The following is a 60,948-nucleotide window of genomic DNA, read 5'->3' as shown; positions in this document are numbered from 1 at the left end:
AAGACGGGAGGGCAGACTGCCGGGCACTGGCCTAAGACCCACTGACATGTATGAGAACTGGGTCTGGCAGTGGGTCAAGTGGGGGAACTTGGGAAACTCCCCTGGTGGGTCACAACTCTCACTGATGATCACATGGTCCAGGCCTGGGCTCAGGCAAGCTGGGCAGAGTAGCTCCAATGACTGGCTGATGCGTGGTTTTGGAAGGGGTGGACCGGGCAGGGTCGAGCAAACCTTAGCCCACAAGCGAACCTGGAAACCAGGCTGGCGCACAGGGCATGCCGAGCTAGGCTCTTACACCTACTGGTCTGCGTGAGCCAGGGACACTAAGCCACAGTGTCTAAAGCAAAGGCCAAGGCAGGTGAGGGGCTGAGCCAAGCTGGTCAGAGCAACCACTGGCACGTGTGTAATCTATGGCTGGGAACAGGCCTGTTTGGGGAGCTAAGGGGACACCCTGGCTGGGCTGGGGTTCCCACTGGTGAGTGCGGGGGCCAGAGTGGGGTCTGCGTTCTGGTCTGCATATGGCTGCAGTGTCCCAAGTGTGGACTAGGACTGGGTGCACCAAGCCGGGCTAGACTCCAGCGCCATCTGGTGCTCTGGAGGACCAGGGTAGCTGTAGGACGGACTAGGCTAGGTGGCTGCCCTACTGAGCCGTGTGTGAGCTGTGTCTGGGTATGGACGAGCCATGGCTGGGCTGAAACATCCAACAGTAAGAACCGGGATGGGTTGAAGGTCAGCCAGAAAAGGCCACTGTTCTGCCAGGACAGGAGGTGGACAAAGTAGGGCTGGCCCATGGACCCACTGTGTGCAAGATCTGACATTGGGAGGGGTTCTGATGGAGGAGCCTGGGCAACTCCTCTGACAGGACACAGTCCCTGCAGGTGAGGGCAAGAACCAGGATAGGGAGCAGCCCAGACCAGGCCAGGGGCGGGGCACAGGTTGGGGGCGGACCAGGCTGAAGCAGTTCACATCACCCATAGGCAAATCTGAGCACCAGAACGGAGTGTGGGTTGACCGGGTTTGGTTGCAACACATACCAGAGCACATTAGGCTGGGCTAGGCTGGAACCCTCACCAACAGGAGCTGGAATTGGGGGTGGGCCGGGCCGGGCCAGGCTACAACACCCACTGGCAAATGCCAAGGTGAGGTGGGCCGTACCAGACTGGGCCACAGCGCCCAACCAGCACACGTGAGAACCAGGGAGGGAGGGGGCAAAGCCAGTCGGGGGAAAGTGGAGGGCTCCCCTGCTGGCCCGCCACTCCCACTGGAGAGCGTGAGTTGGGATGGGAGACTAGCCCGGGCAAAGCTATAGCACCTGTGGGCCTCATGTGAGCTCCAGCAGGGAAGGGCCAGGCTGGGCCGACTCTTCCTCCTGGTGCCAGCATAAATCAGAGTGGGTGAATGTTGGTGCGGCTTTGCTGCAGCATTAGCTGGCAGAGGCTGGCACTGGGGGCTAATTCTGTCAAATTAAACGCAGAACCACCTGGAGAGTACATGTTCCTGGGGTGGGAGTGGGCCCAGTAGGGAAATAGTGGGCACCTCCCTCTTGGGTTATCACTCCCGCAGGAGAGCACGAAAACCAGGACAGGGGCAGGGGTGGCTGGGCGGAACAGCACCCGCCAGCATGTGTGGGCTGCATAGTGGGGCTGCTTGGCTTGAGCTGGGCTTCAACGCCCATCGACACGTACGAGAGCTGAAAGGGATGTGGACAGACTGGACCATTCCGCTGTACGTACTGGCGAGCACGGGGACCAGGGCACGGGTGGGCCTGGTGGGGTTATTGTGGGTCGCTCCAACTAGGCTGCAGCTCCCACTGGTTTGCGTGAGGGCTGAGTGTGAGGTGGGCAGGATCGGGCTGGGCCGCAACACCCATTGGTTCACGTGGAAGACAGGGCTGGAAACAGAACTGACCCAGCAACTGCAACAACCAGCATGTGCATAAGCTGTTTGGGGTGCCGGACGGTGCCGGACCCTGTCCTGGCAAGCACACACAAGAATCAGGTCTGGGATCACCTCAGACGAAGTTTCTTTGGGGATCCCTCCAGCTGAGCTGCTGACCTCAGAACCCCAACCGTGGCGGGGAGTGCAGGTGCCAGGGTCTGACCGCGGCGTGCACGTGTGAGCTGGCCCTCCCCAGGGGCTCGGCCCGAGCAGTGGCCAGCATGTCCCGGTGCACCGGAGGAGGCGGCGGCCCGTCGCAGCCTGCGGGGGACACCTGGTGCCCCCACAGAGGGCAGAACAAACCCATCATCTGCCCCAGCCGTGTGTTGGCAAGCTGAGACGCCAAGGTGGACTGTGCCAGCCAGGGGATGAGGGACAGACTTCATCGTGCGTGGCATGGCCAGGTTGGCAGCGTTTCAGGACAGTTGTATGGAAACCACTTGGGCGGTGCCCGCGGAGCATGGCCCACGTCGGGGACCTGGGGTGGGCTTCTCCCTTTATCTCCCCCTCCCCCAGATACAGGAAAATAATAATGTGGAAACAGCGGTCTTACCCATTCTCCGGTAACCCTTGGCCCTCTGGGCCCTAATCGGCCATGTAAACATGATCAAAATCAAATCACTACAAAAATCCTAATAATTTACTTAGAAATAACCCATATTTACAAAAAGATTTATTTGCTTTAAATATTTTTACAGCATGTAAACATTTTAAAAAAAATGTTTTTTAGAGCCTGGTGAGGTGGCCTAGAGGGTAAAGTCCTTGCCTTGAACTTGCCCGTACTGGAGCCCATATTGGTGGTCGGAATGGATTTGTTCCCAGAGAGAGTGTGTGTGCGTGTGTGACGGGGTTTGGGGGTTTGTACGTGTCCCCTGCTTCTGTAGCCACCCAAACAGACGCTAGGGCGTCGTCACTGCTTTTCACACACGGGGAAACTGAGGCACGGGGATCGTGTTGGGGGGCAGGAGGCCGCTGTGGGGCCGCGCTCAGGGCGACGACCAGCTCTGTAGGGCCACAGGGTGTGCGGTGGACCCTCCGAAGCCGGCGTGGGGGACCCCCTAAAGACGGCATGGGGACCCTCCAAAGAGGTGTAGCGGTCCCCCGAGGTGACATGGGGGACCCTCCTACGCCGCGTGGGGCTCCCGAAGTGGGGGACCCCTCGAAACCGGCCTGGGGGACCCTCTTAGGAGGTGTGGCGATCCTCCTAAGCGGTGTGAGGGACCCCCGAGGTGACATGGGGACCCTCCTACGCCGCGTGGGGCTCCCGAAGTGGGGGACCCCTCGAAACCGGCGTGGGGGACCTCCTCAAGGCGGGCTGGGGGACCCCCGAGGTGACGTGGGGACCCCCTCCACGCGCCGCCCTCCTCACGGGCGTCGCCGACCAGCGGTTTACGGCCGCGTCAAGTTCTCGAACGCCGTCCGTTTGCAAGCCCCGCCTCCTCCGCCTCCGCCTGCTCCGCGCGTGCGCAGACGGCGTCCCCGCGCCCCTCCCGCGGGCCTGGCCTCTCGGCTCCCGGCGTCTCTGAGGGCGGGAGGGCGACTTGGGAGGCCCGGCGCGCCTGCGCGCAGCGGCGGGCTCGCGCACGCGCCGTGGCGCCGGCGAGGCCGGAGTCGCGCACGCGCACGCGCAGGGCGGCCGGCGGAGCGGCGGTTCCTGGCCGGGCTTGTCGGAGTTGGCGGCGGGCGGCTCCCCGGGTCGTCGGGGGACGCGGGGCCGGGACTCGGGGCGGCGGCGGCGGCGGGGCGCTCGCGGTCCTCGGGCGGCCGGGGCTCCGCTCCGAGGCGGGCAGCGGCTGCGGGCCGGGCCCGGGCGCGCGCGGCGGGCCGAGCAGGGAGGCCTCGCGGCCTAGGCCTCGGCGAGGCGGCGGGCTCGAGTGCGGCGCGGCGCCGGCGCGGGGGACGCGGAGGCCCGGCCCGGCCGGCCGACCGCCCACCGGCGCCATGAGCGTGGAGGCGTACGGCCCCAGCTCGCAGACGCTCACCTTCCTGGACACGGAGGAGGCCGAGCTGCTGGGCGCCGACACGCAGGGCTCCGAGTTCGAGTTCACCGACTTCACCCTCCCGAGTCAGACGCAGACGCCCCCCGGAGGCCCCGGCGGCGCGGGAGGAGCGGGCGGCCCCGGCGGAGCGGGCGCGGGCGGCGCGGCCGGACAGCTGGAAGCGCAGGTGAGGGGCCCGGCACATGGCGGAGGCCGCCGGAAGCGCAGGTGGGCCCGCGGGCGCGTCGGGCCAGAGCCGGGGACCCCGGACCCGGACCCCGACCCCGACCCCACTGCTGACCCCGGCCCTAGTCCTAATCCCGAACCCGGACCCCGACCCCGACCCCACTGCTGACCCCGGCCCTAGTCCTAATCCCGAACCCGGACCCCGATCCCACTGCTGACCCCGGCCCTAGTCCTAATCCCGAACCCAGACCCCGACCCCACTGCTGACCCCGGCCCTAATCCTGGACCCGAACCCGGACCCCGACCCCACTGCTGACCCCGGCCCTAATCCCGAACCCGGACCCCGACCCCACTGCTGACCCCGGCCCTAATCCCGAACCCAGACCCCGACCCCACTGCTGACCCCGGCCCTAGTCCTAATCCCGAACCCGGACCCCGATCCCACTGCTGACCCCGGCCCTAGTCCTAATTCCGAACCCGGACCCCGATCCCACTGCTGACCCCGGCCCTAATCCTGGACCCGAACCCGGACCCCGACCCCACTGCTGACCCCGGCCCTAGTCCTAATCCCGAACCCGGACCCCGACCCCACTGCTGACCCCGGCCCTAATCCCGAACCCAGACCCCGACCCCACTGCTGACCCCGGCCCTAGTCCTAATCCCGAACCCGGACCCCGATCCCACTGCTGACCCCGGCCCTAATCCCGAACCCGGACCCGACCCTAAGACTAACTCCGGCCCTAGTCCTAATCCCGAACCCAGACCCCGATCCCACTGCTGACCCCGGCCCTAATCCTGGACCCGAACCCGGACCCCGATCCCACTGCTGACCCCGGCCCTAATCCCAAACCCAGACCCCGACCCCACTGCTGACCCCGGCCCTAGTCCTAATCCCGAACCCGGACCCCGATCCCACTGCTGACCCCGGCCCTAATCCCGAACCCGGACCCGACCCTAAGACTAACTCCGGCCCTAGTCCTAATTCCGACTCCAGCCCGGACCCAGACCCCGACCCCGACCCCAGCTGGGGCCCGGACTCCGACCCTAAGGCTAATCCCGGCCCTAGTCCTAATCCCGACCCCGGCCCTATTCCCAACCTGGACCCTAATCCCAACCCTAACCCAGACCTGGACCCTAATGTCGACCCTAACCCTGACCCCAACCCATGCCCTAATCCTAACCCTAAATCCAACCCAAACCCAGACCCCTGACCCTAATCCCAATCCTAACTGTAACCCGGACCCGGACCTGGACCTCGGCACTAATCCAATCCGACCCTGACCTGAACCCAAACCCGGATCTGTCATCCCAACCCGGACCCCGCCCCCAATCCCAACCCCAGCCTGGATCCCCACCCTAGTCCAGAGCCCGACCCCGAGCGCCCCAGCTCGGCTCCATCACTCTGGCGGGTCTGGCCTGAGTCCCACTTTTCAAGCGTTCAGGCTTTTTCCGGGGTCCACCCGGCTTGTGGGCGTGTGTGTCCCGGCTGCCCAGGGCCATGGGGGCCTCCCGGAGCCCTGGGCAGTTGCCCCCATGGCCCGGGGTCCCCGCCGTCTTGGAGGGCGTGGGGCTGGCTGCAGGCCCGGGCAGGTGCACCGGCCAGCCTGAGCTGCTGTTTCCTCCTGTTGCTGAAACCAACCTGTTACGTAACCACGCGGTCCTGCTTCGGGAAGTTGGGGTCTGAGTTTGTTTGGGGAGGGGTGCCAGGGCGCGTTCCCGTTGCCGTGGCAGGTGGAATTGGGGGGTTGTAGCAGCCTGTGGTGCCCGGTGTGGGTGGTGGCAGAGTTGGGGGCTGCTGCCCAGCCATCCTGGGAACTCCCCACCACCCCGTCCATCCCCAGTCCGTCCTGCCTTGCTCTGCACCCAGTGAATCTTCCAGAATTCTCCACCGGAAGGAGGTGGAGGAACTGGCAGGCTTACCTGGGTGCCAGGTGTGGGGGGCGCATGCTGGGGCGCTCCTTGCCTCTCGCCCTGCGTCCTGGGGGCGTGGGTGAGTCACTCCTGGGCGCTCGCCCACCCGGCTGTGCTCGCAGTAGCTGATAGGTGCAGGCAAGCCTTGACTCACTGTAGCCCGGCTTCCTTGAAATAGAAGGTGCGGGCGGGGGGCTGGCGGGCAGGTGTGCACGGCCTGTGTTCCCACTGGTTACGCTCTGGGAGGGCTGACCCTCCTCCCTGCGGGCTGGCCCCGCTGGGCCGCGCCCGGAGATGGGGTGGCCGTGCCGGGGGGGCTGGTGATGAGTGTGCCCAGGGCTGGGGTGCCGGCGTGAGAGGCGTGCCCACCAAGCCCCATGTGGAGGGAGTGGCTGTGGCTGCCCAGGAGTTCCTAGGACACCACCCTGGGACCTGCCGGTTCCTGGAGCCCCCTGGAGCCCCCTGGAGCCCCCCGGAGCCTGGCTCGGTGGTCTGTGTTGTAGAGGAGGGCTGTGCTGGTGGGGATGGCTGCCTGAGGCAGGTCGGAGGTTCAGGTTGATTTAGTTGGAAAGGCAGAGTTAGAGAGAGGAGAGACACGGTCCTGCTGCCAGCTCGCTCGCAGGATGGCCTCCCAGTGGGAGCAGGGCCCAGACACCCGGGCCTCCGCTGCTTCCCCAGGCCCCTTCTCGGGGAGCTGGGTGGGAAGTGAAGCCGCGCCCCTGGGGGATGCTGGCACCATGGGGAGAGCCTTAACTGGCTACCCCACAGCATGGGCCCCTGACTTTTCTTATTTGAAAGGCAGGAAGGGAGAGGCTTGTGCTGGGTCAAGTCCCAATGCCTAGCCGGGGTGCCCGGGGTGGGTGCCTTGGTAGGGCTGTGGGCTTCAGCCAGGCCTTGCGAGGGGCGTGAGCTCCCAAGCTGGGTCTTGTTTTGGTCTTTAAAGATTGACATTTGCAAGGCAGAGTCTGAGGGAGTTGAGTCCCCGAAAGGGTGGCCAGGCCCTGGCCGGGAGCCTCGGGCTGCTGCGGGTCTCCCTGCTCAGGGCAGGGCCTCCGCTGCCCTCCCCGCAGCCCAGGCGGGGAGCCGGATGGGACAGGGAGCAGCGCCACAGTCGACCTAAGCACCCCTCAAGCTGTCTCCTTTGCAAAGATTTATTTTTATTGGGAAGTCATATATTTATATATATAGAGAGAGAGAGAGAGAGAAAGATTTTCCGTCTACTGTTCACTCCCCAAGTGGCTGCAAGGGGTTGAGCCGATGCAAAGCCAGGAACCAGGAACCTCGAACCTCTTCCAGGTCTCCCACGCGGGTGCAGGGTCCCAAGGCTTTGGGCCGTCCTCCACTGCTTTCCCAGGCCACAGGCAGGGAGCTGGATGGGAAGTGGGGCAGCCGGGACTCGAACTGGTGCCCATGTGGGATCCTTGTGGCTGCGAGGTGAGGGCATCGCCAGTGAGCCATCTTGCCAAACTCTCATGCTGTGTCTTACATGGAGTGCCAGGTGCCCCCCCGGAGGTGTCCTGGTCCCTGGGAATGGGCGAGCTGGCCCACAGTCCCCAGGGACTAGCCGGCTGGCAGTCTGCTGTGGTGGCGGTGCAGGTGGCGTGTGGCTCATCCCGGAGTGCCCTGGGATGTTTGTGAAGTGCGGACCATCTTGGGGGCGTTGGCTCTGCACTTGCCCTCTGTGGGCCGAGTGCTCGCTCGGCTGGTGATGGGGGCTGGGGCTGGTGGGGTCCCCGTCTAACCCTGTGAGCAGCCGCCCGTCCAGGCCCCACGTGTGCCCTGGCTTGGGCTCCCTTTCCTAGGCTGTGCTCTGAAGCTGGCAGCCCGTAAGCCCTTGAGGCCCCAGGACAGGAAGTTCTTGCACTGTGCTGCCCGTGGCCTGCAGATACGGGGCCGGTGGCTCCTGGAGTGCCCTGCACCCCCGGCTGCGGGAGGCCTGACCGGCCACGTCCTGGCTGGGACCTGGCAGCAGTGGAGGTGGGGGTGGGGACGCGACACAGGAAGCCACCAAGTGGGGAGGGCGGGGAAGTCCCGTGTCCCTGCTGTGACGGCGGTGCCACCTCCTGAGGGTCGTACACACTCCGTCTGCTAGCTTCTCCCCTGAGACCGGGACTGGGACTCGCGAAGGAGAACCCGCAGATGAGTCCTCTCTGCCTGTCCACCCCAGTAGCTCTCCCTAAGGCCCGAGTGTCGCTGCCCGGATGGAGAAGCCAGAGCAGGTGTCTGTAGCCAGCCTGGCCATGGGCAGGTGCCCCGAGGAGACTGCAGTATGTGGCTGTGGCCTGCATGTTCACCCTGCGCCCCTCTAGTGTGGAGGCGGATGTGGTGTTCCCGTGCTGGGCTGCTGGGTGAGAGGCTTCGGGGTCTGCGGCCATGTGTGTAGGGCAGGCCTGCGCCGGGTGCCACTGAGCCAAGAGGCCCAGCTGGCAGCGGCAGGTGCCCCGGCCTTTCCCGCACCGTGTGTGTTGTGAGGCTGCGGCGGGTCTGCTCAGACCCCTCCCATGGCACTTCCTGCTCCCTGCCGCGCTCTGCTGCCCTCGGGTGTGGACAGCTGTGCTGCTGGGTCAGCCTTTGCCTGCCGGGAGGCCCCTCCTGCCCCCGCCCCCGTCCTGGATTCCGTGCGCCTGGGACTTTGTCCCTTGTGCCCCGGTGACCCTGGCACCTGCCCTGCCCTGGAGTGGCCACGCACACACCTGACCCTGCTGCCGTGCAGGTGCCGGGCCGGGGCAGGGCTGTGGTGTGTAGTGGGTGCCCAGCCAGCTGCCTGGGTCTGACTCCTGCTTTTCTCCCTCCTCTGTGGGGTACACAGGTTCACTGAGTCTGACCCCATCCTCAGACTGGCCGGTCCTGCCAGGGGTCCTGGCCCTGGGTGGCCCAGCCTGTGGCCGGTGGGAGTACCAGGGCCCTACGATCCCTGCTCAGCTGGCCCTGGACCCCTGCCCCCTGCAGGTTTTGGGCTTGCTGGGCCTGGTAGGTCTTTGCCCCTTGCAACGGCTTGATGAGAAAGCTGGGTGCACCCCACAGGTGCAGGGGCTGGCCAGAGGGCAGGGGAGCTGAGTGGAGGTCCAGGCTGTATGTGCCCACTGGTGCCAGCTGGGAGCTAGCACCTGGCCCTGCTCAGGCAGCCCTGAGCTGGTGCGGTCCCCTGGGGTGCCGGGCCCGGCCTGCCCTGCTGGGAGAGGCTGTGTAGGGGGGACAGCCCATGCGATCGTTGGGTGGGTTTTCTGTGGAGATAGAACTATCCGCCTGGCAGGGGAGGTCTGTGGGGCCCAGAGCCCAGGGCTGCCATGTGGGGGAGTCGGAGTGTGGCCTCCCCTGCTCGTCAGAGCTGCAAGCCTTGTTCCCGGACAGGGGAATTCTGGGCCCAGGGCAATGGCTCGATTGGCTAATCCCTCTTCTTGCAGGCGTCGGGAGCCCATGTGGGTGCCAGTTCATATTCCGGCTGCTCCACTTCACATCCAGCTCCCTGCCTGTGGCCTGGGAAAGCAGATCCACCTTCCCCTCCCCGCCGTAGGCGCGGGCTGGGCACCCTGTGTCTGTGCCCGGTGGCAGGTCCTCGTGTCCCGTGTACGGTGTTCAGTGGAGCCTGGGAGCCACTGGCCCAGCCTGGCACCTGAGGACCCATCAGGGCCATGGGCGGTGCCTGTGTAGGGCACAGCAGTCAAATCCGAGCCTCCAGGTGACCACGTCACCGCCCTGCCGATGGAGGGCAGGGGAAGGCCAGCCCTGTGGCCCGTCCTCTGTGGAGTGGCCGACAGGGTCGCAAAGCAAGTTCGTGGATTACTGCTGGCCGAGTTCCTGAAGACTTGGTTATTGTCTGTGCTGTCTGCTGGTTCACTCCCCAGTGAGAACAGCCAGGGCTGGGCCAGGCTGGCTGCAGGAGCTCCTTTCGGGCCTCCCACGTGGGTGCAGGGTCCCAAGGCTTTGGGCCGTCCTCCACTGCTTTCCCAGGCCACAGGCAGGGAGCTGGGTGGGAAGTAGAGCTGCCGGGACTCGAACTGGCACCCCTGTAGGATGCTGACGCTGCAGGTGGAGGACCCGCTTACTGTGTTTGTGCTGGCCCCACCATGAGTTTTTGCTTTCTGTGTTCAGAACTGTAGGTCTGAAACCTGCTGGGGTGGGCGTCCCTCGAGGGCCGTCCCTGGCCTGGGGTGGGTTTGCTGGGGAGGAGGGTGGTGGAGGGCCAGCCCGCGGGGTGTGCAGCGGCGCGGCCTTCCCGGCTGAGCATGCCCCTCCGCAGGTCGGCCCTGAGGGCGTCTTGCACAATGGCGCTGTGGACGACAGCGTGGCCAAGACCAGCCAGCTGCTGGCCGAGCTCAACTTCGAGGAGGACGAGGAGGACACGTACTACACCAAGGACCTGCCCGTGCATGCCTGCAGGTGAGCCCTGCGCTGCTCTCCACAGGGGCCTTCATAGGGCCGTGGGATCGGAGTGTGGCAGGGTTGCCCTCGGGACCCTAGGCCCCCCATGCGTGGCCTGAGCCCACCCCGTCGCCTCGCTGCGGCCGGAGGGTCTCTGCTGTCGGAGATGGCAGGCCGGCCCCCGCACGGCAGGGGTTTGGTCTGTTTGGTTTGTTGCTTGAGGCGCTGGTTTAGAAGCCTGGTTGGGGGGCTTTCCTGAGATGTCCCTGCCTGCTCCTGGGGGGCTATGCCCTGGCCGCACAGGCATGGCGCCCTGGCTCACGGGGCTGAGGCCGGGGGCTGCGCAGGAACTGGGCCCGGTTTTGTTCCTGGGTTGTGGGGTTTGAGAAGCTCGGCGCTCGGAGCAGGCTGTGTCGCCTGCCTGGGGCCCGAGGGCGCAGCCTGCCGCCTGAGCCGGGCCGGGCCTTTGCAGTTACTGCGGCATCCATGACCCGGCCTGCGTGGTTTACTGCAACACCAGCAAGAAGTGGTTCTGCAACGGCCGCGGGAACACCTCCGGCAGGTAGGTGGGGGTCTTCCACCAGCTGGGGGGCGCCCAGGGTGTCCTGTGAGGGCCAGTCCCATCTCAGTACAGCTGACAAACCTGCTTGCTGCCCTCGGCCACGACTGGTCCAGCCTGAGGCCGACCAGCTGTGCGAGCGCCTTCCCGCCTTCCCGCCGGAGCTGGGAGGGCTGGCGGCCGGCTCCGGTGGCCCTAGGAGAGGCACGCTCTGGCCCTGGTGCCTCGGAGGCGGTCACAGGCCAGATCTGAGTCACGGGGCGGAACCCGCTGGAGCGCACCTGCCACCAGCGACTGGGAAGGGGGTGGCGCCGGCTGGGGTCCCTGGTGGCGAGTTGGGTGCTGGCGCGCCCTCTGTTGGTGGTTGGGAGAACTGCAGGCTGAGCCGGGCTGGTTAACATGTGTCCTGGGCCAGGCCAGAGCGGGACCGGTTCCTCCCGTCGCTGGGTCACTCCCCGTGCCAGCAGGGCCCACGTCTGGGAGCTTTCATCTGCCACCTGGGGTGCTTGCCAGGGGAGCTGGGACCAGGGACTGACCCCGGGGGCTGACGGTCCCCTTCAGAGGTTGTACAGACGAGTGTCTTCACGGTAGCAGACATTCCTGTTCCGTTTCCAGAATATTCTTGGTGATTGCAGCGGCCTCAGGCCTGGGAAAGCTGTTAGTTAAAACCCGTCCCAGGGCAGCCCCAGCTCCTGGTCCCACGTGAGGTTCCACTGTGTGTGCTCCTTGCTGTACTGAGGCGGCCATGGGGCAGCCGTGCTGGGCTGGAAGGTTCTAGAGACGACAGCCCAGGGCAGGAGGGGCCAGAGGCCGTGGAACAGGGAGACGCACCTGGGGGAGCCCCTCGCCCTGCGGAAGGCATTGGGGAGCTTCCCTTGGTCTCAGGGACGCCAGGGCTGGTGAGGTGTGGGCCTGCGTGCTGAGGCCAGGGGGCCGCTCACTGTGCCCACTGCCCGTCGCAGCCACATCGTGAACCACCTGGTGCGGGCCAAGTGTAAGGAGGTGACCCTGCACAAGGACGGGCCGCTCGGTGAGACGGTGCTCGAGTGCTACAACTGCGGCTGCCGCAACGTCTTCCTGCTGGGCTTCATCCCGGCCAAGGCTGACTCGGTGGTGGTGCTGCTGTGCCGGTGAGCGGGCCGGCGGGCGGCGGGCGGGCGGCGCCTGAGCCCGAGCCTGGCCTCACGGGGCTCTGTGCCCACCCCACAGGCAGCCGTGCGCCAGCCAGAGCAGCCTGAAAGACATCAACTGGGACAGCTCGCAGTGGCAGCCCCTCATCCAGGACCGCTGCTTCCTGTCCTGGCTCGTCAAGATCCCCTCGGAGCAGGAGCAGCTGCGGGCGCGCCAGATCACGGCACAGCAGATCAACAAGCTGGAGGAGCTGTGGAAGGTGCGGGGAGCCCCTGCAGCCCGAGCCCGTCAGGCTGGGCCCCTCGCGGCGGGCTTTGGCCGTTGGGAGTCCTACCTCCCAGCCAGCCCCTTGGGGTCCCCGAGGACAGCAGGGGCTAGTGAGAGGCTGTGGCCTGGTGTGGAAGTGCCGCCGGCCGCGTGTCGGGTGCTGGAGGCTAGCGGGGCTGGTGCACCGCCCGCAGGAGAATCCCTCGGCCACCTTGGAGGACCTGGAGAAGCCGGGTGTGGACGAGGAGCCGCAGCACGTGCTGCTGCGCTACGAGGATGCCTACCAGTACCAGAACATCTTCGGGCCGCTCGTCAAGCTGGAGGCCGACTACGACAAGAAGCTGAAGGAGTCCCAGGTGAGCAGGCGGCGCGGCCGGCAGCACCCGCCGACACCGCGGCTCACTGGGCCTCAGATCTGGGGGCGGCCGTGGACCGGGGCGTGGCCGTGCGCAGGGCTGACCGGGGCTCCCACGCTGCGTGTTCAGACGCAGGACAACATCACGGTGAGGTGGGACCTGGGCCTCAACAAGAAGCGGATCGCCTACTTCACCCTGCCCAAGACCGACTCCGGTAACGCACACTGGCTCGGTAGCCTGGCTGCCTCGGGACGGCACCGCGGGGCCGCGGCCGGGCGGGAGGGCGCTAACCACGGCCCACGCTTCCCCCGCCCCGCCAGACATGCGGCTCATGCAGGGCGACGAGATCTGCCTGCGCTACAAAGGCGACCTGGCGCCCCTCTGGAAGGGCATCGGCCACGTCATCAAGGTCCCTGACAGTATCCTGCCCGGGGCCGGGGGGCCGGGGGTCCCCGCGCGCTCTCCCCCTGCCCTGCCCTGGCCGCGTGTGTGCGTGCGAGCGTGCGTGCCCACGCGTGTGCTTGTGTCGCGCGGGTCGAGGCGTGGGCGCCTCAGGAAGGCTGTCGGATCTTGACACGCACGCGGACTTGACTCAGCGCCCAGATTACGGCGACGAGATCGCCATCGAGCTGCGCAGCAGCGTGGGCGCGCCCGTGGAGGTGACGCACAACTTCCAGGTGGACTTCGTGTGGAAGTCCACTTCCTTCGACAGGTAGGGGCTGGCGCCGCCCGGGGGCGGGGTGCGGGGGGACCCCCGCGCCCCCTGAGCCTGCTCGGCCCGCAGGATGCAGAGCGCGCTGAAGACGTTCGCGGTGGACGAGACGTCCGTGTCGGGCTACATCTACCACAAGCTGCTGGGCCACGAGGTGGAGGACGTGATCGTGAAGTGCCAGCTGCCCAAGCGCTTCACGGCGCAGGGCCTCCCGGACCTCAACCACTCGCAGGTGTACGCCGTGAAGACGGTGCTGCAGCGGCCGCTCAGCCTCATCCAGGGCCCGCCCGGCACTGGCAAGACGGTCACGTCGGCCACCATCGTCTACCACCTGGCCCGCCAGGGCAATGGGTGGGTGCTCGGCCCCGAGCCGGGGAGGGCGGGTCGCGGGGTGCGGGCCCCCCGGCAGGCCCTGAGCACCGCGTCCTTCAGGCCCGTGCTGGTGTGTGCCCCGAGCAACATCGCCGTGGACCAGCTGACGGAGAAGATCCACCAGACGGGCCTCAAGGTGGTGCGCCTGTGCGCCAAGAGCCGCGAGGCCATCGACTCGCCCGTGTCCTTCCTGGCGCTGCACAACCAGATCAGGAACATGGACAGGTGGGCACGGGCGGGCGGGGCGGGTGGGCACGGGCGGGCGGGGCGGGCGGGCGGGGCCCGGGGGCACCGTCTGACCCCACATGCCCCGCAGCATGCCCGAGCTGCAGAAGCTGCAGCAGCTGAAGGACGAGACCGGGGAGCTGTCGTCGGCCGACGAGAAGCGCTACCGCGCCCTCAAGCGCACAGCCGAGCGCGAGCTGCTCATGGTGAGTGTGTGCAGCATGCAGATCCACAGCACGCGTGTCCTGTCCCCTAGCCCGGGCGCGAGGAGGTGGGAGGGCCCGCTCGTCCCTGACCGGCCCTCCCCGCCCCAGAATGCTGACGTCATCTGCTGCACCTGCGTGGGCGCCGGCGACCCCCGGCTGGCCAAGATGCAGTTCCGCTCCATCCTGATTGACGAGAGCACGCAGGCCACGGAGCCCGAGTGCATGGTGCCCGTGGTGCTCGGTGCCAAGCAGGTAGGCCGGGCCCCGGAGTGGGCCCACAAAGGCCGGGGCGCTGCAGGGCGCTGCGGGTGCTCAGGCCTCCGTCTCCATACACAGCTGATCCTCGTGGGCGACCACTGCCAGCTGGGCCCGGTGGTGATGTGCAAGAAGGCGGCCAAGGCCGGGCTCTCCCAGTCCCTGTTTGAGCGCCTGGTGGTGCTGGGCATCCGGCCCATCCGCCTGCAGGTGCAGTACCGGATGCACCCCGCGCTCAGTGCCTTCCCGTCCAACATCTTCTACGAGGGCTCGCTGCAGAACGGCGTCACCGCAGGTGCCGTGGCAGGCAGGCCTGGGGCAGGGTGGGCACCGGGGGGCGGCGGCTCCCGCTGGCACGGCGTGGAGGGCCTTTGCTTCCTGGCAAGCCCGCAGCGTCAGGGTAGAGTGGGGTTCCACAGGCCTGAGCCGATGCGGGACGGCCTTGGGAAGGTGGGGCAGCAGGCGCCAAGTGACTGGCTGACCCAGCTGGAACTCCCACTTCTGGCCGCCCTGAGCAGCCCAGCCAGGGGCATGTGTCCTGTTGGGCAGGAAGCAGTTTCTCAGCCAGTCTAGAGTTGGACTGGCGTGGGGGCGGGGGTGCCTCATGGCCCCCTGGAGGGCCCACAGTCCTTCCTGCACACCTGCGCACACCCGTCGGACACTGAGGGCCCAGACAGTGGGCACTCTGGGAAACCCCACCACTCTCCCGCAGACCCTTCACGCACGCGGCTCTGCTGTCCCGGCCACCCTGCAGGTCCTGATGGGTGACGGCCAGGCTGTGGGCCGGCGCTGCACTCTGCTCCTGGGAGAAGGCGTAGGACGGGAAGGGTTGTTTGAGGCGGCTGGGAAGTTCTAGAAAGGCTAGAGGGGGTGCTGTTTCCTGCACGACACGTGGCTCCAGCTTCCGCTGGTGTCCCTGGCGGGCGCAGGGACACAAAAGGGCTACGGGCAGACGCTGTGTGACGCTGCCCCTCTGCCTCCCGGGACAGCTGACCGTGTGAAGAAGGGCTTTGACTTCCAGTGGCCACAACCGGACAAGCCCATGTTCTTCTACGTGACCCAGGGCCAGGAGGAGATCGCCAGCTCCGGCACCTCCTATCTCAACAGGTGAGGGCAGAGTCAGGGCTGGGCACAGGTGCTCGCAGAGGGCAAGGCATGCCAGGCGGTGGGCTGGTGTCATGGGGCCGCCCCGAGGGCACGGCCCAGCACTGTGGCCTGGCGTCGGCAGGACGGAGGCGGCCAACGTGGAGAAGATCACCACGAAGCTGCTGAAGGCGGGCGCCAAGCCGGACCAGATTGGCATCATCACGCCCTACGAGGGCCAGCGCTCCTACCTGGTGCAGTACATGCAGTTCAGTGGCTCGCTGCATACCAAGCTCTACCAGGTGGGTGGGCTGGGCCCAGGATGGGGGGGCATGGGCCCGGCCCCCGGTGCCCCCCTAACGCTGCTGCCCGCTGCAGGAGGTGGAGATCGCGAGCGTGGACGCCTTCCAGGGTCGTGAGAAGGACTTCATCATCCTGTCGTGCGTGCGCGCCAACGAGCACCAGGGCATTGGCTTCCTCAACGACCCGCGGCGCCTCAACGTGGCCCTGACAAGAGCCAGGTGCGTCCCGTGCGGCCCCCACGGGAGTGCCCACGCTGGGTCCTGGGGGGCCACCGCGACCTTTAGTCTCCGGTCAGTGATGGGGCTGTGGGGGGCCCAGGGGGGCCTGTCGTGCCGGGCCTGCGTGTGCGTGCCCCGTGGGGGCCTGCGTGTGTGCGCCATGGGGGGCTGGGTGTGTGCCCACTCACACCCGGGCCGGCAGGTATGGCGTGATCATCGTGGGCAACCCGAAGGCGCTGTCGAAGCAGCCGCTGTGGAACCACCTGCTCAACTACTACAAGGAGCAGAAGGTGCTGGTGGAGGGGCCGCTCAACAACCTGCGCGAGAGCCTCATGCAGTTCAGCAAGCCGCGCAAGCTGGTCAACACCATCAACCCGGTGGGCGTGCGGGGCAGGCGGGGGCAGGGGCGGGCCTGGCCCGGAGCCCTGCCGGGTGACACGGAGGTGACACATTCCCCGCCTGCCGCCCCCGCAGGGCGCCCGCTTCATGAGCACGGCCATGTATGACGCCCGCGAAGCCATCATCCCCGGCTCCGTGTATGACCGCAGCAGCCAGGGTGAGCGTTCCCACGGCCTGCCCGGCTCCCCGGGCCCTCCTGGGGCTCTAGAACCTTCCATCTCTCCACTCTGAGCCCTGCTCAACCCGACTCCCCAGCTCCTGCCACTCACGCGCGCCCTGCCGTCCCGCAGGCCGGCCCTCCAACATGTACTTCCAGACCCACGACCAGATCGGCATGATCAGCGCGGGGCCCAGCCACGTGGCCGCCATGAACATCCCCATCCCCTTCAACCTGGTCATGCCGCCCATGCCGCCGCCGGGCTACTTCGGGCAGGCCAACGGGCCGGCTGCAGGTGAGCGGGGTGCCCGCCTGGCCCCGCAGGGCCTGCGTCCAGCTGGGACTCTGCACTGTGAGCGCCCCAGACCCCCTCCAGGTCACATGGGGCTGTTTCTTGCAGGCCGGGGCACCCCCAAAGGCAAGGTCGGCCGTGGGGGACGCCAGAAGAACCGCTTTGGGCTGCCGGGGCCCAGCCAGCCCACCCTGCCCAGCAGCCAGGCGAGCCAGGATGTGGCATCGCAGCCCTTCTCGCAGGGCGCCCTCACGCAGGGCTACATCTCCATGAGCCAGCCCTCCCAGATGAGCCAGCCCGGCCTCTCGCAGCCGGAGCTGTCCCAGGTGAGTCCCTGGGCCGCCTGTGCCCTGCGGGGAGGGAGTCCAGAACATTCCACCACTCATCCGCTCCTCGTCTTCCAGGACAGTTACCTCGGTGACGAATTTAAATCTCAGATCGATGTGGCGCTGTCGCAAGACTCCACCTACCAGGGAGAGCGGGCCTACCAGCATGGCGGGGTGACGGGGCTGTCCCAGTACTAGAAGGCAAGCTGGGGGCGCCGGCCAGGCTCAGGGGAGCCCAGGGTGCGGGTGCGGGGCCGGGAGGGGGTGCTGGCCGGGTCTCGGGGGAGCCCAGGGCCGGGAGGGGTACAGGCCGGGCCTCGGGGGAGCCCAGGGCCGGGAGGGGTACAGGCCGGGCCTCGGGGGAGCCCAGGGCCGGGAGGGGGTGCTGGCCGGGCCTCGGGGGAGCCCAGGGCCGCGGTGCGGGGCCGGGAGGGGGTGCTGGCCGGGCCTCGGGGGAGCCCAGGGCCGCGGTGCGGGGCCGGGAGGGGGTGCTGGCCGGCCTCGGGGGAGCCCAGGGCCGGGAGGGGGTGCTGGCCGAGCCTCGGGGGAGCCCAGGGCCGGGAGGGGGTGCTGGCCAGGCCTCGGGGGAGCCCAGGGCCGGGAGGGGGTGCTGGCCGGGCCTCGGGGGAGCCCAGGGCCGGGAGGGGGTGCTGGCCGGCCTCGGGGGAGCCCAGGGCCGGGAGGGGTACAGGCCGGGCCTCGGGGGAGCCCAGGGCCGCGGTGCGGGCCGGGCACGGTCCTGACGGGCTCCCCTCGCCCGGCCCACAGGTGGCAGCGGAAGAGCTGAGCTCCGAGGCTTAGTGCATCAGCGTCGTCTTCTGGGTAATAAACAATAAAAATAAACGGATACCTGTTCTCCACTGCTAAAACTGAGGCGCGGCCGTGCGGGCGGCAGGACAGCGAGAGCCGCGGCGGAGCGAGCCCGCGCCAGAGGAGAGGGAGACGCAGGCGCGGCCCGGCCGCAGCCCCGAGGCCGCAGGGCGGAGGAGCCGGCCCCGAGCGGCGCCCCAGCTCTTGATGCTTTCTCTTGGCTGGAAGGGGACTACGTTTTAGCAGGAGCCCGCGGCGAGCCCCCCGCGATCGCAGGCGGCGCCCGGAGGAGCGGGGCCTTCCCGGGGGTTCATTTTAAGCAGAATAGGGGGTTCAGGGGGGTTTTCCGTTTGTTTTTGGTTCGTTTTGCTTTTTTCGTTTTTCTTTTTCTTTTGCCTTCTTTCTTTTTTTCCGAGAGATTCTTTCAAGGAGTGCTAAGAGAAAAAGCCACGCTTTGCCGAGTTTGTCTCCGAGACCCGTGTGGACGGGTGTGGACGGCGGCCCTTACACGGACCGCGCGGACCACGGAGGACGCGCCAGAGGGTGAAGGAGCGCGGGGGCGCCGGACCCTGGGCCCCCCGGGCCGCAGCAGACGCAGAGCGGCCCCAGCCCCTCGCGGGGACCCCCCCCGGACTGTTTCCCGCCCGCACGGGCGTCCGGCATGTCCCGCACCCGCCCCGCACCGGTCGAGGAGGGGCGTCTGCACCGAGGCCACGGCACTTGGTTTCTGGTCCATTTGTTTTAAGCTCTTTGTCACCAATAAAATGTTAACAACAAACACGGGCTGCTTTCTCGCGCTCGGGGTTGGGGGTTCGGGGCGCCGCAGTGTTGGGGGGCGCTCAGCGGCAGCCGCACTCGTCCACCACCATGTCCTCGTAGTGGCGCAGCACCACGTTGTCGCTGTTGTCGAAGAAGAGCACGGAGATGGGCGAGAGGCGCGCGGGCACGCAGCAGGCCGGGCCTCCCGCACCCGCGCCGGGCGCCGCGGCGAGCATGAGCGCCCGCAGCACCGCGTGGTTGAGCGCCGGCGGGCCCCCGGGCGCGGGCAGCGCGCAGCGGCCCTGGCAGAAGTTGGCCAGGAAGCCGCGCGGCGCGATGACCCAGCGGTGCCAGCCCACCTCGCGGAAGCTCAGGTAGAGGCGCCGCGCGCGGCAGCCGGCCCCGGGCGCCCCCGAACCCCAGGACCCTCCGGGCGCCCCGGGCATCTCGGGCCCCTCGGACGCCCCAGGTCCCCCGGGCCCCGCCTGGCGCCTGGCCCGGCCCGGCGCGGGGCAGCGGCGCGTCTCCAGGCTCACCAGCAGCAGCGCCGCCTCGGCCAGGCGCGCGCAGGCCGCGGGCTCCCGGGCGCGCAGGGCCAGGCCCAGGCGCAGGCTGCGGGGCGCCGAGGCGTTGCGGGCCCAGGCGGCGGGCGGCAGCTCGGCGCGCACCGGGCGCTCCAGGCCGGACAGCGGCTGGCGCAGCAGCAGGGAGCCGGACTGCGGGGAGGCGGGCTCGGCGAGCGCCACGCTCAGCTCCCAGCCGCCCGCCGGGGCCACGGCCGGGGTCGCCGCGGCGAAGCGCAGGTCCAGGCGGGCGCGGCTCAGCCGCTCGGCGGGGTCCACGGCCGCCAGGTCGAAGAGCACGGTCCACTCGGGACACGGCCCCGCGGGCGCGGCGGGCCACGCAGTCCGCGCCGGTGCACCTGGCGGGGGAAGCCAGGAGGGGTGAGGCGGGGCCGGAGTGGGGGGCCGGGCGGGTCAGGGCGGGGACCCCCGGCACCCCGACTCACCGGGGTCCGCGATGTGGCGCACGATGTTGCCGGCGACCCCCAGCTCCTCCACGTGGCACGGCCGCCGCGGGGTGCTGGCCCCGGCCTCCCGGGGGTCCCGGCGGCGGAAGAGGCGCCACATGATCGGGGGCACGGGCCGGCGCGTGGGGGCAGCGCGGGGCGCCTGGCGGAGCCCGAGGGCGCGGAGCAGGGCGGCGGCGGCGGGGCCGGGGCCGGAGTCGGGGTAAGGGCTGGGGTCGGGGCTGGACTCGGGGTCGGGGTCGGGGCTGGACTCGGGGTCGGACTCGGGGTCGGGGTCGGGGCTGGACTCGGGGTCGGACTCGGGGCCGGGGCCGGGGGCGCCCGCGGGGGCCGGCGAGCGCAGCAGCAACGCCAGGAGCAGGAGCAGGCCCCGGGCGCGGCTGGGAGCGGGCAGCGGCATCCTCCCCGCAGGCGACGGGCGGCCGGAGTGGGCAGCGCTGGCCGCGCCGGGACCCCGCGCGGGGGGCGGGGCCTCGCGGGGCGGGGCCACACGGGCCAGGGCGGGGCCTCGCGCTGCCAGAGCCACCGAGGCTGGGGGCGTGGCAGGGGTGGTGGGCGTGGCCTGCGTCCTAGTCTCCCGGTTAGACACGTGGGCGTGGCCCAGTTTGGGGGCGTGGTCAGGATCGTGGGCGTGGCTTAGTCCGGTGGGCGGGACCCCTGGGGCGTGGTCGAGGCTGTGGGCGTGGCCTATCCCGGGGGGGCTTGGTTCGGGTGGTGGGCGTGGCCGGAGCGGTGGGCGGGACTCAGAAGCGCTTGTCCTTCACCAAGCCGTTCTTGAGGGGCTTCCTGCAGGGGACGCCGGGCGACTCAGCCCAGGAAGCCCAGCTCAGCTCCTCGTACCCGGGGCCGGGGTCGTGACCTGCTCCCCCAGCCCCTGTGACCCCCGAGGACCGTGCAGCGGCTCCCCGGCCTGGGTGAGCCACCCCTGCCTGCTGCCCGCCAGGCGACCCCAGCAAGCACCCGGAGGCGCCTGTCGCTTTGCAAAGACAGCAGGGGTGGTGGAGGCGGGCCACCTGGCATCGGGCACGGGGGACTCAGGCCTGCACCGTCCCGCAGGGAGCCAGCCCGGGTGAGTCCCTGCTGCTCAGCTCCCAGCCCAGCTCTGTGCAAGGCCGCAAGTGGGGGTCCCTGTGGCTCGGACCCCCGCCACCAGAGACCAGACAGAGAGCCGGGTGCAGAGGCGGGAGGCGGGAGCCAGAGGCTGGGGGAGCTCGCTCCCCGCTTCTCTGGAACTCAGCCTTTCTGATATATAAATGTATTTTAATGCAAGGAGACTTCAGAAAGTTGGGGGTCAACGCCCCGCAGGGGCCAGACGCAGGTGTGTGCATGGGACGTCATCCCTGCAACCTCCGGCCATGCAAACCCACAGGGATCACCTGCTAAATGCCTGCACCAGCCACAGCTGGGCCAGGCTGCAGCCAGGAGCTCCAGCTGGGTCTCCCATGTGGGTGCAGGGGCCACAAGCAGGGGAAGTGGAGCTGCCGGGACTCGACCCCGGGCTCTGACGTGGCATACTTAGTCCTAACCCGCCTCACCGAGTTTCAAACTCTATGCACCTGCTGTTCGCCTCACCCCATCTCATCAAGACTGGTGGAGCTGCGGGGGCGGGGCTGCCTCATCAACACCTTCCAGAACATTCCAGGGCTTCTTGCCCTCCCTCCTGCAGTGTGCCTGCCTCCCCTGCACCCCCTGAGCCGGGGCACACACTCACTCGGCTTTGCTGGGCTTGGGGGTCCGCGCTTCCGTGGGCTCGTACTCACGCAGGTCCTGCAGCTCCCGCAGCTGGCCCGTCAGCACCTTGGCGGCAAAGGCCAGGATGTACTGTGGGGTGAGAGGGGTGCGTGAGGCATGAGTCCCCAGCCCGCAGGCCCTGCCCGGGGAGGCGGGCACGCACCAGGAACCAGTAGAGGTTCATGAGGGTGAGCAGCAGCAGGAGGCCGTTGAAGAAGAAGTAGAAGGGGATGCCGGGCACGGCGCGCAGGCTGCAGTGGGCCGTGGCGTACAGCACCTTGAGCGGGAACCAGTAGAGCCGGAACCAGAACCTGGGGCGGGGCCGGTCACGGGCACACAGGATGGACCCAGTGGTCACACACACACACACACACACACACACACAGGATGGACCCAGCGGTCACACACACACACACACACACACACACACACAGGATGGACCCAGCGGTCACACACACACACACACACACACACACAGGATGGACCCAGTGGTCACACACACACACACGCGCACACACACACACACACACACAGGATGGACCCAGAGGTCACACACACACACACACACACACACACACACACAGGATGGACCCAGTGGTCACACACACACACACACACACACACAGGATGGACCCAGCGGTCACACACACACACACACACACACACGCGCACACACACACACACAGGATGGACCCAGAGGTCACACACACACACACACATACACACACACAGGATGGACCCAGTGGTCACACACACACACACACACACACACACAGGATGGACCCAGCGGTCACACACACACCAGACCCCGCCCTTCCCCGGGCCCACCCCCACAGGCCCCGCCCTCACCAGCCCACGCTGAAGCTCACGCAGCCCACGAGCGCCAGCACCGTGTGCAGACGGTGGTAACATCCGCCCCGCGACTTGAAGTAGATGTTGAGCTTGGTGAACTCGAACTGCACGTCGCTGATGTCATGCAGGAAGAGCACCAGGATGCCCACGTTGTGGTACCTGGGGGGACAGGGATCTCACACGGGGACCCTCACACTGGGACCCTCACACCGGGACCCTCACACGGGGACCCTCACACCGGGACCCTCACACAGGGTACCCTCACACGGGGGACAGGGACCTCACACGGGGACCCTCACACGGGTACCCTCACACGGAGACCCTCACACTGGGACCCTCACACCGGGACCCTCACACAGGGTACCCTCACACCGGGACCCTCACACTGGGACCCTCACACCGGGACCCTCACACAGGGTACCCTCACACGGGGACCCTCACACTGGGACCCTCACACCGGGACCCTCACACCGGGACCCTCACACAGGGTACCCTCACACGGGGGACCCTCACACTGGGACCCTCACACCGGGACTCTCACACGGAGACCCTCACACAGGGTACCCTCACACGGGGACCCTCACACTGGGACCCTCACACCGGGACCCTCACACCGGGACCCTCACACGGGGACCCTCACACTGGGACCCTCACACCGGGACCCTCACACAGGGTACCCTCACACGGGGGACCCTCACACGGGGGACCCTCACACGGGGACCCTCACATGGGGACCCTCACACCGGGACCCTCACACCGGGACCCTCACATGGGGACCCTCACACTGGGACCCTCACACGGGGGACAGGGACCTCACACGGGGACCCTCACACTGGGACCCAGGCCACTGCCCCCTCCCTGCAGGGACAACCGCACCTGTCCAGACCCCAGCCACCCCCAGGGCGTCCACCTGCCAGGCCTGGGCCAGGGGGCAGGCCGGGGCCTCCCTCCCCACGCCTGGGGTCACCTGCCAGGCAGATGGAAGAGCCTGTGGTTGACCGGGACTGTCCCTCCCCCCATGGCCTCTGCCCGGCCCTGGCCATGTGCCGGTGCTCACCGGAAGGCGTAGGAGGAGACGAGGAGGAGGAGGGTGACCACGTGGTGCAGGAGCATGACCAGCGAGTCCTTGCGCCAGGCGTCCATGTAGAGCGTGGCGTAGACGGAGTGGCCATAGAAGCTACTCTGAAGCAGGTAAATGACCGCAATGTCCCGGGGTACAGCCATGCCTGGTGTCCAGCCTGGAGGAGGGCAGGTGGGATCAGACCGTGTCCAGGAGCCTAGGTGTCGCCCCCACCGCCACCTCCGAGTGCCAGCGTGTCCGCACGCCTCTGCTCTGTCCACTCCCCATTCTCCACCTGGCAGTTATAAGCAACTGTTATTTTTATTTTAAAAAAATGGGGGTGGAGCCAAAACTGTGAATTAGCAGGCTCAGTCTCCACCTGCAGAGACCACATCCCATGTGGGCGCTGGTTCGAGTCCCAGCTGGGCAGCTCCCCTTCCCATCCAGCTCCCCGAAAAAGCAGTGGAGGACGGCCCAAAGCCTTGGGACCCTGCACCCGCATGGGAGACCTGGAGGAAGTTCCAGGCTCCTGGCTTCTGATCGGCGCAGCTCCGGCCGTTGCGGCCACTTGGGGAGTGAATCAATGAATGGAAGATCTTCCTCTCTGTCTCTCCTCCTCTCTATATATCTGACTTTGCAATAAAAATAAATACATCTTTACATAAAGAAAAGAAAACTAACCTGTGTACCTGTTGAGTCAACACCCTCACCACTCCAGGAGGAACATGGCTACATGATATTCACAATTCCAAACTACAAAACTGCCCACCCACCGCATCCCGTCCCCACCTAGCCCTGAACCCACCCAGTGAGACCCTCTGTCTGGCGCTGCTCCCGGCCCCGAGGGAAGGCTGCCCACCTAGCGAGCAGGTTCCCAGCCCCCAGCTCCCCTCCCTCGCCACACATACCTGTCCCAGCACCCCGGGGTCCCACCCCATCCCGGTCTGCCTGAGCTCTCCCAACCTCATGCCCAGCTCCTGCTGCATGGCAGCTTCTGTGCTGAAACCCCTGGGGACCGCCCACTGGCATCCCTGAAGGGTGACAGGCTCAGGGTCCCCCGAGTTCTGGTCCCCTACTCTCGCCTTCCTTAGACCCAGGGCGAGGCATTCACCAGCTGCTGCCAGAGCCACACCACCCGCCAGCGTGGATCTCCTCAAATGCCACCTCCTGGGCCACGGCTGCTCCCACGGCAGAATTGGAGGAGGAGCTGGCGCCACAGCCTCGTGGGTGAAGTTGCTGCCTGTGGCACTGGCATCCCACACAGGCATTGGCTCAAGTCCCAGCTGCCCCACTTCCCACCCAGCTCCCTGCCTGTGGCCTGGGAAAGCAGTGGAGGACGGCCCAAAGCCTTGGGACCCTGCACCCGCGTGGGAGACCTGGAGGAGGCTCCTGGCTCCTGGCTGTTACTGCCACTTGGAAGTGGACCAGCAGGTGGGGGCTCTCTCGTCTGTTTCACATCTACCAAAGAGATCAGAGCGTAAAGAAGGTGTTAGTCTGCCAGTCCACGCTTGTGTCTCCGGAGACGGAGGGAGACCTTCCCTTCACGGCTTCATTCCCTACATGGCGACAACAGCTGGCCAGAGCCAGGAGCTCCAGCTGGGGTTGCCCCTGTGGGTGGCAGGGACCTGAATACATGGGCTTTCCCAGGCGCAGGATTGGAAGTGGAGCAGCCGGGACTAGAACCCACTGCTGGGATGTGTGGCTCTCCGCCCTCACCCCAAGGGGCGCCCTACCGTGGAAGACAGAGGGCGGGTCGTGGAAGAAGCGGTACTCCGTGCCAAAGAGCAGGTAGGTGTTGTAACTCCAGGACGCCAGGTAGAAGAGAAACTTCCAGGCACTCTCAGGCATCTTGGCGGCATCTCTAGGCTGGAGGCGGCACCGCTTGGCCAAGGGCTGCAGGTCGGGGTGGCGGGGGCGGGGAGGCAGCCGGTTGGAAAAGGCAGGTGAGGGCCCGGCGGCGTGGCTAAAAGTCCTTGCCTTGAAAGCCCCGGGATCCCGTATGGGCGCCGGTTCTAATCCCGGCAGCTCCACTTCCCATCCAGCTCCCTGCTTGTGGCCTGGGAAAGCAGTTGAGGACGGCCCAATGCATTGGAAAAGGCAGGTGAGGACTAAGGGTTGTCCCTTCCAGGGTCCGGAAGACGCCCACCTTGCGGGGGCAGTCCACAGGCCAGGTGTCCTCCAGGAGTGCCCAGCCTCCAGGGCCGGCTGGAGCGTCACCAGAGCCCAGAATCTTAGCAGCAGGTGCCAAGGGCTAAAGTTAGACACCAGCTGTCAGGCCTCGGAGGCGGCCCCCCACCCCCACCCCGGGGCAGGGCGGGAGGACGGACCGTGACGGGCAAGAGAGACGGAAGCCCCCTACCAGGAGGGGGCTGACAGCCAGGGACCTCCGTGGGGTCAGCCAGCAGGGCTCCCCGTGGTGGAGGTGGTGGTGAGGTGGTGCCATGGTCAGGGATGGCAGAGGCTGAAGGAGAAGGTGGGAGGGGCCCCCAGTAGTCCATGAAAGCAACATGGAGCTTGGGGGGCAGGAAAGAAAGGTGGGGGATTCTGAGAGGGGCAAGTTGCGGATGTCATGGAAGAGGGGTGCTGGCGGGGACAGGAGTAAGCACGAGGAAGGTGCTAGGATGTGGGGGCGAGCGCGGGATGGGAGCGGGAAGGCGGCGGAGTCCCAGGCAAGGAATATTGGCGAGGTTGTGGCACGCCAGGGTGAGGCGCACCTGTCCAGGTGTGTCAGGTGGGAACGGGTGGGTGTGGCAAGGGGCGGGGCTCCAGAGCTGCATGGCCAGGCTGCGGCCCCGCCCCTTTGCTCTACACCAAGGATGAGGGGGCCGGGTGCCCAGAGCACCCCGGGGGGTTGTCATGGAGACAGGCAGAGCCAGCTCCTGTAACCCCTGGCAACCAGGCTGCTGCCAGGAAGATGCTCACTGGGAACCCAGACGGCCCCTCCGCCCATTTCTTGGGAATGGCCTCACCCAGGCCGGGGAGAGCCCGGGAGAGCCCGGGGAAAGCTGGGGGGTCATTTTGGGAAGGGAAATTTTGCTGTGCCTCCCAGCAGGTTCCCCCCGGCAGCTCGGGCAGGGAACCCACTGCTGCCCTCTTCCCTGTCAGCCCCGGAGAGGCCCCGGCCTCTCCATCCCCACCCCAGGCCTCCCCTTGCCCTCCCTGCCCCAGCTTGATGGGGAAGGACCAGGGCTGACCCGGTCACTCCGCCTCCCCTCCGGAGAGAGCCGGGTAGGGGTGGGGAGAGGTGAGCAGGGGTCCCCGGCTCTGGTGAGTGGGGGACATGGGCTCAGCGGGCCGCCAGAACACACCACCCCGTTTGGCACCAACAAGGGTCCGCCTCTTGCCAGGCTGCAGAGAAAGGCCCCTTTGTTGGTCTCGGCTCTGTCCCCTCACCCTCCACCACCTCCAGCCACACTGGGGCGGCTGACCGGGTCACAGTCCAGCCAGGCACCACCGTCTGCCCACTAGCTCCCGCAGCAGCAGCGACCCCCTCCCCAGACACGGCTGGCGGGGGATAGAGGAGGAGCGGTCAGGCGACAGCACGGCCACCCATCCCAATGGGGCGGTGGCTTTCCCCGGCTGAGGGCATGCTGCTCCAGGAGCCCCCCAAAGGCTGTCCCCTCCAAGGGAGCGACCAACTGCTGTGGCCCAGCGCCCGGGAGGGTGGTGCTGACGTCAGATAGGCACGCAGCATGGCCCGGGAGCCCCCTCGCACCGAGCCCTTGGCAACGCATCCTGAGCCTGTTAGCTCCCGCCCTGCCCTTTGTCTCAGTAAAGGGGTCCTGCCGCGGTCCTCCGCACCCCGTGCCTGGAACGTTCCCTGCAACCACAGGGCAACCTCTTCACTGTCTCCGGGCTCACCTTGGCCTGGCCACACCCCCGCATCCACCCGCACCCTGCGTGCACTGACGTGAGCGCGCGGTGGCTCCGGAGGGCCCATCCCGGAGCTCCAAGTGCCCACGCCGCAGTGACACTGTCCCCTCCTCGTCCCCAACCAGCACTGTGAGAAAGGCGCAAAGCACAGCCTAGGGACCTCCCCCACTGCTCAAATTTGGGGTTCCCACGTCCAGACCGGCGGCTCCACTGACCTGGAAGAAGCGCGTGGTGGCCGCGGAGCGCAGCGCTGTCCAGCCGAGCGCACCCAGCGCCAGCAGCAGCAGCTCGGGCGGCGCCAGGTGCGCGTTCTCGGCCAGGCCGCGGCGCGCCAGCCCCCAGCCGCAGTCGGCGCAGCCCCGCGCGGCCGCCAGCATGGTGCCCCAGCCGCGCTGCACCAGCTGCGCGTAGCTGGGCATGGGCTCGGGCCCCAAGGGCCCCGCCGCCGCCGCCGCCGCCATGCCGCCCTCCGGCCTCGCCGCCTGCACCCGCCCGAGGTGGCCGCCGGAGCCGCGCGCCCCGCGTCACGCGCCGCAGCTGGGCCGTGGGCGCGCGGACCGGAGCGGCGGGGCCGGCGCGAGCTCCGCCCCGGCGGGGGCGCGGCCACCACGCGCCCGCCCGCGCCCCGCTAGCTTTCCCAGCGCACAGTGAATGGAGCTGGCCAGGCACCTGCTGTTGCTGTAGCCGGACCGACCCCCTTTGGGCCCTGCAGCCTTGCCTCCGGGCCCTGGTTTCGTCCTGCCGGCCCACGGAGCCGTGCCATGCAGCCCACGCCCTGCAGCCGGCTGGCTGCTGCGGACCCCCGCTGGCTATGAGGCTCCTGCTGGATTTTAGGGGGCTCTCGCAGGAAAGGGATGGGATCTACCTGACCCTCACCTACGGCCTTGACCCTGGGAACCCAGCAGGCCATCCCAGCAGCGGGGTAACGCCAGCAGTGAAGGGGTGACAGGGGAACCCACGGAGTGGACCCTAAGGAGATGGCGGCCCCTGGCTCGGGCCTGCGTCCAGCCCTGGCTGCTGTGACCACACCTGGAGCGGGCCAATGGGCACATTATGTCTTAAAAACAAACAAACAAAAAAAAACATTTGTTTTTCAATCGGAACGTCAGACATACAGAGAGGAGAGACAGAGGAAAATCTTCTGTCCAATGATTCACTCCCCAAGGGAGCGCAACAGCTGGAGCTGAGCTGATCTGAAGCCAGGAGCCAGGAGCCTCTCCCGGGTCTCCCACGCGGGTGCAGGGTCCCAAGGCTTTGGGCCGTCCTCCACTGCTTTCCCAGGGCACAGGCAGGGAGCTGGAGGGGAAGTGGGGCTGCTGGGATTAGAACCGGCACCCATATGGGATCCCGGCGTGTGCAAGGCAAGGACTTCAGCCGCTGGGCTACCGTGCTGGGCCCATGATCTCTTTCAATAAATAAATCTTTTGCAAGACCCACCTCTGCTGCCACTCACGCACTGGGCCAGACAACAGCCCTCACAGGTCACCTCACCACCTCATGAGTCATTGCCTCACCTGGACCTGCTGGCCCCAGGCCAAGGCCATGGGGCTCCTCGCCTGCGCCTGACCTTCAGGTCATGTTGAACCCTCATTCCATTGTGAAGTGAGGGGATCTTGTGCCCTCCGTGGCACCCTTGGGCACACAGGCAGGGCCTCAGGGAGCCTGTCACACCCTCACTGGCGTCCTGTCTCTCACCAGGTGCGCCTGATTCGACCTGTGCTGACACGCACCTGCGGCAGGATGCGGAGGAGGGCGCATGGGCGCAGGTGCACAGGTGAGGCCCGGGGGGGGGCACTGGGGCCTCCCATGCAGCCCGGCCTGGCCCGGCTCCATTTCACACGGCCTCCAGCTGCCTCGGCCCACCCTCCGACCCACCCATCAAGCCACAGGGCCTTCACACGCCAGCCCCAGCCCTGCCCACTCCCCCTGCAGAGCCCCCTGCCCTACCACCCTATTCCCCAGCCCTCCCTCTCAGCAGCCCTGACCCCTCTTCCACGGTCCACCAGATCCATATCCTGGCATGTGCACTGGCTGCTCAGCGGCTCGGACAGCGAGGTGACAGGTCCCGGGGGGGTGGGGACTCGAGGCTCGGCCAACAGTCGGCCCGAGGTGAATGATGCTGGGTGTGGGCGTGGGGGCACCCACCGCCACCCCTCAGTGCTGAGCACCACAGCACCCCTGGGTGTGCAGGAGGCCCCTGAGTTTCCTTTCGGCTCTCTGATGTGACAGGGGTGAGCAGCGCATGGAAACCAGCTCCCGCAGCGGGCTTCCGGACCCTAGGTGAGGTCCACCGGGGTCTCCCTCCACACTCCACAGCCCCCAGCCGCTAGCGTTCAGCTCAGTTCTCTCTTGGGAGTCCCCAACCCCAACATCCCTGCCCAGGGCGTCCCCTCCCAGGCCAGGCCCGCAGAGTGGGCCTGAGCCCCAAGTGAGAGGCAGGCGGCCCTGGCCAGCTCGTCGTCAGCAAGCCTAGAGCCCTGCGGGATCTCGGCACCTACCAGCTGTGCCCACTGTGCCCACTGCCTGGAAAGCCCAGCGCCCCAGGCCCGGGGAAGTTGGCCCACACAGATTCTCCTGCAGCTGCTCCTTGCTTTGGGGGGGGCCCAGGCCTCACGCTCCTCACCCCATGTGCCCTCACCACCTGAGCGCCATGGGTCTGGATGCGCGCATCCTACACGAGGTGTGTTGACCACTGGGTGCCACGGCCCCCGGCAGGAGCCCCTGCACTTAGGCACTGCGTGTGTGAGGGAGCGAGTGAGCGAGTGGGGCAGCTTCAGGTCCAACAGAGGCGAGGACTCAGCAGTGAGTCGTTTATTGTGGATGGGGAGACAGGGGGAGTGGGGTGAAGGCCGCTGGGGCTCCAGGCCTCAGGCGCTGGGCGCGTACTGCAGCACCAGTCGGTCAAAGTCATGTTCCTTCAGCGCCGAGGCCGGTGGAAGGAGACGGAGAAAGAGACAGGGTCAGCACAGCCCCGAGCCCGGCCTTGCCCCGGCCACCCACGGGGGCTCACCTTGGCCTGGTACTCCTTGATGAAGGGGTGGGTCCTGTGCGCATCCTTCAGTTGTGACAGGTAGCGGTTTGTCACCTGCGGGGGGAGGCGGGGTGAACAGCAGCCTTGGGGCGCGGACATTCCTCACAGCCCACCCTTGGAATGAGCTCCATCTTGCTTCCACGCTCGGCTGGCAGGACTGGGGACCGCAGCTGTCCCTGTGGCTGGCCAGGGTGATACCCTGAGGTGCCAGGGGCTGGGTGACCACCTCCCCAAAGCAGGCCCTGCTCCTACTCTATCCCCAGTTGGGCTGCTCCCTGCAATACTGTGTGTCCCACATGTGCCCATCCCTTCCCTAAGGTGGCACAGATTAGGGGCCCCACGTGGCTTTGGTTGGTGGGGCTAGGCGACGCCTGCCTGCTGATGCCCTCTGGCAGGGAGCTGGTGAGCCCAGTCCTCTGGGACCCTGAGTGGAGACGGCCACGCAGGGGCACACACACGCGTGTGCGGCTGACGGGGCAGACAGCCTACCTCTGGCGGCTTGCCCAGGTGCTGCGACAGGACAATCAGGTTAATCAGCGTCTCCGGGTGGCCGCTGTCCTGCAAACACGGGCCAGACGCGGGATGGGGTCACCGGGCCAGCACCTCCGGGCCACCCCCCAACCACACCAGGGAGCCTGGGCCGGCGGGGAGGAGGGGGCAAGGCTGCGAGGCGCCCCAAGGCCTCACTGGCCACTCCCCTTCCCCCACAGGAGGAAAGCAGAAGCGTCTCCGGGTGGGGGTGCGGGGAGCCAGGCCCCTGGCTGGCCGGGAGCCACGGGCACCCCAGCTCCAGGCTCCGGTCCCTCCCAGCAAGGGCGGGGGTGGCAGGGTGGGGAGGAGGGACACGCAGGTGCGGTGACGCCGCTGGGAGAGACGCCCACACCCCCTGATGGAGAGAGCTGGGGCGGAGTCCCAGCTGCTCCCTTGCCTTCAGAGCCAGCTTCCCTGATAAGGCCCACTCCCCGCGGGAAAGCGGAAGGGGGGGTTCTTGCCACGCCCCCTTGCTGTTACAGTGCACAGCTGCCCCTTGGGGTGCTGCTTCGAATCCTCTCTGGGTTCCAGCCCAGCTCCCTAACAGTGTACCTGCTAAGGCAGTGGAAGACAGCTCGAGGATGTGGGTCCCTGCCCCTGTGAGGGGGACCCAGGCAGACAGACCCCCGGCTCCTGGCCTGGCCTGGCTGGGGGGAGGGAGGAAGCCAGCAGGTGGAAGATTTCTCTCTCTCTAATGCTGCATCTCAGACCAACACAAAACCAAAAACACACCCACATGGGCTGTTAGCTCTGCAGGTGGTGGTGCCACGTGTTACACCACAGCTCCGCTTCAAGAAATAAATCTTCCAAAAAACCAAAAGGGTTTCCCCGGGAGGTGGCCCACATCAGAAAGGCGCTAGCCAGTGAGGCCTGGCGTCCCTGGCTCCTGGCTGGGGGTGGGCAGGGTCTGCGAGCACCCCCTCTCCGTGGGCCTGTCTCTTCCACTCACACACAGAAGCAGTCACACAAACTCGCCACGGGAGAGTTCAGAGGTGGGTCGGTCAGGAGGCGACAATGAGGGCTTTAGGTGACCCGGGGCCGTGGGGGCCCTCCGTCCTGGACCAGGACCCCGGCCAGGCAGGCCCGGCCGGCATGCAGTGCCATGTGGCCCAGGCTACGCGGCGACCCCCCGCCCGCCGCCCCTACCTTGTCGAGCGCCTCCTGCAGCACGCCCTCGGCGGCCTCCCAGCGCCCCTGGGCCATGTGGCAGGCCGCCTGGCCGTTGAGCAGCAGCAGGGTGGCGGAGCACTTGTCGGCCAGCTCCTGGAATATGTAGTATGCGTCCTGCAGCTTCTCCCCGCCCTACAAGGAGGCGTCAGTGTCACTGCTGGGGTCCCGGGGGCCTGGCCCCGCCGCCTGCCCAGAGTTCGTGCTGAGCTGTCAGGGTTGGCTGGGCACCGCGTCTGGCAGGGCCAGCAGGTGCTCCTCCAGCAGCAGCCGTGCCCTGTCCACTGGCCAAGGATGCAGGGGCCCGAGACCAAGACGGCTGGCCCACGCACTGCATCCTGGTGGGTTGCACGCCACGGGAGGGAGAGAGCAGGGGGGTGGCGAGGTGTGTGATTGGACACGCTTGGGAAAGTGGCCAAATCCCAGAAGGCTGTGCCCGGGCACCAGTGCCCAGGCTGGGCGGAAGGCAGGCGAAGAGCCACACCTGGCTTCAGGCTCCCGAAGGACAGAGCCCCAGGAGCCCTGGCCCTCCCACGCCGGCTTGGGCAGGGCCACTCAGCTGCCAGCAGCCGGGAACAGGAACCATGCCAGGCAAAGGCGGGATTCCCACAGGAGCAGCCAGCGGCCGGGAACGGGTGGCAGCTGGCTGGAGAACCCTGCCGGCGGGGCAGGCGCCCCTCACCCCCCAGGCCTCCAGGCTCACCACAGCCAAGTTGACCCAGGCGGTGGCCAGCTGCGTGAGCGTGGCATCTTCATCCTGGTCCTGCATTTTCTTCAGCTCCTTCCTTGGGGGGATGACGGGGGGGCGCTGAGTCGTTCCGTGCCCCCTCAAAACCCGGTCCCTGCTCCAGGGCCCGCCCCCCAGAAGCCCAGGGTTGGGCTGGGTCGCAGAGCTGGCTTCTGGCTATGCCCTGCCCTGGGAGGGCGGGAGCGTCCCTGCCTGCTGCCTGCAGGGTGTCTGGCACGGGTCAGCCAGCGCACGCGGTCCTGGTTGGCCGGCCCACCCTGCAGGACCAGGCCCACAGAGGGAAGCCGAGGCACGGAGGCTGGAGGACACGGGGTTTCCCGTGACAAGAGGCTCCAGGCAGGTTGTGGGGCCCACGGGGTAAGGGGAGCCCCCACAGGGCGGGGCCGGCTGGGGCTCACCGGGCAAGGTCCAGGCGGTCTAGCTTCAGCAAGATCTGCACCGTCATGGCCATGCTGTGGACAGGAGTGGAGGGAACGTGGGTGGGCAGCCGGCTGCACGTGGGGCCCCACCTCAGCCAGGGAGTCACCGCGTGTGGGTAGCCCCTTCCAGAAGGTTCCCACCCACAGTTCACTGCTGTGCTGGCTCGGCCTGGGGCCCACTCCCTGCACCCCCCATCTAAGTGCACCCTCAGTGGGGACACATTGGCACAGCGACCCCTAAGCTGGACCCAATGACGTGGCCAGGGGTGGAAAGTTCCAGGCACAAGTGCTGCCAAGGGGGACACGAGCTGGTCTCGAGTCTGTACCGGCCAATGCCAGGGCCCCGGGACCCCAGTGTAGCCTCAGGCACCAGGCCCACTGCTTTCTGATGGGGCTGCAAGCTCCGGGGTGTTTCTGCCGTGAGCAGGGAGCCAGCGCGAGGTGGGAACAGCTGACTTGTCAAACCGGGCACAAGCTGCCGCCTGCAAGGCTGGGGCAGGAAGGGACCTACAGCAACCATGCTGGACGGGCTGGCCGGCAGGCAGCAGACGGATAGCTCTGGGGTAACCATGGCCGCACCTCACAGTGTGCTGGGGGAGGGTCAGCCTTGAGTGGGGGGCCAGGGTGGCAGGGCCAGGGCTGGGGACCACGGAGATGGCAGGGACAGTAGGGCTGGTGGGACAGCAGGGCCAAGGGCGGGGGGCTGGGGACAGCAGGGCCAGGGGCTGGGGACAGCAGGGCCAGGGGCTGGGGGCTGGGGACAGCAGGGCCAGGGGTTGGGGACTATGGGGACAGCAGGGCCAGGGGCTGGGGACGGCGAGGATGGCAGTGTTGTGGAGACAAAGGTGCTTTTTGCTCGGCCCCACTCCCTGGGGACAGAGGGCGCCGTGTCCTTGGCGCGCCGGCTGGGCCCTGTGGATGGCAGCGCCTCCAGGCTGGAAAGCAGCCCCTGTCAACAGCGGCCATGGGCCCCCTTGGAGCTGCCTCATTCACCCGTTCCCATGACAACCGTGGCTGTGTACAGCCTGGGGACCGGTCCAGGTCCAGACCATTCCTGCTGCCATAATGTGGCCCCCCAAACTCCCTCTGGGATCTGAGACAGTCAGCCGCCCATCTCACACGTGTGTCCCTGGCAGCACGGGGCGCCGTGGCACTCAGCACAGGCCCCCCGCCACCTGGGCCAGGAAGGCCGGCAGCCACTCACCACTCGAGGCTGTCGCCCTGGTGCAGGGCGCGCAGGGCCGCGTCCGGGTTCTGGTCGTGCAGGTAGACCGAGGCGGCCATGAGGAGGAAGGTGGTGTTGGCCACGTCCACGCTCTTGGCCATCTCTCGGTCCAGCTCAGCCACGATGGCATCGCTGCGAGACACGGCTGCTCAGGGCCCGCGGCAGGGGCCTGGAGGGCACCGGGCAGCCTTTCCGCACGGAGGAACCCGGGCAGGCACACAGCGGCGGTGGGCGGAACCTCACACTGTCTTCCCAGCCCTCCCAACACGCAGGCCCGGCCACCCTTCGGGGGACACAGCAGCCATGACCTCCAGGGCCGCGTCTGCGAGTGGGACCGTGGCCTGGGCGGGCACGGCGGGAGGGGGCAGCCATGCAAGGCGAATGGGAGGCCCAGGCGCCCCCTGCTGCCAGGGCAACGTGCCCCACGGGCAGATGGTGACATCTGGGTGCTGGCCTCTGGCCAAGGACCAGCTGGGCACTCCCACGGACCACCAGGGGCCGCAGGTGCCCCAGGTTACCCAGGGTTGAGCAACAACCACAGGAGAGCAGGTCGAGGCCAGACCTGGAGTGACCACAGATCAAATCCATCATCCTGTCACCAGGCAGGTGCGACACACAGGACACTGGGGGCTAGGGGCTGTCCCCGGCCAGGGGTGGTAGGGGAGGGGTAGCCCATCAATCACCTCAGGCCGCACCCTGCTCTGGCCCCTGCGTGTCGGCACAGCGAGGGGCAGCAGGCCCTGCCTCTGTACACCTGCTCTACGGGGACCCCCAGCTTCCAGGCCCGCGTGCCAGCCATGCTGCCTCCAGGTGAAGAGGTGACGCCTGCCAGTGACCTCAGGGCCTGTCCTGAGCCCAGGGCACCCACAGTCGGGACCCTCCCCTCACAGGGCCGCATTCTGAGGTGCCTGCGGGGGGATGGGGCTACACCTCCCTGGGCACCAGTCGGGGAGGCCCCAGCGACCACGGGCCACGCAGGGGCGAGGGGGGCAGGAAGAGCCCCGCTGGCCCTCCCACAGAGGGCGGAGCCCAGCAGGATGAGGCCTGCCCTTCACCGCTGCCAGGGCCTCATCTCAACCTCTGATCCCAGGGGGCTCAGGGGCAGCCCAGCCCTAGAGGATCCACAGCAGGTGCCACGGACGGCCTGGCACCGGGGACTCGGAGGTGAGGTCCGAGCAGGCCACATGGCACCAAGGCCACCCACGGGGACCCCCACGGGCCCCCCCCCCCCAGGCCTGCCCCGACCCCAGCCAGCCCCCTCCTGGAGAATGGAGCTCTATCAACGCCCAAAGAGGCAGGTTTCACAGGTGCCTAGAGGCCCCAGGACACCTGCACGTCCACGGCCGCCTGCTGACCCTCCTCAGAGCCCTCCAAGCGGGGTCCCCGGCTGCCAGGGAGGCCCCTCCCGCTCCGCCTCCTGCCCCCCAGCCTTACCGCCGGCTTTCACTGGCAAGGTATTCGGCCAGCACGCGCACGGCCTGCAGCTCGGGGGCCGATGAAGCCTTGATCTCATCCAGGACCACGCCAAACTTGCGCTGCGGGCAGGACAGATGCGTGTCAGCAGCACCCCTCCAGGAGCCCCCTCCCCAGAACACCACCCCAAAGGGGCTGGGGTCACCTGGCCTGGGAAGGCAGCCGCGTGCGCCTGCACGGATGCCCCCTCACTGTGTGTGTGGCTCTAGCTGCTGACCCTGGCGGGTCACTGACCCTGCCCAGCTTGTCCAGCACCAGTGCTGGGGGGACAGGGTCCAGGGTTGTGCTTCTACAATGCAAACTGCACCCCCCAAGCCCCGCTGCGGGCCACTTCCGGGGCCCATCTCTCATTCAATTCTTTCCTTTTTTTAAAAAAAAATTAGAAAAGCAGATTTACAGAGAGGAGAGATCTTCCACCTGCTGGTTCACACTCCAAGGGGCCACAACAGCTACAGCTGAGCCAAGCTTAACCCACGCGGGTGCAGGGTCCCCCGGCTTTGGGCCGTCCTTTGCTGGTTTCCCAGGCGGTAAAGCAGGGACCTGGATCGGAAGTGGGCAGCCGGGACACGAACCGGCGCCCTTATGGGATGCCAGTGATTGAGAGGGAAGGATTAGCCAACTGAGCCACTTGTGCCAGGTCCTAACATAATTTGAAAACTTTGTCATATATCTCGGGAGCCACGCAGCGGGTTCACTCCCAGTAAGGCGGGCAACAGTCCCCGGCTGGGGCTGCAGCTGGGAGCCGGCCACGCAGTGCAGGCTCCCCGACCACGGCCTGCCGAGGCGGGCAGACACCCGACTGCGGGCTTGAGTCGCTGCCGCCCCCGCTGCCTCCTGGCGTCTGTCCTGGTACTGTGACAGGCACACAGCCATCCCCATCTGTTTCCATGATTTTCCTCGCCACAGACACACGTGGGCATCGGAGGATTGACCCAGCGGATAACGTTCTCTCTCAGATAACAATTTAAGAAAAAAACAGTGGCTGTGCGACGCGGGCATGGTAACGGTGCCGGCCACGTCTGCTGGCAGTCACTGGACCCTGCAGGCCTCCCGTTTGGTCTAACAGCCCCCACCGCCCGTGGCCGTCTTCCCAGCCCCAGTTCCCAGGGGCCAACGCTCACCTGGGCCAGGTACGCCCTATACAGGAAGACATCTCTCTCCACCTCTCGCTCGGGGCTCGACAGCTGCGGGAGTAAGGTCAGGCCGTGATGCAGCCGCCCACGCGGGGCCCCGGCGGTCAGGAGCACGCTCCCGCAGGGCCTGGGACAGGTGGGCATGGCTGGCAAGGCGGGAGGGCCTGGCAGAGGCCACGACCTTGGGGTCACACCCTGCCAGGTGGCCTGTTGTCATCCTGTGGAGGTTGGGCAGTGACCCCAGAGCCTGTGACACCGGTCACTTGCCCCCTGGGGGTGGGTGCCCCAGCACTGAGCAGCCGGACACTGCTCTGGGTCGCACCCCTTCCCGATGGCCACCAGCAGCCACTGGTGGCAGCTCCACGAACTTCCAACCCCTCCACAGGGGCACGGCAGGATCAGAACCCGGGTTACAAACCCACACGGGGCAAGGACATCCCAAGAGGCTAGGAGAGGAGGGGCAGGAGTCAGAGACCATCAGGATAAATACATCAACTTTTCTTTTCTCTTTTAATTTGAAAAGCAGAACGGCACAAGAGCTCTGCCGTCGGTCAGTCTGCAGACCCAGGGGTCCCAGCCCTTCGTCTTGGGCAGGTGCAACATGTGGCGCAGCCGGGACTCGAACTGGCGTTCCTATGAGGTGTCCACGGCGCTGCCCCACAGGCCCGCCCTGCCTGGCCGCCGTGCGTCCCTCCCCGTGGCTAAGGGCCTGCAGGACAGCGTGGGGTCTGTCCATGGGGCCCCCCAACCCACCCAGGCGTTGCATGAAGACACGGGGGGCTCGGGGTGCTGGGAAGGGGGGACCCCACGACCCTGCCAGCCCAGGCACGTGGGAAGCGGCAGAAACTCGTCCCCGGAATGCTCCGAACCCCGACAAGTCCAGGGAACAGCCGAGAGGACAGCCCCCCCCCCCAGGGCGAGGCCGCACCTTCACCCGCTGCGCCTCGTTGATGCACTGCTGGTAGCTGCCGATGTAGAAGGCGTTCTTCACGTCAAACAGCTCGTCCACCTCTCCGGAGCCGCCGGGGGACGGGCCGGGGGGCGCCATGTTCCTGCTCCTCTCACCCTCCCTTCTTCCGGGAGACACGTCGGCCGGAACACGGCATGCTGGGAAATGTAGTTTCCATATTCTGAACGACGTGCAAACGACCCAATGGGAGAGCCTTAAGAGGCGTACGCATGGGAAGAGGGCGGGACGCGTCCGCAAGGCTTTTCGGGAATTGTAGTTTTCATGAGGGGAGTCAGAAGATGAGGGCGTGGGCAAGGCTTCCCGACGTCATCGGAGCGCGCCGGAAGCGCGGCTGTTTCTCACCGGGTATCCCCCGTGTGGCCGGCTGCTCGCTGTTTTTGTGTGGGGGACGCATGGCGGGTTTCGGGGAGCTCGGGCTGTCGTCGTGGCTCGTGGAACAATGTCGGCAGCTGGGGTTGAAGCAGCCCACGCCGGTGCAGCTCGGCTGCATCCCCGCCATCTTGGAGGGTGCGTGTGGTGGGGCAGGTGCAGGAGGGCGAGGGGGTCGTGGGGGTCCCCGCTGCCCCCTGTTAATGCCACTGTGCCCTCGGCCAGGTCGGGACTGCCTGGGCTGTGCCAAGACGGGCAGCGGCAAGACAGCGGCGTTTGTGCTGCCCATCCTGCAGAAGCTGTCTGAGGACCCCTACGGCATCTTCGGCCTCGTCCTGACGCCCACGCGGTGAGCCCCCGATGGCTGCAGCCAGGAGCCTGGGTGCAGGGTGCCAAGGCCGTGGGGCCGTCCTCTGCTGCGTTCCCAGGCCACGAGCAGGGGGCTGGAGGGGAAGTGGAGCAGCCGGGACTCGAACCAGCGTCCCTGGGGGATGCTGTCGCTTGCAGGTGGAGGATGAGCCCACTGAGGCCCCACCAGGGGAGGGGATCCTAAGCAGAGACCGCATGCAGAGGCAGGGGCCAGGCTTGTTAGAGTCGGGTGGGAAGGGAGAGGTTTGGGGGTGCAGCCAGCTCTGAGTCCCTCTGCGCCCCCCCACAGCGAGCTGGCCTATCAGATCGCCGAGCAGTTCCGTGTGCTGGGCAAACCTCTGGGTCTGAAGGACTGCGTCATTGTGGGTGGCATGGGTGAGTGCCTGGGGAGGGGGCCTGGGATGGGGGCCTGGGTGGGACGCTGACCTGAGCCTCACAGCCCGCTCCCTCACCGCCCCCTCTCCCGGTCTCCCACCTCACCCCCCAGACATGGTGACGCAGGCGCTGGAGCTGTCGCGGAAGCCACACGTGGTCATTGCCACCCCGGGTCGCCTGGCCGACCACCTGCGGAGCTCCAACACGTTCAGCATCAACAAAATCCAGTTCCTGGTGAGCCAACCCGGACCTGGGCAGGAGTTCAGGAGGAAGCTTGGAGGGGGAGAGGGAGTGTTTCCAGTGTCTACCTGCCAGGCCAGGCCCTGCCCATCGCAGCAGGTGCTGGACTAGGTGTGTGGTGGTGGGCCCCATGCAGGCCCCCTGCTCCCTGGCCAGCCCTTCATCGGCCCCTTCCCCCGCACACACGGCAGGTGATGGACGAGGCCGACCGGCTCCTGGAGCAGGGCTGCACCGACTTCACCACGGACCTGGAGACCATCCTGGCGGCCGTGCCGGCCCGCAGGCAGACGCTGCTGTTTAGCGCCACGCTGACCGACACGCTGCGGGAGCTGCAGGGCCTGGCCACCAACCAGCCCTTCTTCTGGGAGGCGCAGGCGCCGTGAGTGGCCCGGGTGGGCGGGCTGGAGGAGGGGCAAGGCCCGGTGGGCCGACGGGCAGGGGAAGCTGACCGAAGCTGGCTGGCCGGCGGCTTGCCCCGCAGCGTGCGTACTGTGGAGCAGCTGGACCAGCGCTACCTGCTGGTGCCCGAGAAGGTCAAGGACGCTTACCTGGTCCACCTGGTGCAGAAGTTCCAGGACGAACATGAGGACTGGTCTGTTATCATCTTCACCAACACCTGCAAGTGAGTGAGGGGGGCCGGGGCAGGGCGGGAGCAGCCCACCCGGGCACGTGGGCGCCGCGGGGCTCACCAGGGCCATTCCCTCCTCCCCCGGCTGCCAGGACCTGCCAGGTCCTGTGTATGATGCTACGGAAATTCAACTTCCCCGCCGTGGCCCTGCACTCCATGATGAAGCAGGTGAGGTGCCCCCCGGCCCTGCCACGGCACCTGCCTGGCCCAGACATCTCCCGCCTTCCCCTACCTGCCGCTCACTGCCCGGCTGGACCCTCCCCTGGCCTTTTCCTGGCCGCATCTCCCGTCCTGCTAAGCCCTTGCCCCAACACGCTCCCAACTCAACATGTGGCCCGGAGCAGAAAGAACGCTTCGCTGCCCTGGCCAAGTTCAAGTCTAGCATCTACCGGATCCTCATCGCCACGGACGTGGCCTCCCGGTGAGTGCACAGCCCTGTAGGCCTCGGGGTGACTTCCAGCCCGGACACGTGGCCCTGACCGAGCTCTGCCCCACGCAGGGGCCTGGACATCCCCGCCGTGCAGGTGGTCATCAACCACAACACCCCGGGCCTGCCCAAGATCTACATCCACCGAGTGGGCCGCACGGCCCGCGCAGGTGAGCCCGCCACCCCGGGGGCGTCCAGCCGTCCCTGGGGTGTGGTGTGCGCTGCCCTAGTCCCCACCACACCCTATCGCCTCCCCTCCCCCTACGGCCCCCACCTTGTCCCATCAGGCCCTCCATTCGGGGCTCAGCAGCGAGAACAAGCAGTTGTACCTCTGGGGCCTTGGCGTCCCAGTTAAGCCTTGACCCCCGCAGGGCTGAGGTGGTCCTGGCTGCTCCCCGGCCCCAGTGCCTTGCCAGTGACAGCCACAGGGAGCTCGTTAAAGTGGCAGGGGGCGCTGTGCTATGAGTTCCTAGTCCTGCCAAACAGCGGCACGTATCATAGAGCAGAAATAGGGGGTGGGCAGAGACCTGGCCGAGCCTAGCTGGGGGTTGGGAGCGGGGTCGCAGCGGGTGACCTGGGTGCGCCTCCCAGGGCGGCAAGGACAGGCCATCACGCTGGTGACGCAATACGACATCCACCTGCTGCACGCCATCGAGGAGCAGATCAGTGAGTGGGGGCGGGGAGGGTGGCGTGGGGTGTGACCCAGCAGGTGCCAGCGGCCTCCTTACAGCAAGACCGTTCCATCCCCGACCCCCAGCCTCACCCGCCAAGCAGCCCACGTCCTGCCCCTGAGGTCATGGCCAGGGGTCGGGGCGGGGTGGCCCAGGCAGGTGCAGGGCGGTTGCATGTGGGGCTGAGTCAGCCCGGGCCCTCCTCCCCTTTGGAGGGTGACGGCTGCAGGGGGCAGATGTGGAGGTGCGTGGAAACACGCGTGGGAGCGGGGGTGAGCCGCTGAGTTGGGGGCGAGTGAGTGAGTGATCTCACAGGTCAGAGGTCCCGGGGGTGGGGGAGAATCCCCCATCCCCCATATCTGAGCACCTTTCCAGGCCACCGTGTGAGCAGGGAGCTGAAACGGGGTGGGGAGCAGAGTAGGCGCTGGACCCTCCGTCCACCACCTCCCTCAGACCACCGGGCCCCGGGACGCCCGCTTTCCCAAGAACTCCATGAAGCCCCAGAACAGCCTGGGTGAGGGCCCGGCTGGGGGGGTGCTCACTGCACGAGGCCAAGCCCCCAGTGCCCCCGGTCCCCGCAGAGAAAACCCTGGAGGAGCTCTCGGTGGAGGAAGCCGAGGTCCTGCAGATCCTAACACAGGTCAACGTGGTGCGCCGGGAGTGTGAGATCGTGAGTCACGAGGTTCCCCGCTCCCGGGACGCCCCTGTGCCCCCGTCCCGCCGCCTCGGCCGTGACTGTGCCCCTCCCTCCCCCTGCCCGCAGAAACTGGAGGCGGCCAACTTCGACGAGAAGAAGCAGATCAACAAGCGGAAGCAGCTGATCCTGGAGGGGAGGGTGAGACCCCCGCGCCCCGGAAGTGCCGGCGGGAAGCGGGGCGATCCCCACTCAGCTCCGCCCAGCACCGCGTGTGTGTCCCCACCCACCGCAGGACCCCGACCTGGAGGCCAAACGCAAAGCCGAGCTGCTGAAAATCAAGCAGAAGAACCGGCGCTTCAAGCAGAAGGTGGAGCAGACGCTGCAGCGGCGGCACAAGGCCGCGGGGGCCGGCCACAGGGCGCCCACGGCCACGCAGGACCCGGCCTGAGCGCCCGGCGGTCTCAAGCCCTCGGAGGAGGGTCTCGAGGCCCCGTGGGACTCCTGGTCCCCCTCGCTGCCAGTGCCACCTCCTGTGGGTGCCGTGGAACCCTCGGGGGACGTGCCCGGCATGCACGCGGTGCTTCATAAATGCGGTTTCTGAGTTGCTCAGTCTGACTCTTAGGGGAGGAAATGGGAAAAAACCCCAAACAAAATAATATCTTGTCATCCCAGGTACCCCAACCCCACCCCAGGATCATCCTCCCAGCCGATCACGTCACCCGCTCCAACCTGGGCCTCAGTCTCCCAACCTCGGAAAATGGGCACAGCACCGACTCCACTCCCCAGCAGGCCACGAGGAGTCAGGGCCTGGCGGCCTCAGCTAAGATCAGACCACACGGCGGGGAGAGGGGTGCCTCGCCAGGGCCCCCCCAAGTCCCACCTGGGCCGGACAGCACAGGCTGAGCTCCAGTGGTAGGCAGAGAACAGCCAGCCCTGGACGAGTCCCCAGACACCTGTTCTTGGGGACACCCAGATGCATCCAAGTAGGGGCCAGGGACAGTGCCAGCTGACCAGGGACCCACATACATATACACATCACACACACAGCCTTGCTTAGAAATGTAATCGACACCAGCACATGGCCTGAGCAAAGTCTAGAAATTTCTATACAACAGAGAAGCTCCTAGGCCCCTGAATTGTGACCAGCTAGTGGCCAGAAAGCCATGGCCAGGCGGCTGCCACCTCGGGCCAAGTCGGGGGCCCCCCTGGTCCCTGCCAGGACGAACAGGCCCAACACGGGAACCGCCTGTGGTCTCCACCCTGGGGCTGAGGACCGACCCTGTAACCCCAGCCCTGCAGGGCCCCAGCAGCGGTCGGGGTTGGGATGGGGGGGTCTCAGGGTGCAGCCTCGGCCAGCCGGGCCAGGCCCTCCCGGAGCTCTCTCAGCTCAAAGAGCCGGACGTCCAGCAGCTGGGCGGCCCTGCCCACCTCGGCCCGCGCCCGCTCCCGCTCGGCCCGTGCCTCCTCCAGGCTGCGCTCCGTAGCCCGCAGCTGATACTCCAACTCGGCATTGCGTGTTTCCAGGTCCTGAGTGGGGGGAAGATGCAGGACTGGTGGGATGCCCCTATGTCCAAGGTGCCCCCCCAGGCGATGGGCTCAACATAGAGGAAGGTACAGGCTGCGTGTTCACAGGTGTCCACCAGCAAGCACCCCCTGTGTGTGTGGCCTTCGTCCATGCCAACTGCAGGCCTGGGGGCTCAGCCAGCCAGACCCCAGGCGCAGGGGTCCAGGTACGCTGTGCGCACACACACACACACACCTGCACTTTCTGCTGGGTCTCCTCCCGCGGAGTAGCATCGGGGGCCTCAGGCGGCCCCCCAGTCTGGCTTTTCAGGGTTTGGATTTCCTAGAAAGAACAGTAACCTTGGGCTGGCTCCTTCCACCGTGGCCCTGCTGGTTAACTCAGTAAGTCACTCCACCTGCCACAGGACACGCCCACTGACCTAGCCCCCAACCATCACACACCACCTGCTGCCCCCAAGCCAGACCCCCGGAGGGGTTGGCCCAGGGGGCCCTTCATCACCCACCTGGTCCTTGGTTTGCACCAGGGCCTCCAGCTGCTCCAACGACTGGCCCTGTCCCTCCTTCTCACTGACCGGAGCGGGCTCGGCAGCTGCCTGGGCCTCTAGCTCAGCTACCTGCACGGACAGGAAGTCAGGTCCCCTTGCCACCCAGCACAGACTGTCGCTAAGGTCCAGCTCTGGGACAGCTGGGACCTGGGTCAAGCTCGGACAGGCTGGCTGGCCTCACCCGCTGCCTCAGGCGCTCGGCCTCGGCGCGCTGGGTCTCCAGCTGCTGCCTCCACTGGGCTGCCGCTGCGTTGGCCTCCCGCAGGGCGCTGGCCAGCTTGTTGTTGCTGTCCTGCAACGCGAAGAACTCAGCCTCCCACTGCACTTCGCCCACAGAGCTGTGGAGACAAGGGGCACATGGGGCGGGGCCAGGGCAGGTGTGTCTGGGAGGGGTGGGGCCAGAGCAGGTGTGTCGGGAGGGGTGGGGCCAGAGCAGGTGTGTCGGGAGGGGTGGGGCCAGAGCAGGTGTGTCGGGAGGGGTGGGGCCAGAGCAGGTGTGTCGGGAGGGGGCGGGGCCAGATGGGATGTCCTAATTGGGGGCAGGCTGTCATCAGGCCGGCCATGAGTGGGGCCAGGGTGGCACTGGGTTGAGGGGTTGGCACCAGGGTGGGCGTGGTTCTGCCAAAATAGCCCCATTCCAGCGAATAGAGGGGGGCCAGTTCCAAAAAGGCTTCATTCATTCAGTTCAGCCCGACCCCGTCTCAGCAGAACCCAGCTCATGGAGGCATGGCCAGAAAAGGGTACTAGGAGGTCCTTGGGGTTGCTGGGCATAGGAGGGGCATGGACATGGAGGGGCCAGTCCTCCTTGACCGTAAGTGGGCTGCACCTTCAGCCCACCTCCAGCCCTTGGCCACTCCCTCGCCGCCCCCTCACCCCTCTGACAGCATCTTCTTAAGGCGCTCCCGCTCTGTGGGGCCAGGGGCGTCTGCGCTCTGGCTTCGGAACAACTTCTCCTCGCCGGGGCCATTGGCGCTGACCAGTGGGCTGGGAGGCACCTGCGGGTGGGTCGAGGGAGTGTGTATGTGTTATAAGCGTAGGGCTGAGCTCCCAGCGACACACACACCAGCAAGTCAGGATAAATGATGCTGTAAAACGAATGAATTGGCGGGGAGGCAGGCAGAGCTCAGACGCCCCACACTCTGTTCCCTTCCCCAACTGCAACAGCCAGCTACTGGTCTGGGTGCTTGGCTTGTTCCCGGTAGGAGACCAGGGCGAGGAATGGATCTGCTTCTAGGAGCCAGTGGGACAGGGAGGGAGGGAGACCTGGTGAGGCGCCAGCCCCAGCGCCGGGCTGGTAAGGTCGCTCGCATCCTGAGATGTTTCCCGAGCCAATCTCGCTGCTTCCTTCACTTCCTGGAACTTCTCAGCAAACTGGAGGAGGGTGTGGGGGGAGAAGGGAAGACAGACAGCAGCTGAACGCCCACCTCCGAGTCCTCCCCCACAAGCCTCCAGCGCGCACACACACACCATCAGGTCACGCCCGTCCATCCATCCATCTCTGCCAGTTGTATCACTGTGACACGGCCCAATCCCCCTGATCCTGTTAACCGGAAAGAGGGGGAGAGAAGGTTCTAGAAAATGCTGTCCCCACAGCGGAGTCGGGCTCGAGGTAGACAAGATGTTCAGGGAGGCGGCATTAATTATACCCAGTGGGGGATTCCCTCTTCTTTGTTTTCAAGATCTATTTAATTTTTATATGAAAGGCACATTTATAGAAAGAGAAAGACCCAGATCCCCAAGTGACTGCAATGGCCAGAGCTGAGCCGATCCGCAGCCAGGAGCCAGGAGCCTCCTCCGGGTCTCCCACACAGCTGCAGGGTCCCAAGGCTCTGGGCCGTCCTCCACTGCTGTCCCAGGCCACAGGCAGGGAGCTGGATGGGAAGGGGGGCCGCCGGGATTAGAACCGGTGCCCACATGGGAGTCTGGCACTTGCAGGTGGAGGATTAGCCAACTGAGCCATCACGCCAGTCACCCTCCTCTGATTTCTTCTCATGTCAGAGGCAGACAAACGGCAGACAGGCACACACAGCACCGTCCTTCATTGCTAACGCCTGCTACTGCGCTTTCATTTTGTTGGTGCTGCCGCTGTTAAAACGTATTGAGAGGCGGAATGAGGGGCAGAGTGCTTCCATCCGCTGGTTCGCGCCCCCAAAGCCCACAGGCGCCAAGGCTGGGTCTCCCACAGGCGCGGTGGGGACCCCGGTGTTTGGGTCAGCTTTGGCAACCTTCCCAGGCACATGACCGAGGAACTGGATGGGAAAAGGAGCCCCTGGGACTCGAACCTTCCTGTGCGGCAGGCCGGCCCTTTAGAGAGTAGGGTGGGGCGGTCCCTAAGAAAGCAGTGATTCATCTTTGTTTTCTGTGTACTTAATATTGACACCTAGGTTATCCATGCAAGCAATCCTAGTATTCAGGACAGCAAGGAATATTTTTTTTAATCACTGACATTAGTGGGAAAATAATTTTTTAAGGAAAGACCAAAGGGCCTGGCATGGAAGCCTAGTGGCTAAGGTCCTCCCCTTGCACGCACCAGGAGACCCATATGGGCACCGGTTCATATCCAGGCAACGCCACTTCCCCTCTAACTCCCTGCCTGTGGCCTGGGAAAGCAGTGGAGGACGGCCCAAAGCCTTGGGACCCTGCACCCACGTGGGAGACCTGGAAGAGGCTCCTGGCTCCTGGCTTCAGATCAGCTCAGCTCTGGCCATGATGGCCACTTGGGAAGTGAACCAGCAGACAGATCTTCCTCTGTCTCTCCTCTTCTCTTTAAATCTGCCTTTCCAATAAATATAAATGAATCGTTGAAAAATAACCAAACACCGTTAATAGACCCACAGTCCCTGTGTTGGTGTGGAAGCCCTGGAACCAACAGCTCAAGGTCTTGCTTCCCCCCCAAAAAACAGCCATAAAACAACTGAACGGTCTTGTCAGAGCGGAGGAGTGCGACGTTATGCTAAGCTGTCGCCATTACAGACAGCAACAGGTGACGCAGTGAAAGGGGCTGTCTCGTGGGACGCCAGCCCCTCTCCAGCCCCGCTGCTCCACTTTCCATGCAGCTTCCCGCAAAGGCGCCTGGGAAGGCAGCGGAGAGCATGGCCCGGGGGCGTGGGCCCCTGCACCTGCGTGGGAGACCCTCCCCCCTCGAGACCCCCCTCTCTCCCCTCCCTACCTGAGTCAGCTGCTGTTCGGACGCGAAGCCGAGGCCATAGACGGTGTTGGCACGGCTGTCCGCCCACTGCCCGAACTTCTGGGAGGTTTTGGTGAAGGTCATGTTGGGGGTCACGGTGCTGTTGATAATGGCCTGCAAAGAACGGGTCGGCAGGAAGAGGGATGGGAGGGGTCCACGGAAGCCCCTCCCCCGCTGGACCTTCCAGGGGTCACTTGGTGGTGGCGGGGGTGGGTGAGGGAGGGAGGACCAGCCTGACCCTGTACCTTGGCGCCACCGATGCTGATAATGCGATACACATTACGGCTGGCGTCGTAGAAATAGGACACAGTGAGGGCATGTTTGCCCGCGGGAATCCAGTTGCGCTTGGTGGCCGGGTCGATCTGGAACACGTGGGCCCGCGTGCTGAAAATGGGCTGTTCCCTGCACACAGGGCAGTGGCAGGATGAGGCTCAGCTGCGGGAGAGGGGGGCTGGCTGGCTGCAGGGCTCAGGGCCAGGCCGGGGGATGCTGGGAGCTCACCTGGTTGTGGACATTGGTCAGGCTGGGCTGGGGGCGCTCCCCGGGGCAGCCAGGCGGGTGGCAGGAGCTGCTGGCTCGGCCTGTGAGCGAGATGGGATGGGGGTGGCCTGGGTGTCCCTTGGGCAGTCAGACACGCAGGGCCCGGGGCACCCTGGACACCCTGGTGCTCCGTTGGCTCGGTACCTGCCTGTAGACCGGCTAGAATATTTCATTGTATTTCGACTATACCTGTCCATCCCCCAAAGCAGGGTTTTCCACCAAAAAAAAGAGGGTGGCAGTGAGTGAGGGCACTACAGGTCCCAGGAGACACTTTCCAACTCGACTCCCAGAAGGGGAACCCCTGGGCGCCCACACTGAGACACAGGCACCCACCCCTCCAAGTCCAAACTCCCAGGGTCTTCTCCTCTTCTCCATAACTCCCCTCCCTCCCTCCCTCGCCGGAGCCAATCTGGGGTGGGGGGTGGGGTGCCTTAGTGGGTGGGGGGGAGGGGAGGCAGGACAGGATCTAGGATGGGGGGCTGGGGAGAAGAGGGACCCCCATTCTCCATGTTGCTTCCTCCTGTGGCCGCCACATCAGGAAGCTGCTGGGAGGAGACTTCCTGGCCCTCCCCCAGTGCCCCTCCAGACCTGCCCTGGCTGTGGTGTGTAAGGCCATCTGACAGGACTCTGGGGGAGGGAAAAGGCGCCGCTCCCCACACCCAACCCGGGAACGGGGGAAGGGGGGAGATCAGAGGTCCTCTTTGGTCCTAAGGGTCTGAAACCCGAGCCCCTGGGGAATGGTGGGATGGGGGGATACGGGAGGGCACAGCACTGGCCTGGGCCTAGCCAGAGTCGGTTTGGGGGGCGGGTCCCAGGCGCCGCAGGGGTTAGGGGGCCGGACAGCCTGCTCCCTCCTGCTCAGACTTGGGCGTGCGATGCAGTGAGTTACTCACTTGCTGGTCATGCGGACGCCGCCAAGCCCCGGGGCGGACAGGGGTGGGGGTGCGGGGTGGGGTTCGCCACCTCCCAGTGCGCGCGGATCCCCAGTCGTCCGTCTCCGTGAAGCCCGCACCCCCACCTCTGCGCTCCGGAATAGGGGCGCCCCCCAGGATTCCTGGAGGGCTCAGTCCCCAGCCCTGGGCAGGAGGACACCCCAGGCACGCCCCAAACTTCAGACGCCACACCCCGACCCTGGGACTTCTGAGGAGTTGTACAGAGATCCCACCCCTACCCCGCTTCCCTGCCCCCTCCAACCCCGCAGATCCAGAACTTGGGGACTCCTTGCACCCCCCCACACACGTCTCCTGCTTCCTGTAGCCCCAGACCTGTAACTTTGGGGACGCCCTGTGCCCTGCCACCCCTCCAACTTTGCATCCAAAACTTCAGGGAGCCCCCGGTCCCCCACAGCACAAGACACACACGCCACCCCACCTGGCACGCGCGGCCACCTCCCCTCTTCCAACGCGAGCTGGGAAACTTCGGGTCGATCTCCGAGACCAAGTCGCGCGTCCCTTCCCAGATCCCCGACTTCCGAACTTTGGGGACACCCCACCCCCAAACACACACACACACACACTCTGCCACGTCTCCAAGCGCAGATCCAGGAGTTCGGACCCCCGCCCGACTTCTCGCTCCGCCTTACCCCAGTCTCTGAGTCCAGAGCTTGGGGCTTCTCCCCCCTGTACACACACACACACACACACACACACACACACGGCACCCCGCACCGCCTCCTCCTCCACCAGCAGCACCCACCCCACCCCGGCGGCCCTGGCTGCCGTGCGCCCTGGGCGCACAGGGCTCCTCACGCACCCTGCCGGCTCTGCGCCCCGCTCGCTGCCAGGCTCCGGGGCCCGCGCCCTCCGCGCTGCCCTGCGCACCGGCCGCGTCTTTGTCTGCGCCGCCGCCGCCCGCGGTCCCATCGCGGCCGGTCCCGACGCGGCCACCGCCCGCCCCGCCTCCCCGGGGCCGGCCCGCTGCGCCCTCTGCCGGTGCCCGGCGCCGGGGGAGGGGCGGCAGGTGGACACAGCTGGACCAGCGCTGGACCTCACCGCCCCCGGGGGCCTGGCCAAGGGTGCTGCGGATGGAGGGGTGACATGGGTGTCGTGGGGGAGGGCCTGGAAGCAGGCAGGGCTGGGAGGAGGAAGACGGAGACACTCCTGGGTAACCAGAAGCTTGAAGGCCAAGGTTTAAGGTCACGCTCTGGTCAAGGACCCCTCCCTCGGCGCCCCCCGCCACCCCCATCCTCAATTCCTCGTCCCATCTTTTTCCCCTACTTTTTTTTTGGGGGGGGACCTTCTCCAAAGTCCTGCCACCCCCTACACCACCAGCAGCAACACATACACACATACACGGCTTTGAGGTTCCTGGACACCACTCAGCAACCCCTCTTTCCACCACAGTCCCCACACTTCTCCTCTCTTGAGTTGTTTTGGATAGTTTCATAGATTTTTTTTTCCCCAGTTCTCTCTCTCTCCAGCGTGTAGCCGCTAGCTAGCCACCTTTCCCAGTGGCCACTGCCATCGGGGAGTCCGGCCTCGGTGGTGCAGCTGGCTGGGAGGGGACGCCCTCTTTTCATCCCCGGTGGCAGCTCAGCTCTCCCGTGGTCCGCCGCCTCCTCCAGCAAGCCTCCCTGATTTTCTTGTCCCCCTCCCCCACTTTTTTCCCCTGTTTTCTTTCCAAGATGTCCATTTCCTTTCCCAACCCCTGATCTGATGGCTGCAGCCTCTCCGTCTCAGCCATCCTTCTCCAGGGATGGGGCGCGCCCGGCCTCCCTGAGGCATGGAGGGGGAGTGGGGCTGTTCCCGGCTTGGGACCAGACCCAATTATCCCCCAACACACACACACACACACAACCAGTCTGTGACAGGCGTCTGTACCAGCCACGAACTTGGCTCCCATCTCGGGCACGATACTCCAACGCTAGAACTAGGAGAATATGGCCTGTTCTGTTCGCTGGGCGACGTCTCCTTGTGAACATGTTTTTTTTTTAAAGAAATGAATGAAGAAGAATGTATGAGAGCTGCCGGTGGAGTCTTGGGCTTCTAGAAGCCGCTGAGGGTCGCGGGGCAGGCAGGCCGGTGGAGCTACTGATGGGGGTGCGGGTGGCAAACGGCTGGGCAAGGGGCCCAAGCTGGCATCATTCCTGGCGTAGGCAAAAAGCAACCATGTGTGAGAAGCAAAGAGCTCGCATGGTAACCCCAAGTCCCCTTTGTGGCTCCTCCAAGGGCTGGGATGTGGCCTTGGCCTGAAGGTGTCCCAGGCTGCGGGGAAGGGCTGTCTTCTGCAGTGTGGGCTGTAGTTTGCTTGCCTGGAAAATGGGCGTACACTGGTAGGCCTGAAAGGAGAGGCGGTGGTGGCGGCAGCTGGGTGGGGAAGGTTCCAGGCTACACTGAGCAGGGTCTCTGTCCCCCTGGGAACAAACAGAGAAAAGGGGACAATTGTTGCCTTGAAGTTCCATCCCTACACACACACACACACATACACACACCCCAAACTGGGGGTCTCTTTGGCCTGAAAGATTCGCTTCCAAGGAACCAGAGGTGGCCTTGCGGGGGGCCCAGGAGAAGGGACAGGGCTCCCTGGAGCTAAAAAAGACCGGGAGGATACGAGGGTCCCGTCATAGCTGGAGCCAAACAGGGACCAGAGAGCTGCCCTGAGCACCTGTTTGTGCACCTGGGAGAGCAGTGGGAGACAACCTAAAGCCTTGGGACCCTGCACCCGCATGGGAGACCTGGAGGAAGCTCCTGGCTCCTGGCTTCAGATCAGCGCAGCACCGGCCGTTGCGGTCACTTGGGGAGTGAATCGTCAGATGGAAGACCTTCCTCTCTGTCTCTCCTCCTCTCTGTATATCTGACTTTGTAATAAAAATGAATAAATTTTTTTTTTTAAATCACACCTTGAATTCTGAGAAGGCCAAAGTGAACGCACACACACACCGCAGGTTCCCCCCAGGGCCAGGCCAGAAGGGGTTAACAAGTGGTGGCAAGGTGGTGGGTGGGTGTGTGTCCAGCACCGGCTTGTGGGGCTTGTGGCCGGGGCCAGGGCTGCAGGTTGAGGGGTGTGTTGGAAGGAGGCTGAGCCCCAGCCCTCCCTCTCTGCAACCCCCCACCCCCGGCTGGTTCTGTCCCTTCAGACCTGTACCCTCATTTGCCACGTGCCCTAATTACTCCAGGGTGGCAGGTGGCTGGGGATGGAGCCGCCCCATTTCCAGGAGGCAGGTTGGGGCCCCAATTATTTTTGGCTGCCTCGTTGTCCTTGAAGCCTGCTCCATGGTCCAAGAGGACAGAAACTGGGCCGGGCGAATTGCGGCCACTGCGTCAGGAGCGGGTGGGGGTGGCTTGTTGCGGGAAACGTGGAGGGGGCATTGGTGCTGAGACCTGAGGTGGCTGGTCACAGGGTGACCCCAGTGAGGGCTGCAGGAGGAGGCCAGCTCTCAGCGGAGGACCGTGGGGGCAGTGCCTCAACTTCCCTCTCCTGGGCACACAGCCCTGCCCCCACCGTCAGCCCTGCAGCACTGGCTGTCCCCCACCCCGTTCCCCCCACCCTCCCACAGTCCTTCTGCCAATTCCCAGGGAGCAGCTGTGCGGGAACAGAGTGCGGCCGCGGGGAAGGCTGCTGCGGCTGGAGGGGGCTCCGGGGGCCGTGGTGTTCCAGCCCACGGGGCACCGAGTGTTCCCGCGTGGCGGTGGCCGCCTGTGACTCAGACGTGCCTACCTCCTGCCTCGCTCTGGCCATGCGTGTGTGGACGCCTCACTCTGCCCTGCCCAATGAACCTCAGTGCAGACTCAGGCCCCCAGCAGGCAGGTGCGGCCTGGCTCAGGCATCCTAAGAAGAGATACAAGCACCTGCAGCCTGGAAACGCAGCACAGAGGCCTCCTCCTCCAGGAAGTCCTCCAAGCCATTCTCCACTTGATTCCATCAGACCCCAGGATACCAGGTGTCTGGGCCTGGCGTTACCTCCTCTCCCAGCTTCCCCCAGGGCCCAAGCAGGAGCGCACAGGGAGCCTGGGATGGGAAGATGGTTTCAAGGCAGCCGAAAACCAGACCTGCTTGGACTGGCTTGCAACCCCATTGTTTATTGACTTATTTATTTATTTTAAGGTTTTTTTTAAATTGGAAAGTCAGATATACAGAGAGGAGGAGAGACAGAGAGGAAGGTCTTCCATCTGATGATTCACTCCCCAAGTGGCTTTAATGACCCAAACTGAACCAATCCGAAGCCAGGAGCCAGGAGCCACAGGCAGAGAGCTGGGTGGGAAGTGGAGCAGCCGGGAAATGAACTCGCGCCCATATGGGATGCTGGTGCTTGCAGACGGAGGATTAGATAGTTGAATCATCATCCTGTATCCTGTTTATTTTTATTTTGTAAAGCAGAGTGTTTGTGCTAGCAAGGTGTTGAGCGAGAGGCGTTCGATGCGGCTGACCGAGGAGGGGCAGCCCACCACGCTGGACAAGCCCCGGCTGGACAGGCCATCGGGGAGGATGAGCAGGCCCCCTGGCGGGGACTCTCACCGGAAGCTGGTCTCATCAGCCCCCTTCCTGCCCTGTCCTGCCTTCCTGTTTGCCTCCCAAAGCCAGAGGCACTGACGCCAGGGTCTTCTCGCAGCCGGAGAAGACAACTGCTTCCAGGACCTTGGCAGGGGAAGGAGACAGTGTGTCAGAGTGGAGACCCTGGGTCCGGCGCAGCAGCCTAGTGGCTAAAGTCCTCACCTTGCAACCACCAGGATTCCATAGGGGCACCGGTTCTTGTCCTGGCTGCTCCACTTCCCACCCAGCTCCCTGCCTGTGGCCTGGGAAAGCAGTGGAGGACGGCCCAAAGCCTTGGGACCCTGCACCCGGGTGGGAGACTTGGAAGAGACTCCTGGCTCCTGGCTTTGGATCGGCTCAGCTCTGGCTGTTGCGGCCGCTTGGGGAGTGATGGAAGACTTCCTCTTTTTCCCTCCTACTCTCTGTGTATCTGCCTTTCCAATAAAAAAATAATAATAATAAATCTTAAAAAAAAAAAAAAAAAGAGCAGAGAGACCCCGCCCTCACCCTCTCACCTTCCCACATCCAACCTCCCAGTTTAGTCTTTTTTGTTTTTTGCTGTTAAGTCTTAAAGGCCCCAAGAACAGGAATCCCAAAGACCAGGCAGGCACAGTCGACACCGCCTACCCCCAGCTCAGTACCTCGTGGTTCTCCATTGGGACAAACCCAAGGCAGCTGGAATGAGGTCTGGGGAAGGGGTGTCCAGCACCCTTCCTCATGGCTGGGGGCACCCGGAGTGGTAGGGGGTGCCTCATGGCTGTTCTCGGGGTGGGAGTGGAGGCCCCGGGGCCAGGCAGGTGACCAGCGGGATCTCCCTGGCCACGCAGACCCAGGGAGCTTGATAGTTCCTGTGCTGGGTCACTCTCCAAATGCCCATGCCAGGCAGGGCTGAGCTAGGCTGAAATCCCAAACTCTGGGAGTCACATGTTGGGGTGGCAGGGGCCCAAGCCCTTGAACCACCCCTTGCCGCCGCCCAGGGTGTGCACCTGCCGGGAGCTGGAGTCAGACATTACCCCAGGCGCTCTGATGTGGGAGCGTCTTTAATTGGCGGCGCCCGAGCCACCCAAGCCATCCCTCCCTTTTCCCCGAACACAGACGTGTGTCCCATCAAGAATCTGAAGTGGGTCCCTGGTCCTCATATTTCATTCCCTCAGTGAGATTTCACTGCCTGTTTGCTCTGGGCCCGGCCGGGCTGTGGATTCAGGAACCCTAGTCCGAGCTAGCTCAGCTCAGATGTCCCTGCCCCCTGGCCAGGGCTGACACACAGCAGGGTTGCCTGCCAGTACCTGCCAGTTGCCTGCCGAGTGGAATGAATGACGGCTTCAAAAACAAAGCACCACCCAGAAAAACAGAAAGTCCCACCTGCTGGGTTACTCTTCCAATCCCTGCCACAGCCAGGGTTGGGCCAGGTTGGAGCCAGGAGCCTGGTCTCCCACCTGAGAACTGGGTGGAGGGGGACCCAAGCCCTGAGCCATCCCGGCTGTGTGCAAGGAGCTGGATGGGAGGTGGAGCAGCTGGGACAGCACCTGCCACTTGAACATAGGGTGGCTGAGAGGAGGAATGTTCTGGAAGGTGAGGGAGATATAGGGGGCGTCTGGGGCAAGGTGGTGATGGGGGAACTTCCTGGATGATGTGTCTGCCTGGGCAGGGTCACCACACCAGGATATCATGACCCTTTGGGGCAAGCAGGTGGAGGGGGCACCTGACTGGCATATCTGCCAGGAACTGGGCCCTTTCCCATGGTGGTGGCGGGAGTGGGGGTAGCTGGCTGGCCTCCGTCCAGAGCAGAAGACAGGAAATGGATGAAATACAGAGAGGTGGGGCCCAGCGGCGTGGCCTAGCAGCTAAAGTCCTCGCCTTGAACGCCCCGGGATCCCATATGGGTGCAGGTTCTAATCCCGGCTGCTCTACTTCCCATCCAGCTCCCTGCTTGTGGCCTGGGAAAGCAGTGGAGGACGGCCCAATGCATTGGGACACTGCACCTGCGTGGGAGACCTGGAAGAGGTTCCTGGTTCCCGGCTTCGGATCGGCGCGCATCGGCCCGTTGGGGCTCACTTGGGGAGTGAATCATCAGACGGAAGATCTTCCTCTCTGTCTCTCCTCCTCTGTGTATATCCGGCTGTAATAAAATGAATAAATCTTTAAAAAAAAAAAAAAAAGAAATATGGAGAGGTGGGCCGCAGGGACAGGAAGGAAGTGTGCCTGGGGCCAGGACCACACCCACCTGCTCAGGGCCTGGTAACACAGGGACCAGACCCAGCTCGCCCAGCTCGCCCAGCTGTCCTCCACGGGCCGGGACAGGTCCAGCGGGGCCCTGGAGAGCATGCAGGCACGGGCTGAGTCAGAGGAGGCGGGAGCCACAGCTCCACCCTCTGGAGCAGCTATCCCACTCGGAAATGGGGCAGGCGTGGGTACCACTCGCCACACCCGCCTCCCACAGCACAGGGGCACTGTGGCTGCGGACTTCCCGCACATAGGCACACCTTCAGTCTCCTGGGAGAGTTAAGAGCTGCCCCTGTCACGCACGTGGGAGACCTGGAAGAGCTTCCTGGCTGCTGGCTGTGGCCTGGCCAGTCCCAGCCGCTGCGGCCATTTGCGGGAGTGAACCAGTGAACAGAAACTCCTGATTTATTTCCTGAAACTCTTACTTTCCACCTGATTTTAAAAAATAGTAATCTTATTTTTTTAAAAGAGTTACTTATTTTTATTGGAAAGTCAGAAATACGGAGAGGAGCAGACACAGAGAGGAAGATCTTCCATCCGATGGTTCACTTCCCAAATGGCTGCAGCAGCCAGAGCTGGGCCAATGGAAGCCAGGAGCCAGGAGCCTCTCCTGGGTCTCCCACGCGGGTGCAGGGTCCCAAGGCTTTGGGCCGTCCTCCACTGCTTTCCCAGGCCACAGCCAGGGAGCTGGATGGGAAGTGGGACAGCCAGGACAAGAACTGGTGCCCCTATGGAATCCTGGTGGTTGCAAGGTGAGGACTTTAGCCACTAGGCTACTGTGCTGGGTCCAAAAATAATAAAATCTTAAAAAGTAAGCAAATAAACGAACAAAAAAAACGTGAGGCTTCTGCTTTCAGTAAGTCTGAGGCCAGGCCTGGCCCTGCCCTCCCCAGGACTGTGGTCCTGCCCCCTGAGAGCCACTCTGGCTGTTTTTTCTCCTTGGCTTTTGTGGCTGGCTGGTCCTGGCAGGGGGCTGGGAAGTCGCACCTTTGGAATCTGGCACCTAAATGATGGCCCCAAACAAGTAAACAAGAAACAGGCCCGAGGAAGGGCGAGGAGGGCAGGGCTCCTGGGGATGACGGATGTGGCCTCACAGGCCGCCCGTCCCCCTCCCCGCCACCACGCGGAGCTGGCGCCTGCGGCCACAGGGCTGCTCCACTTTCGCCCAGCTGCTCCTGATGGGCCTGCAAGCTGTTCCTGACCCCTGTGTCCGGCACCTCCCCCTCAAGCGTGCACCCTGGCACCAGCTAGTCTGGGTTCGAGGTTCGCAGTCTGTGAGACCCCTAAGCCGACCCCCCAAGTGTACAATATTGCTGAGGCTTCCCCTACTTCCTCTTTTTTAAGGGGCTGGAGTTGTGGCTGAGCAGCTCAAGTTGCTGCCATAGACACCAGCATTTGGCACGATCGCAGGTTCAAATCCCGGCTGCTCCACTTCCCATCCAGTTGTCCGCTGATGCGCTTAGGAAAGCAGTGGGACGCCTGGACCCCTGGAGAGACCCAGGTGACGGTCCTGGCTCTTGGTTCTTGTGTCCGGCACAGCCCTGGGTCCTTCCAGCCATTTGGGAAGCGGGGACGAGCAGTTGGTGGACCCGTTTTAAAGATGGGGAAATTGGGCTCGGCGGCGTGGCCTAGCGGCTAAAGTCCTCGCCTTGAACGCCCCGGGATCCCATATGGGTGCAGGTTCTAATCCCGGCAGCTCTACTTCCCATCCAGCTCCCTGCCTGTGGCCTGGGAAAGCAGTTGAGGACGGCCCAAAGCCTTGGGACCCTGCACCCGCATGGGAGACCTGGAAGAGGTTCCTGGTTCCCGGCATCGGATCGGCACGCACTGGCCCGTTGCGGCTCACTTGGGGAGTGAATCATCGGATGGAGGATCTTCCTCTCTGTCTCTCTTCCTCTGTGTATATCCGGCTGTAATAAAAATAAATCTTAAAAAAAAAAAAAGACGGGGAAATTGAGTTTCAGTAAGTACGCAGGAGGGTGTGGGGAAGCTCCCTGTTGGCGGGGTGGGGGAGAGGGGGGCCCCTGGCCAAGGTCTGCTTGGGGGTGACCTGAAGAAGCGTGTGAAGGTATGAATGCAGCCAGGACTTGGGGTGTCCTGTGTAGGGGCCGAGGCCCAGGCATAGGGGCCAGGGAGCAGAGCGCCCCCGGGGGCTCCCACTGTGGCTGCTCCCGGCCGGTCAGCAAGCCTTGCCAGCGGGGAGAAGTGAGGGGGGGCCCGAGCGTGTGGCGAGCAGGAAGGAAGAAAGGAAGGAATGGGCGGATGGACAGATGAGCAAAGATGGCCAGGAGATCCCACCAGAGGGACGGTGGCCGTGGGCCACCACCCCCCACCCAACCCGCGGCACTCAGGAAGAGGTGGGGTGTGCAGGGCCCTGCCCACCCCTACGCATGCCAGGGGGCAGTGTGGAGCAGGCACTTCCCCCCTCTCACTCGCCCGTTCACTCTCCTTCTAGATGTATTATTTATGTATTAGAGAGAGAAGCTTCCAGCCACTCCTCAGCTGGCTGCAACAGCCAGGGCTGGGCTATTAGACTAAAGCTGGGAACAGGGACACACACATCATATTGCAGACACCTGTTTAGAGTCCTGGATGTTCCACTTTTAAAAAATATTTATTTTATTATTATTGGACAGTCAGATATACAGAGAGGAGGGAGACAGAGAGGAAGATCTTCCGTCCGATGGTTCACTCCCCAAGCATCTGCAACGGCTGGGGTTGAGCCGATCCGAAGCCAGGAACCAGGAGCCTCTCCCGGGTCTCCCACGTGGGTGCAGGGTCCCAAGGCTTGGGGCTGTCCTCCACTGCTTTCCCAGGCCACAGGCAAGGAGCTGGATGGGAAGTGGGGCAGCCGGGACAGGAACTGATACCCATGTTGGGATCCTGGCACTTGCAAGATGAGGACTTAAACTGCTAGGCTACCTTTACGGACCCACTGCTGTTCTCTTGAGTGAGAGATATGGAAAGCAGTGGCTCAGTACACAGCCCACCCCAGGGTCACACGGACTGGGGGCGAGGATTCACATTTTTACAGAAAGTTCAGCTCCTGAGTGCCCCCTCCTGGGGCCTGAAGGAAGCAGCAGTGAGACACTTCATTTAGAGACTCTGTCTCCTTCATTTCCCTCTGGTCCATTCCCAAATGGCCACACGACCCAGGGATGGGCCAGCCTGAAGCCGGGAGTCCGGAGCCCCAGCTGGGTCTCCCATGTGGATGGCAGGGGACCCACGCGCTGGAGCCCTCCCCTGCTGTCTCCCAGGGATGCCGGGGGAGCCGGCTGGGAAGCGGGACAGAGGGGACCCGAAGCAGGTGATCCGATGTGGCGTACGGGGAGGTGTGGGCGATCTCCAGCAGCTTAACCTGCCAGGCCGCAGGCCCGCCCCCCAGCCGGGGGACACTGAGGCTGGGAGTTGCCTCGCCCTGTGCCTAGGCACGCAGGGAAACCCGGCAGCGAGGCATTTGCAGTGGGGGTCAGGGCTAGGATCAGGGTCAGACTTGGGGCAGTCATGTGACTTGTCACTCCGAGAGCCCTGCAGGATGTGGCAGGGACCGGGGGCCTTGCTTGGGCAGCGGGCACCGCTGTCCTGGTGCAGCTCCCAGCTGCCCCCCGTACTCATACCGAGGTCACCACAGGTTCCCCCAGCACACAAGGACTGCCCTCCCTGCTGAAGCTGCTGACTCCCACCACTCTAACGGACTAAACACACTGCTTCCGGGCCTGCTGTGGTGGCCTAGTGGCTAGATCCTCGCCTTGCACGCACCAGGACACTCCTGCCTGCTCCACTTCCCGTCCAGCTCCCTGCTCACGCGCCTGAGAAAACAGTGGAGGACCCGGCCGGAGCCCCTGGCCACGCGGCACTCTGCGGACGGGACAGTGCATACGCCTCTCACGCCGCCTTCCAAATAAAATCAATGAGACCCACGGATAAAGCCCGATGAGGACAGAGACCACGGGGGAACTCGGGTTCCTGGACATTTATTGCAACAAGTAACAAGTCACAACTTAAACACAACAGAGCCTTCTTTTAGCAACATCACACGCGAATGTCTTTTAGGTTCCACGGAGCACCGAACACCCGAGCGGGCCACCTGGAGCGCTGGGGACGGTGCGCATGCGCAGTGGCCGGCGGCCGAGCGCTGTCCACCACTGCCGTCCTCGCGGGGAGAGGCCCTGCAGATGCAATGACAGGAGACACAGTGACCGCCCTGAGGCCCTGCACCTGCCACGCCACCGCATAGGGCGCCCCGTGGCCCGAGGAGAGGGGTGTGGAGGGCCACACCGCGCGCTGCCCTGCCTCACCCCGGGTCCTCCGTGGGAGGCTGTGGGGTCTCAGGTCCCTGCCCCAGCCATGCTGCTGGAAAGGAAGTTTGCCAGAGGCACCCTCCCCTGTGCCCCCGTCTCCACAGTCACCACCATCTGCTGGATGAGCAAGCAGGGCGGCCTAGGCTGGCACCTGCCTCACGGGTCTGTGGCCGGCCCCCTCAGGCGCCCACGTCCCTGGCTCCAGGTGCCAGCGCCGTGTGCAGTCCTGGGCAGAGTGGTGGGTCGCATGTCTGTGGAGTGTTGCCCGGCGTCTGCAGTGTGACCAAGTCCTCCCGGGAGCCCTCCCAGGCCCGGGCAGGTGGCAGTGGCCCAGCGGGCGCTCTCCACGGTGGCTCAGGGACCCTGAAGCCCCTCCCTCACAGAAAGTTCTAGAGCTTGGCGTGGAGCACACTTGTGGCACGACCACCTTGGGTCCCGTGTTGACTCAGGAGGACTCAGTCTGGAGGGCAACACGGCAGGGTGAGGTGGCCCTGAGGCCGGGCAGCACAGTTGGGGTCCTGCGCGGCACTCGATGCTGACACAGGCAGGTGCCCAGGAGCCCGGGGCAGTGCAGCCATCTCTTTAAGAGCAAGGACAGCCCAGGCTCCTGTCCCGGGGAGCAGCACACGCCATAGCAGCATCTTGGGAGCACCTGATTTCCTCGGCCAAGCCTGGCATGGGGGCCCTGCCTGGGGGGCAGGTGGTCAGCCAGGCAGGGTGCGCCCGGAGCTGGGCCTGGCCAGGTCGGGCCGAGGCCCCCTTCTGCCGATCCCGGGGCAGGCAGCGGGACCCGGCTCCCTGCGTCCACGCACCTACTTGCCGGCCCGCTTGTGGCGATATATTTGCATCATGCGCTGGCGGAACACGTCGAACGTGTCCTCCTGCTGCTCCTGCCCGTCGGCCCCCAGGCCCTCCCCTTCGGAGGCCGGGCCCCTGGAGGGAAAGCAGCAGTGAGCTGTGCCCGAGCCCAGAGGCGGGGCTCCCGCATGGGCAGGGGCAATCAGGCCTGGAGGTGGGAGGACACCACCCTCAGCGGCTGGCTCCCGGGGCAGGAGGCAAGCAGGGGATGGAATGCCCGTTGTGAGGCTGAGGGAGCGGTGGGGGCAGGAACGCTGGGCCCTATCTCTCAGCCCCTCTCCTGTCTGCTGTGGGCTTCCAGAAACGGGCCAGGCTCCTATGGCCTCTACAAGGGTGACCCATGCGGCTGAAACAGCCGGGCAACGGAAGACGCGCGTGTGTGCGTGGACTGTGTGCAGTGAGGGGCCAGCCCCCGCGTACATGCTCACGGGCTCCTGGATGCCCTTCCCGCAGGAGCCCAGCCCCCGGCCCTCCTTCCAGCCCATCTTCTGTAACATCTGGAAGCCGAGGTTCCTGTCGGTCAGCTTCTGCTGGAC

General features: G+C 65.5%; 7 protein-coding genes across 8 annotated transcripts in view; 2 read left to right on the top strand and 5 right to left on the bottom strand.

Annotated features, from left to right (window-relative positions):
• The first annotated feature begins 3,587 nt into the window (after positions 1 to 3,587).
• Positions 3,588 to 18,084, top strand: UPF1 (UPF1 RNA helicase and ATPase). 2 transcript variants are annotated; one of them, XM_058658134.1, is made up of 23 exons: positions 3,588 to 4,104; positions 10,255 to 10,394; positions 10,849 to 10,938; positions 11,898 to 12,065; positions 12,145 to 12,325; positions 12,528 to 12,689; positions 12,819 to 12,903; positions 13,010 to 13,108; positions 13,293 to 13,401; positions 13,474 to 13,752; positions 13,834 to 13,998; positions 14,090 to 14,204; positions 14,313 to 14,456; positions 14,541 to 14,754; positions 15,449 to 15,566; positions 15,688 to 15,844; positions 15,921 to 16,063; positions 16,266 to 16,440; positions 16,538 to 16,619; positions 16,753 to 16,914; positions 17,020 to 17,237; positions 17,316 to 17,438; positions 18,006 to 18,084. In XM_058658134.1, the coding sequence occupies exons 1-22, from the start codon at positions 3,880 to 3,882 to the stop codon at positions 17,433 to 17,435; spliced, it is 3,351 nt and encodes a 1,116-aa protein (XP_058514117.1). In that variant the 5' UTR covers positions 3,588 to 3,879; the 3' UTR covers positions 17,436 to 17,438; positions 18,006 to 18,084. The 2 variants fall into 2 exon arrangements, with proteins under 2 accessions (XP_058514117.1, XP_058514115.1); XM_058658132.1 differs by having other exon boundaries at positions 13,275 to 13,401.
• A 769-nt stretch (positions 18,085 to 18,853) lies between these two features.
• Positions 18,854 to 20,236, bottom strand: GDF1 (growth differentiation factor 1). Its single transcript, XM_058657617.1, has 2 exons — positions 19,816 to 20,236; positions 18,854 to 19,728 (listed from the first exon to the last, which is right to left on the bottom strand). The coding sequence occupies exons 1-2, from the start codon at positions 20,234 to 20,236 to the stop codon at positions 18,887 to 18,889; spliced, it is 1,263 nt and encodes a 420-aa protein (XP_058513600.1). The 3' UTR covers positions 18,854 to 18,886.
• Positions 20,237 to 20,579: 343 nt separating this feature from the next.
• Positions 20,580 to 27,880, bottom strand: CERS1 (ceramide synthase 1). The gene is made up of 7 exons (XM_036498078.2): positions 27,568 to 27,880; positions 25,213 to 25,372; positions 23,477 to 23,657; positions 22,417 to 22,578; positions 21,731 to 21,878; positions 21,548 to 21,657; positions 20,580 to 20,622 (listed from the first exon to the last, which is right to left on the bottom strand). Exons 1-7 carry the CDS (start codon positions 27,811 to 27,813, stop codon positions 20,580 to 20,582), a joined length of 1,050 nt encoding a protein of 349 aa, XP_036353971.2. The 5' UTR covers positions 27,814 to 27,880.
• Positions 27,881 to 30,184: 2,304 nt separating this feature from the next.
• COPE (COPI coat complex subunit epsilon) lies at positions 30,185 to 38,162 on the bottom strand. Its single transcript, XM_004595533.2, has 10 exons — positions 38,008 to 38,162; positions 37,068 to 37,130; positions 35,908 to 36,008; positions 34,453 to 34,605; positions 33,228 to 33,281; positions 32,785 to 32,866; positions 32,061 to 32,216; positions 30,873 to 30,941; positions 30,363 to 30,437; positions 30,185 to 30,267 (listed from the first exon to the last, which is right to left on the bottom strand). Exons 1-10 carry the CDS (start codon positions 38,125 to 38,127, stop codon positions 30,220 to 30,222), a joined length of 921 nt encoding a protein of 306 aa, XP_004595590.1. The 5' UTR covers positions 38,128 to 38,162; the 3' UTR covers positions 30,185 to 30,219.
• Positions 38,163 to 38,354: 192 nt separating this feature from the next.
• On the top strand, positions 38,355 to 42,213 carry DDX49 (DEAD-box helicase 49). Its single transcript, XM_004595772.3, has 13 exons — positions 38,355 to 38,556; positions 38,644 to 38,767; positions 39,077 to 39,162; positions 39,275 to 39,396; positions 39,594 to 39,781; positions 39,884 to 40,024; positions 40,123 to 40,198; positions 40,375 to 40,451; positions 40,530 to 40,627; positions 41,049 to 41,123; positions 41,710 to 41,798; positions 41,892 to 41,963; positions 42,058 to 42,213. Exons 1-13 carry the CDS (start codon positions 38,442 to 38,444, stop codon positions 42,211 to 42,213), a joined length of 1,419 nt encoding a protein of 472 aa, XP_004595829.2. The 5' UTR covers positions 38,355 to 38,441.
• Positions 42,214 to 42,956: 743 nt separating this feature from the next.
• Positions 42,957 to 47,625, bottom strand: HOMER3 (homer scaffold protein 3). The gene is made up of 9 exons (XM_004595529.2): positions 47,523 to 47,625; positions 47,267 to 47,423; positions 47,004 to 47,135; positions 45,098 to 45,205; positions 44,708 to 44,829; positions 44,016 to 44,172; positions 43,793 to 43,903; positions 43,525 to 43,611; positions 42,957 to 43,292 (listed from the first exon to the last, which is right to left on the bottom strand). The coding sequence occupies exons 1-9, from the start codon at positions 47,534 to 47,536 to the stop codon at positions 43,101 to 43,103; spliced, it is 1,080 nt and encodes a 359-aa protein (XP_004595586.2). The 5' UTR covers positions 47,537 to 47,625; the 3' UTR covers positions 42,957 to 43,100.
• An 11,720-nt stretch (positions 47,626 to 59,345) lies between these two features.
• Positions 59,346 to 60,948, bottom strand: part of SUGP2 (SURP and G-patch domain containing 2) — a 14,523-nt gene continuing 12,920 nt past the window's right edge. Inside the window, exons 9-11 of the mRNA XM_058658135.1 lie at positions 60,833 to 60,948; positions 60,367 to 60,487; positions 59,346 to 59,422 (exon numbers count right to left, since the gene is read on the bottom strand). The exon at positions 60,833 to 60,948 is cut by the window's right edge and continues 21 nt beyond it. Coding sequence (XP_058514118.1) covers positions 60,367 to 60,487; positions 60,833 to 60,948 — 237 coding nt within the window. The 3' untranslated portion in view covers positions 59,346 to 59,422. The remainder of the gene's footprint in view (positions 59,423 to 60,366; positions 60,488 to 60,832) is intronic.

The sequence above is a fragment of the Ochotona princeps genome, chromosome 33 (assembly GCF_030435755.1).
Source record: "Ochotona princeps isolate mOchPri1 chromosome 33, mOchPri1.hap1, whole genome shotgun sequence".
Lineage (NCBI taxonomy): Eukaryota > Metazoa > Chordata > Mammalia > Lagomorpha > Ochotonidae > Ochotona > Ochotona princeps.
The sequence above is the reverse complement of the archived record's forward strand: the minus strand, read 5'-3'. Positions and strand labels throughout refer to the sequence as shown.

What these genes read in the sequence shown, in the direction of transcription:
- COPE (XM_004595533.2), bottom strand. Translation starts at nt 38,127, where the DNA reads ATGGCGCCCCCCGGCCCGTCCCCCGGCGGCTCCGGAGAGGTGGACGAG. An exon ending in ACGAGGCGCAGCGGGTGAAG is followed by an intron (nt 37,131 to 38,007) that starts GTGCGGCCTCGC and finishes TTACTCCCGCAG; the next exon opens with CTGTCGAGCCCCGAGCGAGA. An exon ending in CTTGCCAGTGAAAGCCGGCG is followed by an intron (nt 34,606 to 35,907) that starts GTAAGGCTGGGG and finishes CGTGTCTCGCAG; the next exon opens with CGATGCCATCGTGGCTGAGC.
- CERS1 (XM_036498078.2), bottom strand. Translation starts at nt 27,813, where the DNA reads ATGGCGGCGGCGGCGGCGGCGGGGCCCTTGGGGCCCGAGCCCATGCCC. An exon ending in CCACCACGCGCTTCTTCCAG is followed by an intron (nt 25,373 to 27,567) that starts GTCAGTGGAGCC and finishes CCCGACCTGCAG; the next exon opens with CCCTTGGCCAAGCGGTGCCG. An exon ending in CCCGCCCTCTGTCTTCCACG is followed by an intron (nt 23,658 to 25,212) that starts GTAGGGCGCCCC and finishes GCCCTCCTCCAG; the next exon opens with GCTGGACACCAGGCATGGCT.
- HOMER3 (XM_004595529.2), bottom strand. An exon ending in CCGAACAGCAGCTGACTCAG is followed by an intron (nt 45,206 to 47,003) that starts GTAGGGAGGGGA and finishes ACCCTCCTCCAG; the next exon opens with TTTGCTGAGAAGTTCCAGGA. An exon ending in CCGAGCGCCTGAGGCAGCGG is followed by an intron (nt 43,904 to 44,015) that starts GTGAGGCCAGCC and finishes CTGTCCGTGCAG; the next exon opens with GTAGCTGAGCTAGAGGCCCA.
- GDF1 (XM_058657617.1), bottom strand. Translation starts at nt 20,236, where the DNA reads ATGCCGCTGCCCGCTCCCAGCCGCGCCCGGGGCCTGCTCCTGCTCCTG. An exon ending in GCGCCACATCGCGGACCCCG is followed by an intron (nt 19,729 to 19,815) that starts GTGAGTCGGGGT and finishes TTCCCCCGCCAG; the next exon opens with GTGCACCGGCGCGGACTGCG.
- DDX49 (XM_004595772.3), top strand. Translation starts at nt 38,442, where the DNA reads ATGGCGGGTTTCGGGGAGCTCGGGCTGTCGTCGTGGCTCGTGGAACAA. An exon ending in TGCACTCCATGATGAAGCAG is followed by an intron (nt 40,199 to 40,374) that starts GTGAGGTGCCCC and finishes GGCCCGGAGCAG; the next exon opens with AAAGAACGCTTCGCTGCCCT. An exon ending in AGCTGATCCTGGAGGGGAGG is followed by an intron (nt 41,964 to 42,057) that starts GTGAGACCCCCG and finishes CACCCACCGCAG; the next exon opens with GACCCCGACCTGGAGGCCAA.
- UPF1 (XM_058658132.1), top strand. Translation starts at nt 3,880, where the DNA reads ATGAGCGTGGAGGCGTACGGCCCCAGCTCGCAGACGCTCACCTTCCTG. An exon ending in CTGGCCCGCCAGGGCAATGG is followed by an intron (nt 13,753 to 13,833) that starts GTGGGTGCTCGG and finishes CGCGTCCTTCAG; the next exon opens with GCCCGTGCTGGTGTGTGCCC. An exon ending in TGCATACCAAGCTCTACCAG is followed by an intron (nt 15,845 to 15,920) that starts GTGGGTGGGCTG and finishes TGCCCGCTGCAG; the next exon opens with GAGGTGGAGATCGCGAGCGT.